The sequence below is a fragment of the Oncorhynchus tshawytscha genome, linkage group LG05 (assembly GCF_018296145.1).
Source record: "Oncorhynchus tshawytscha isolate Ot180627B linkage group LG05, Otsh_v2.0, whole genome shotgun sequence".
Taxonomy (NCBI): domain Eukaryota; kingdom Metazoa; phylum Chordata; class Actinopteri; order Salmoniformes; family Salmonidae; genus Oncorhynchus; species Oncorhynchus tshawytscha.
In genome coordinates this window covers 15,923,466-15,994,902 of record NC_056433.1, presented here as the reverse complement: position 1 = coordinate 15,994,902, position 71,437 = coordinate 15,923,466, and the positions used below count along the sequence as shown (strand labels likewise).

Genomic DNA, 71,437 nt, shown 5'->3' with positions numbered 1-71,437 from the left:
TATATATTTTATTTATTAATACAGTGGGGCAAAAAAGTAGTTAGTCAGCCACCAATTGTGCAAGTTCTCACACTTAAAAAGATGAGAGAGGCCTGTAATTTTCATCATAGGTACACTTCAACTATGACAGACAAAATGAGGGAAAAAAATCCAGAAAATCACATTGTAGGATTTTTAATTTATTTATTTGCAAATTATGGTGGAAAATAAGTATTTGGTCAATAACAAAAGTTTATCTCAATACTTTGTCCACTGTATATGTAATATGTATAATTTAATTAACTATTAGGCTGAATATGAATATGAATATAAGCAGCACACCTTTCATCATGTAAGATGTTGCTTTACTCAAGATATTATAGTTGACTTGTCCAGACACAGTCAGATACTGAATAACAGATGTTGGGGAACAAGTGGATCATGTTCTGCTCCTCACCGCCATAAGGCATATCGATAAGGGACCCCAGGCCAGTGATGGATGGTCCAAGGGATGTCACCTTTATACAGAGAAAACAAAAGACAGAATAGAAATAGAACGACAGAGAGCGAGAGAGAGAGACTATGATACATCCTCACTTCATTAAAACCTCACCACCACCACCCCCACCCCCTTTAAAAACAAACATCCCCTCTGCTGCATACTCACCTTGCCCTCTACTCCACAATACAAAACAACATCACACATCACAATAACCACTGATGTGCCTTCGCTCCTGTTAGGCTCCTAATGTTCCACACCTTAATGCAGAGGTTGTAGTGGGCTTTAGCTCCCACCCCCTCAATCTCCCCCAGGCTCGGAGAATTGAAGTCAAACAACACCTCCAATACCCCCTTGCCAGTCCCCAGTCTCTGCTGTCACCTTCAGTGGCGGAAACATTGGTGGCCCCTCCCCTTTGGTCACTCAAACACCCCCCTTACCGGCTCAGAAAGAGTCTCCTGGACCTCCCACAGGAATCTCTCCAGCAGCCTAAGGGATGTTAGTCCTGTTTGTTGTGCCACATTTCCACCCTCCTCCCCCAGTAGCCACAGGTCACCCAGCCTTAGTAAACCTGCTGCCATCAGTTGGTTCTGCAGGGTGGCCAACTAAACTGATCTCAAAAGGATGGCTGGATTGTGGAAGACCCAGCCGAGGCTCCACACCCCCTTCTAGTGTGAGCAGCTGCCAGACCCTCAGCACCGCAGAGTAAAATTCAGAGAGACCTGCTGTCCTCAGCATCTCCAGCTTCATGAGGAACAGCTGACATCCCCTCCCAGTTCTTCCTGACCCACCTTTCCAAGCCCAGATACACCAAAAATTATATTAAGCCCTTCACAACCCCACTGAAAACCCCCTGGAAGCAGAGGGGGGACCTATCTCTCCATGCCCCACATAAAAGCTTTGCTCTTGCCCCAGAATACCTTAGCTGACGAAGCTCCCTCATACACCTTCAGACGCGTCTCAAGTTCCTGCATATCCTGCCCATCACAGAAATGTCATCTGCATACGCCGACACTGTCAACACGCCCATACATGTCCAGCACACTCCCTGCAGTTTCCTGCATCGGAGGACCAGAAAAGGCTCAATGGCTAGTGTATATAACTGCCCCGACAGAGGGAATCCTTGTCTAATGCCCCACCTCACCCAGACTGGCCTACTGAGACCCCCTCCCACCTTTACCATACATAACACCCGAGCATACATCTTCACACAAGCCAAAAACCTTTCCCCAAACCCAAACATCACATTAAAACTGATGCTTATGGTCCACTCCATCAAAAGCCTTCTCTTGGTTTAAGAGACCAGACCAAAGTTCACATTAGAAAACCTTTACAAGCCCAACATGTCCCTGATTAAGAACAAGTTGTCTGTAATTGAGCGTCCCGGTACACAATATGTCTGGTCCTTGTGCACTACAGAGTCCAGATGGGACTTCAGTCTGTTAGCGAGGAACTTGGCAAATATCTTATAGCCCTCACAGAGCAATGTCACAGGCCTCCAGTTCTTAAGTTCACACAAGTCGCCTTTTTGGCAGGAGAGTCAGAGCTGCCTGACCGCAGCTCATCGGCAACTCTCCTACCCGACGCAACACACAAACGAAGTCCAGTTCAATTATTCCCCAATTTTTTAAAATGAAAGTCCATCGACCCCCAGTGCATGGCCGGGGACATCTGGGTTATGGCTTCTGCCACTTCATGGGACAACAGGGGAATGTCCATTTCATCCCTCTGTGCCAGAGAGAGTTTAGGGAGTTCTGCAAACAAAACCTAAATAACACATAGGATCACATAGTTTTGCCCTACACAACTCAATATAAAACTCCACAGTCCGCTCCCGCATCTCCCCACCACAGAGGTCACCCGCCTATCCGACAGCCGCAGACTTGGCTTCACTGCTCTGTCTTTCCCAACCAAAGGAGGAGGAGCTGGGAGAATCCATCTCATCCATCGCCTTAGCAATCTCACTGGGATATAAAGACCTCCTCCATTCCTGTCATTATTGAAAGAGATCATGATACCTCACATCTCAAAACAGGCTACTTAATGTTAGATCCCTTACTTCAAAGGCAGTTATAGTCAATGAACTAATCACTGATCATAATCTTGATGTGATTGGCCTGACTGAAACATGGCTTAAGCCTGATGAATTTACTGTGTTAAATGAGGCCTCACCTCCTGGTTACACTAGTGACCACATCCCCCGTGCATCCCGCAAAGGCGTAGGTGTTGCTAACATTTACGATAGCAAATTTCAATTTACAAAAAACACCCCGACATTTTCGTCTTTTGAGCTTCTAGTCATGAAATCTATACAGCATACTCAATCACTTTTTATAGCTACTGTTTACAGGCCTCCTGGGCCATATACAGCGTTCCTCACTGAGTTCCTTGAATTCCTATCGGACCTTGTAGTCATAGCAGATAATATTCAAATTTTTGGTGACTTTAATATTCACATGGAAAAGGCCACAGACCCACTCCAAAAGGCTTTCGGAGCCATCATCGACTCAGTGGGTTTTGTTAAACATGTCCCTGGACCTACTCACTGTCACAGTCATACTCTGGACCTAGTTTTGTCCCATGGAATAAATGTTGTGGATCTTAATGTTATTCCTCATAATCCTGGACTATTGGACCACCTTTTTTAATGTTTGCAATTGCAACAAATAATCTGCTCAGACCCCAACCAAGGAGCATCAAAAGTCGTGCTATAAATTCACAGACAACACAAAGATTCCTTGATGCCCTTCCAGGCTCCCTCTCCAAGGACGTCAGAGGGCAAAAATCAGTTAACCACCTAACTGAGGAACTCAATTTAACCTTGTGCAATACCCTAGATGCAGTTGCACCCCTAAAAACTAAAAACATTTCTCATAAGAAACTAGCTCCCTGGTATACAGGAAATACCCGAGGTCTGAAGCAAGCTTCCAGAAAATTGGAACGGAAATGGCGCCACACCAAACTGGAAGTCTTCCGACTAGCTTGGAAAGACAGTACCGTGCAGTATCGAAGAGCCCTTACTACTGCTCAATCATCCTATTTTTCCAACTTAATTGAGGAAAATAAGAACAATACGAAATTTATTTTTGATACTGTTGCAAAGCTAACTAAAAAGCAGCATTCCCCAAGCGAGGATGGATTTCACTTCAGCAGTAATAAATTAATGAACTTCTTTGAGGAAAATATCATGATTATGAGAAATAAAATTACGGACTCCTCTTTAAATCTGCGTATTCCTTCAAAGCTTAGTTGTCCTGAGTCTGCACAACTCTGCCAGGACCTAGGATCAAGAGAGACACTCAAGTGTTTTAGTACTAGATCTCTTGACACAATGATGAAAATAATCATGCCCTCTAAACCTTCAAGCTGCATACTGGACCCTATTCCAACTAAACTACTGAAAGAGCTGCTTCCTGTGCTTGGCCCTCCTATGTTGAACATAATAAACGGCTCTCTATCCACCGGATGTGTACCAAACTCACTAAAAGTGGCAGTAATAAATCCTCTCTTGAAAAAGCCAAACCTTGACCCAGAAAATATATATATATTTTTTAATCGGCCTATATCGAATCTTCCATTCCTCTCAACATTTCTAGAAAAGGCTGTTGCAACTCACTGCCTTCCTGAAGACAAACAATGTATACAAAATGCTTCAGTCTGGTTTTAGACCCCATCATAGCACTGAGACTGCCCTTGTGAAGGTGGTAAATTACCTTTTAATGGCGTCAGACCGAGGCTCTGCATCTGTCCTCGTGCTCCTAGACCTTAGTGCAGCTTTTGATACCATCGATCACCACATTCTTTTGTAGAGATTGGAAACCCAAATTGGTCTACACGGACAAGTTCTGGCCTGGTTTAGATCTAATCTGTCGGAAAGATATCAGTTTGTCTCTGTGAATGGTTTGTCCTCTGACAAATCAACTGTAAATTTCGGTGTACCTCAATGTTCCGTTTAAGGACCCCTATTGTTTTCACTATATTTTTTACCTCTTGGGGATGTCATTCGAACTTTCACTGCTATGCGGATGACACACAGCTGTACATTTCAATGAAACATGGTGAAGCCCCAAAATTGCCCTCGCTAGAAGCCTGTGTTTCAGACATAAGGAAGTGGATGGCTGCAAACTTTCTACTTTTAAACTCAGACAAAACAGAGATGCTTGTGCTAGGTCCCAAGAAACAAAGAGATCTTCTGTTGAATCTGACAATTAATATTGATGGTTGTACAGTCGTCTCAAATAAAACTGTGACGGACCTCGGCATTACTCTGGACCCTGATCTCTCTCTTTTGACGAACATATCAAGACTGTTTCAAGGACAGCGTTTTTTCCATCTACGTAATATTGCAAAAATCAGAAACTTTCTGTCCAAAAATGATGCAGAAAAATTAATCCATGCTTTTGTTACTTCTCGGTTAGACTACTAAAATGCTCTACTTTCCGGCTATCCAGATAAAGCACAAAATAAACTTCAGTTAGTGCTAAATACGGCTGCTAGATTCCTGATCAACAAATGTGATCATATTACTCCAGTGCTAGCCTCCCTAAACTGACTTCCTGTCAAGGCAAGGGCTGATTTCACTGCTAACCTACAAAGCATTACATGGGCTTGCTCCTACCTATCTCTCTGATTTGGTCCTGCCGTACATACCTACACGTACGCTACGGTCACAAGACGCAGGCCTCCTAATTGTACCTAGAGTTTCTAAGCAAACAGCTGGAGGCAGGGCTTTCTCCTATAGAGCTCCATTTTTATGGAATGGCCTGCCTACCCATGTGAGAGACGCAAACTCGGTCTCAACCTTTAAGTCTTTACTGAAGACTCATCTCTTCAGTGGGTCATATGATTGAGTGTAGTCTGGCCCAGGAGTGTGAAGGTGAACAGAAAGGCTCTGGAGCAACGAACCGTCCTTGCTGTCTCTGCCTGGCCGGTTCCCCTCTCTCCACTGGGATTCTCTGCCTCTAATCCTATTACAGGGGCTGAGTCACTGGCTTACTGGGGCTCTCTCATGCCGTCCCTAGGAGGGGTGCGTCACTTGAGTGGGTTGAGTCACTGATGTGATCTTCCTGCCTGGGTTGGCGACCCCCTTGGGTTGTGCCGTGGTGGAGATCTTTGTGGGCTATACTCGGCCTTGTCTCAGGATGGTAAGTTGGTGGTTGAAGATATCCCTCTAGTGGTGTGGGGGCTGTGCTTTGGCAAAGTGGGTGGGGTTATATCCTTCCTGTTTGGCCCTGTCCGGGGGTGTCCTCAGATGGGGCCACAGTGTCTCCAGACCCCTTCTGTCTCAGCCTCCAGTATTTATGCTGCAGTAGTTTGTGTCGGGGGGCTAGGGTCAGTTTGTTATATCTGGAGTACTTATCCTGTCCTATTCGGTGTCCTGAGTGAATTTAAGTGTGCTCTCTCTAATTCTCTCTTTCTTTCTCTCTCTCGGAGGACCTGAGCCCTAGGACCATGCCTCAGGACTACCTGACATGATGACTCCTTGCAGTCCCCAGTCCACCTGGCTGTGCTGCTGCTCCAGCTTCAACTGTTCTGCCTTATTATTATTATTGGACCATGCTGGTCATTTATGAACATTTGAACATCTTGGCCATGTTCTGTTATAATCTCCACCCGGCACAGCCAGAAGAGGACTGGCCACCCCACATAGCCTGGTTCCTCTCTAGGTTTCTTCCTAGGTTTTGGCCTTTCTAGGGAGTTTTTCCTAGCCACCGTGCTTCTACACCTGCATTGCTTGCTGTTTGGGGTTTTAGGCTGGGTTTCTGTACAGCACTTTGAGATATCAGCTGATGTACGAAGGGCTATATAAATAAATTTGATCTCCTTGAGCACGGAGCACCTAGCTCTTCCAAGTGTTCCCTTTGCTTTAACCTGGAAAAAAACTGTCCAGGTCCCTACAGAATTCAGTTAAATAAGCCTGGAGACCTACATTGCCTTTCCCCACCAGCTCTACCTCCACCACTTCACTAATATTACGCTCGAGTTCCCCCAATACCCTCCTAGCCTCTGAGGATGAGAGAGCTGTGTACTGTTGACAGAAAAGCCAAATTTGGACTTTTCCCACATCCCACCATTGACTCAGAAAATAATACATCTCTTCACTGCCCCCACCTTTCCCAAAAAGTCTGGAAACCTCAGCAAAAAGTGGCATCTTGTAAGAGCTTTACATTAATCTTCCAATAAGATGCCTGCCAAGGCCCTGGTGAAATACACAGCCGAGCCATGGTTATGTGATGATCTGAAAAACCCACCTGGACATGTAAAACTGATCGAGTCGGGCTGCACTCACCCCAGCCCCAAAGACCTTCACCTATGAATACTGTCTTGTGTTAGGATGTCTAGTTCTCCAAACAACCACTAGATCAAACAGCTTCATGATGTTGTCACGTCTTTGATCTGTTTCACGTCTTTGTGCTGGTCTCCACCCCCTCCAGGTGTTGCCCATCTTCCCCATTATCCCCAGTGTATTTATACCTGTATTCTCTGTCTTTTGCCAGTTTGTCTTGTCAAGGCTTCCAGTGTTTTTTCCCGTACTCTAGTCCCCGTTTTCTATGTTTCCCGGTGTTGACCATTCTGCCTGCCCTGACCCTGACTGCCGTTCTGTACCTTTCGGACTCTGCTCTGGATTACTGACCTCTGCCTGTGCTTGACCTGTCCTTTGCCTACACCCTGTTTCTTGTAATAAACTTTTGTTACTTCAAACTGTTTGCATCTGGGTCTTCTCCTGAGCCGTGATAGATGTCCCTCAACACCCCCACTGAGCCTGAATGAGGCTCCTCTGCATTTCCATATTTCTTACAGTTCCAGTTCCCCCCCAGCCACCAGCATCTCCTCATGAACTACCTGTGAGAGTTCCTGACTAAGACACCCAATCAGACACGCCCTGTCTCTCCCTGTATTAAACACATACATGTCTAAGGACAAAACCCCTGTTGTTAATTTCTGCATTTACTAATGCTTTACTGCTTTTTTGTTGTCTACCCCTATACAACTCCTTTGAAGAACACATTTTTATGTTCAGACCCGGTGCAAAAAGGACTGCACTGACATTTGTTCCAGCACACTTGCCACTTTCCACCAGAGCCCCAAATCAACTTCATTCAAAACATCTCCTGCAGAAACAACACCTGTACTTTTTTTTGTTTTACATATTCACCCAACAGACTACTCTTTCCCACATCTCTGGTGAGCCTACCCGAAGAGTCTCCATAAGAAGTGAGCAAAGAGCCAGCAAAGAAAGAGACCAATAGCAAAGCTCAAAAAGCCCCAATGTCAGAAAAAAACGATTCATCTAAACAGCATCTGAAGGTAGACCGTTTCTCACTGTTGTGACCCACTTCCTCAACCTAAATATTTCCTGGGTGAGAGGACACCATGCCCGCAATTCTCCATAGTGTGTGGTACTGATCTTCCAAACTTTCCAGGATCGCAAAAAAACTTCAAGATGAATCTTTTTCCCTTTAGTCTCATTCAGAAACCTTGACAGTTCCCTCACCGTGTACTTTGACCTCTGCCTGACTGGCTGTGAGTCCTCAGACTCACCTTCCTCTTCTCCATCTCCAATCCTGACAACCTACCCTTTCTCTCTAGTTGGGGCCACGCCCCCAGCATCAGGCAAAGGTTTCTTAGTGCCTTTGACCACACCAGCCTATCCCCTCCCACCTCCTTTCTTCTCCCCCTTTTTCCTCTTATGCTGGACACCCTCCTCCACCGCCCCATGTGACAAAGAAATCAAACTTTCAAATACAACAAGTGTAGACCTTACCATTAAATGCTTACTTACAAGCCCTTAAACAACAGTGCAGTTCAAGAAGAGTTAAGAAAATATTTACAGAATAAACTAAAGTAAAAAATAAATAAAAAATAAAAACAATAACGAGGCTATATACAGGGGGTACCGGTACAGAGTCAGTGTTCGGGGGTACAGGTTAGTTGAGATAATTTGTACATGTAGGTGGGGTGAAGTCACTATGCATAGATAATGAACAGCGAGTAGCAGCAGTGTACAAAACAAATGGAGAGGTGGGGTCAATGTAAATAGTTGATGAATTGTTCAGGAGTCTTATGACTTGTGGGTAGAAGCTGTTAAGGAGCCTTTTGGTCCTAGACTTGGCGCTCCGGTACCGCTTGCCATGCGGTAGCAGAGAAAACAGTCTTTGACTAGGGTGACTAGAGTCTCTGACAATTCTATGGGCTTTCCTCTGACACCACCTATTATACATGTCCTGGATGGCAGTGAGTGTAATGTTTAAATGATGTATGACACTTGTATTTTCATGAATGTTTAATATTACGATTTCTGTAATTTGAATATGGCGCTCTGCAACTTCACCAGATGTTGGCCAGGTGGGACGGTAGCGTCACAATGATCCGTAAGAAGTTAAACAGGTCAACATTCACAAAGCCGTGGGGCCAGACAGATCACCAGGACGTATACTCAAAGCATGCGCGGACCAACTGGGAAGTATCTTCACTGACATTTTCAACCTCTCCCTGACTGAGTCTGTAATACCTACATGTTTCAAGCAGACCACCATAGTCCATGTGCCAAAGGAAGTAAAGGTAACCTGCTTAAATGATTACCAACCCGTAGCACTCCCGTGCTCACATGGCTCACATCACATCAACAGAATCCTCCCGGGGCGGCAGTGTAGCCTAGTGGTTAGAGCATTGGACTAGTAACCGAAAGGTTGCAAGTTCAAATCCCAGAGCTGACGAGGTACAAAATCTGTCGTTCTGCCCCTCAACAGGCAGTTAACCCACTGTTCCTAGGCTGTCATTGAAAATAAGAATTTGTTCTTAACTGACTTGCCTAGTAAAATAAAAGTAAAAAAATAAAATTAAAATTAAAAGATTTCAAAAAGGCTTTATGGCGAAAGTACACCATGCAATTATCTGAGGACAGCGCAGAAAAACAGAGCCATTTTTCCAGCCAAAGAGTGGAGTCACAAAAATCAGAAATAGAGATGAATTAATCACTAATCTTTGATTATCTTCATCAGATGACGCTCATAGGACTTCATGTTACACAATACATGTATGTTTTATTCGATAAAGTTCATATTTATATTTAAAAAATCTCAGTATACATTGGCGCGTTATGTTCAGTCGTTCCAAAAACATCCGGTGATTTTGCAGACAGCCACATCAATTTACAGAAATACTCATTATAAATGTTGATGAAAATACAAGTGTTATACATGGAAATATAAATAAACTTCTCCTTTGGTCCTAAACAGAGAGTACACAGTTGCAGAATACCTGACCATTGTGACTGACCAAACTTAAGGAAGGCTTTGATTGTGTATAGACTCAGTGAGCATAGCCTTGCTATTGAGAAAGGCCGCCATAGCCCGTCTTATCTTGAGAGCCAGGTCTGCCTATGTGCACAGTGCCCACAAAATGACGTGGAAACTGAGATGCACTTCCTAACCTCCTTCCAAATGGATGACCATATTAGAGACACATATTTCTCTCAGATTACACACACCACAAAGAATTTGAAAACAAACCCAATTTTGATAAACTCCCATATCTATTGGGTGAAATACCACAGTGTGCCATCACAGCAGCAAGATTTGTGACCTGTTGCCACAAGAAAAGGGCAACCAGTGAAGAACAAACACCATTGTAAATACAACCCATATTTATATTTATTTTCCCTTTTGTATTTTAACTATTTGCACATAATATGACATTTGAAATGTCTTTATTCTTTTGAAACTTTTGTGAGTGTAATGTTTAATGTACATTTTTTTATTGTTTATTTCACTTGCTTTGGCAATGTAAACAAATGTTTCCCATGCCAAAAAAGCTGTCACGCTTGCTCCCGCTCCCCCTCTCTGGCGCTTGAGGGCACCAGGCTGCCCATCATTACGCACACCTGCCACCATAAAAAATGTGCATCAGCGCTCATTGGACTCACCTGGACTCCTTCACTTTGTTGCCCCTCTATATCTGTCTATTTCACCGTTGGTTCCCCGTGTCAGCATTGTTGTCGTCATGTCGTTGTGTTCTCCTTGTCTAGATGCTGTTCTTGTTTTGTTTGATGTCTGTTGTTTCATTAAATGTTCACTCCCTGTACTTGCTTCTCGTCTCCAGCGTCAGTCCTTACAGAATGCTGACACCACTATTTGAAACATCAGGGAGTTTGTGTTCTCGGTGGTGACTGTGGTGTCCGGGTGTCGCCACGGATGGAACCGGGGGTTCCTCAGCTGGCTCATCGGGCTTCCACACCTTAGCTGGCTCGAGAGGTTTCCTTGCCTCGGTTGGCTCGGCAGGCTCCCATCCCACGTCATGCCTCAGATGGCTCGTCGGGCTCCGACACCTCAGCCGGCTCTTTGATAGGTTGACTAGAGTGAAAGAGTGTTCCATTTCTAGAAGGGTAAAAAAATAACCACACGGCTGCTGACCATAAAAAGACAAAGAAGTGTTTCCAAATTTCGTTATTTTCACAAGAAATCTATGATTCAACTTGTTTGACGCTTTGCTTGTCATTCTGTGTCAGTTTTTCCAATGAATGTTCACTTTTAGCCATGTTATGGAGGGAAGGCACAAATAAAATGCTCATAAAAAGTCAAATATGTTATAAATATGCTCGTTATAAGACCATAGGAATGTAGTTTGGGTTCACCAGCTTGTGAATGGAAGAGGCCAAGCTTGATGTGTTTACATATCGACTGCAGTCACTTGAGCTCTCTGACTGCCCTCAACAACAGCTGCAGGGAAGGTGAATGCCATGTCTCTGGAAAGGCTTTCCTCTGACCTAACTGGCTCCAGAAACATGGTATTTGAAAAGTATTGCTCAAGTCCTTCAGCCTACCAAAACAACAAGGATGAAAAATGATTACACACAAACAAACATTGACGTGTAATTACAACCCAGGCGAGACGGAGAGAGGTCCTTTGAAGAAGTTTAACAAGAACAAGATGTGTGTGTTAGAGTCACAGATGTATCAGTTGAAATAACTAACAACTTCAATTGATACTCCAATTAGGAGAAAAGAGAAATTGCTTTCGCTGACCTCTAAGTTTATTGAAGTAAAGTGAAACTTTTCATCTGTTCTGTACATTGACCAGAACCTTCTTGCAGACGGTGTCTGAGGCCACAGAGGAGATGGGGATCTCCCCCAGGACCAGTGGCCTGATGGGAAATAGGGCAGATGTTCCATTCTGACTCCCCACAGACACTGTGTGTGTACTGGCTTTAGAGAGATCCTTATTGTCCGGTAAGACAAACTCAAATGAGTGACTCTGAGCAAATATCACCATGACCGAGCAGAACATAAGAAAAAGCAAGGAGAAAAATAAAGAGACGAGAGGGAAGTCACCCAGATTAAAATACATGGAATGTATGGACAGACAAATGTAATTGTTCTTTACCCCATATGATAAAAACAACATGACGTGTCGCAACAATATTACAGATTAGAACTATGATAAAATGACTGTCTCGTGTCCTGCTCCACATAGTGGTGATAGTGCTGGGATAAATCCATGTTGGATTAATGGGCTCAATGCTTTGATACCTCTAGCACGACCCTAGAGGTGTTTAGTGCCGGTGATCATTATAAAGATAATGCAAACGGACCAAAACAGGTTCATTCTAGTTCTGAATGCTTCTCCACTACAGGAGGATAACATTTGTGAATATGTTACAGTAAATAATATCAAAGTGGCTATGCCAGACAGACATCTGAGAGCGACACTGACTACAGTGAGAGCAGCAACCTCAAGCTCCTCTTCCAGGTAGTTGAAGAGAGTGACCTCCACAAGCAGCAGCTTGCCTCGGATTATGAAAGCCGGTAGATTCAAGGACAGGAAGATGTCCTGGAACATGTTGAGCTGAAAACACAAAAGAGTACATAGAGTAGAGTAGAGTAGAAACAGTGACTTACAGGGTGCCAATGATGCAGATGCGTGTGATGACCTCAGCAGGGATCGCAGTGATGCCCATGCCCAGGTCAGCAGACATGATGAAGGCAGTGGCTACACAGGAAGTGATGCAGTCTGGAACAGTTAGAGGGAACTCAGCCGTGGCAGAATCTCTGTTGAAAAGACAAAGTGAGGCATGTAGTCGGTAAACGTAGGATTAATGCATGTACAGTATATTAAAATGACTCATTCACATGTCTCTTTGTCCCCTTGCTCCAGGAGTGTGTCCACCCCAGGTGTATGTGTTATAGAACATGGCTCCTGTCCATCACCTTGTGTTGCTGTCTAGCCACAGTCATGTCTCGGGGAAGTCCCTGCGTTCCCGAGGCTCCTGGTCCATATCATCAACCTCACCACCAAGGAGTTAGTGAAATCCACTAAGCCCTGAACAGCCAAGACAAGTACTGTATTAAAACAAGAAGCAAACAGTATATTACTGATTTACACTACCGTTCAAAAGTTTGGGGTCACCTATACGTTTCCTTGTTTTTGAAAGAAAAGCAATTTTTTGTCCATTAAAATAACATCAAATTGATCAGAAATACAGTGTAGACATTGTTAATGTTGTAAATGACTATTGTAGCTGGGATCGGCAGATTTTTTATGGAATATCTACATAGGCGTACAGAGGCCCATTATCAGCAACCATCACTCCTGTGGTCCAATGGCACATTGTGTTAGCTAATCCAAGTTTATAATTTTAAAAGGCTAATTGATCATTAGAAAACCCTTTTGCTATTATGTTAGCACAGCTGAAAACTATTGTTCTGATTAAAACCTGTTAAGCCTCCCCCCTACTTTTTCGGAAATTCTGTTAAAAATCGCGCAACATTTTGGCGTCCTGCTACTCAGGCCAGGAATATAGTATATGCATATGATTAGTATGTGTGGATAGAAAACACTCAGACGTTTCCAAAACTGTTTAAATCACGGCTGTGACTATAACAGAACGTCTGTTTCATCGAAAAGCGCAGGAAAATCTGATCACTGGAGATGGGAAAAAATATCCATGCGCCACTTCAACCCATTGTTAAAGGTGAACCGTATTAAATGAGGCCGAGCTTGCAGTACCTACAGCTTCCACAGGATGTATAGAGTCTCCTCATTTGATTCTGATTTGATTCTTGGTAGATCCGACCAAAGGGAACCGATTCCCTCCGACCACCAACCTGAGGCATTGTCTCTGTGTTTTTCCGGACATTTTTTCCACACGACCAACTATCGAATTTACATCGCCTCCTGATGATTTTTATAGCTTATTAACGTGTAGTAATACCTAAAGTTGCATTAGAAAGGTATTTGAAGTGTTTTGTGAAAGTTTATTGTCGACTTTTTAACTTTTAAAAAATGACGTTACGTTATGAAACGCTATTTTTTTCCGTTTATCACACAGTCTTCATAGATCGATATCTAGGCTATATATGGACCGATTTAATCCAAAAAAGACCCAGTATTGATTATGGGACATCAAGGTGTGCCAAGAAAGAAGATGGTCAAAGGTAATTAATGTTTAATATTTTATTGTGCGGTTTGTGTAGCGCCGACTATGCTAATTCTTTTGTTTACATCCCCTACGGGTCTTTTGGGGTGTTGCATGCTATCAGATAATAGCTTCTCATGCTTTCGCCGAAAAGCATTTTAAAAATCTGACTCGGTGGCTAGATTCACAACGACTGTAGCTTTATTTCAATACCAAGCATGTGTATTTTAATGAACGTTTGCGTTTTAACTAATACTATTAGCGTGTAGCGTAGCGCATTTGCATTTCCAGAGCTCTAGGTGGGACGTCTGCGTCTCAGGTAGGATCAAGAGGTTTTAAAGAAGCAATGAAACTGATGAACCAGACTTGTGGAGGTCTACCTTAGTATCTGGAGCATCAGCATTTGTGGGTTCGATTACAGGCTCAAAATGACCAGAAACAAATAACTTTCTTCTGAAACTCGTCAGTCTATTCATGTTCTGAGAAATGAAGGCTATTCCATGCGAGAAATTGCCAAGAAACTTGTCATACAATGCTGTGTACTACTCCCTTCACAAAACAGCGCAAACTGGCCCTAACCAGAATAGAAAGAGGAGTGGGAGGCCCCGGTGCAATACTGAGCAAGAGGACAAGTACATTAGAGTGTCTAGTTTGAGAAACAGATGCCTCACAAGTCCTCAACTGGCAGCTTCATTAAGTAGCACCCGCAAAACACCAGTCTCAACGTCAACAGTGAAGATGGAGACTCCTCTGTCCAGTGTCTGTGTTATTTTGCCCCTCTTAATCTTTTCTTTTTATTGGCCAGTCTGAGATATGGCTTTTTCTTTGCAACTCTGCCTAGAAGGCCAGCATCCCGGACTCACATCTTCACTGTTGACGTTGAGACTGGTGTTTTGCGGGTACTATTTAATGAAGCTGCCAAACTTTTGAACGGTAATGTATGTGGCAGTCACTTTCACTCCTGTTTTTAATGCTGTTTTTTTGGTGATGTCATGGTGTGAGTGTGGCTTTATTCACCACCAAGATCCCCATCAGCGACCCGAGCTCAGCCACAGACACCTTGAGGGACACCTCATCAGCAGGCCCTCTCCTCACTCCAGCTCAGAGACACCTGACAGACAGAGGTCACAGGTCATACTATCACACCTCAACATACTGGGACAGGATAGCAAAGTAAGGATAATGAATGACTATGCTGCTAGGCTGACCAACTGAACTGAATGTAACCTATTCTAATGATTAAATTTAGAGATATGATGAAGGACACTGTTTTTATCTGCTCCTTGACCTGGTGCAGGACTACAAATGTTTAAAGTAAAATAAAATAGAACTTATATATACAGTTCTATTTTAGTTCCATCAGACCAGAGGACATTTCTCCAAAAAGTACCATCTTTGTCCCCATGTGCAGTAGCAAACCGTAGTCTGGCTTTTTTATGGCAGTTTTGGAGCAGTGGCTTCTTCCTTGCTGAGCGGCCTTTCAGGTTATGTCGATATAGGACTTGTTTTACTGTGGATATCGATACTTTTGTACCCGTTTCCCCCAGCATCTTAACAAAGTCCTTTGCTGTTGTTCTGGGGTTGATTTGCACTTTTCGCACCAAAGTACATTAATCTCTAGGAGACAGAACATGTCTCCTTCCGGAGCAGTATGACGGCTGCTTGGTCCCATTTTTTTTCTTACCTTTATTTAACCAGGTAGGCTAGTTGAGAACAAGTTCTCATTTGCAACTGCGACCTGGCCAAGATAAAGCATAGCAATTCAACACATACAACACAGAGTTACACATGGAATAAACAAAACATACAGTCAATAATACAGTAGAACAAAAGAAAACAAAAAGTCTATATACAGTGAGTGCAAATGAGGTAAGTTAAGGAAATAAATAGGCTATGTTGGTGAAGTAATTACAATATAGCAATTAAACACTAGAATGGTAGATTGGCAGAAGATGAATGTGCAAGTAGAGATACAGGGTGTAAAGGAGCAAGATAAATAAATAAATACAGTATGGTGATGAGGTAGGTAGATAGGTGGGCTGTTTACAGATGGGCTATGTACAGGTGCAGTGATCTGTGAGCTGCTCTGACAGCTGGTGCTTAAAGCTAGTGAGGGAGATGTGAGTCTCCAGCTTCAGAGATTTTTGCAGTTCGTTCCAGTCATGGGCAGCAGAGAACTGGAAGGAAAGACGACCAAAGGAGGAATTGGCTTTGGGGGTGACCAGTGAGATATACCTGCTGGAGTGCGTGCTACGAGTGGGTGCTGCTATGGTGACCAGTGAGTTGAGATAAGGCGGGGCGTTACCCAGCAGAGACTTGTAGATAACCTGTAGCCAGTGGGTTTGGCGACGAGTATGAAGTGAGGGCCAACCAACGAGAGCGTACAGGTCGCAATGGTAGGTAGTGTATGGGGCTTTGGTGACAAAACAGATGGCACTGTGATAGACTGCATCCAGTTTGTTGAGTAGAGTGTTGGAGGCTATTTCATAGATAACATCACCGAAGTCAAGGATCGGTAGGATGGCCAGTTTTACGAGGGTGTTTGGCAGCACAAGTTAAGGATGCTTTGTTGCGATATAGGAAGCCGATTCTAGATATAATTTTGGATTGGAGATGCTTAATGTGAGTCTGGAAGGAGAGTTTACAGTCTAACCAGACACCCAGGTATTTGTAGTTGCCCACGTATTCTAAGCCGTCCAGAGTAGTGATGCTGGACGGGCGAGCAGGTGTGGGCAGTGATCGATTGAATAGCATGCATTTAGTTTTACTTGCATTTAAGAGCAGTTGAGGCCACGGATGGAGAGTGGTGTTTATACTTGCGTACCATTGTTTGTACAGATGAACATGGTACCTTCAGGAGTTTGGAAATTGTTCCCAAGGATGAACCAGACTTGTGGAGGTCTACAATGTTTTTTCTGAGGTCTTGGCAGACTTCTTTTGATTTTCCCATGATGTCAAGCAAAAAGGCACTGAGTTTAAAGGTAGGCCTTGAAATACATCCACAGGTACACCTCCAATTGACTCAAATGATGCCAATTAGCCTATCAGAAGCTTCTAAAGCCATGATATCATTTTCTGGAATTTTCCAAGCTGTTTAAAGGCACAGTCAACTTAGTGTATGTAAACTTCTGACCCACTGGAATTGTGATACAGTGAATTATAAGTTAAATAATCTGTCTGTAAACAATTGTTGGAAAAATGACTTGTGTCATGCACAAAGTAGATGTCTTAACCGACTTGCCAAAACTATAGTTTGTTAACAAGATATTTGTGGATTTGTTTAAAAAAATAGTTTTAATGACTCCAACCTAAGTGTATGTAAACCTCAGACTTCAACTTTGGGTAGGGGTAAGGTGACTAGATAATAAATAGCGAGTATATGGAAGTACACAATCTGTATAGGCTATACAGTTCAATCACAGCATATTTAGTTCAGTCGAAATGTACCAAATTGACTGTGTTTGGTTTGTGTAAATAAATAAATGAACAAAATGTCAGGGGAAAAAGAGTTCCCCTGTAGTCCAAATGAGGCTGAATAACAACCAGGTCCATGGTAGAGATGTCAGTGAGTGTCCTCTGGTGGGTCCTCTAACTACAGTTGAAGTCGGAAGTTTACATACACTTAGGTTGCAGTCATTAAAAATGGTTTTTCAACCACTCTATATCGACATAACCTGAAAGGCCGCTCAGCAAGGAAGAAGCCACTGCTCCAAAACTGCCATAAAAAAAAGCCAGACTACAGTTTGCAACTGCACATTGGGACAAAGATTGTACTTTTTGGAGAAATGTCCTATGGTCTGATGAAACAAAAATAGAACTGTTTGGCCAAAATGACCATCGTTATGTTTGGAGGAAAAAGTGGGAGGCTTGCAAGCCGAAGAACACATTTTCAACCGTGAAGCACAGGGGTGGCAGCATCATGTTGTGGGGGTGCTTTGCTGCAGGAGGGACTGGTGCAATTCACAAAATAGATGGCATCATGAGGTAGGAAAATGATGTGGATATATTGAAGAAACATCTCAAGACATCAGTCAGGAAGTTAAAGCTTGGTCGCAAATGGGTCTTCCAAATGGACAATGACCCTAAGCATACTTCAAAAGTTGTGGCAAAATGGCTTAAGGACAACAAGTGAAGATATTTGAGTGGCCATCACAAAGCCCTGACCTCAATCCTATAGAGAATTTGTGGGCAGAACTGAAAAAGCGTGTGCGAGCAAGGAGGCCTTCCAACCTGACTCAGTTACACCAGCTCTGTCAGGAGGAATGGGCCAAAATTCACCCAACTTATTGTGGGAAACGTGTGGAAAGCTACCCAAAATGTTTGACCCAAGTTAAACAATTTAAAGGCAATGTTACCAAATACTAATTGAGTGTATTTAAACTTCTGACCCACTGGGAATGTGATGAAAGAAATAAAAGCTGAAATAAATCATTCTCTCTTCTATTATTCGGACATTTCACATTCTTAAAATAATGTGGTGATCCTAACTGACCTTAGACAGGGATTTTTTAATAGGATTAAATTGAATTGTGAAAAACTGAGTTTAAATGTATTTGGCTAAGGTGTGAACAGAGATGCTTGTTCTAGGTCCCAAGAAACAAAGAGATCTTCTGTTGAATCTGATAATTCATCTTAATGGTTGTACAGTCGTCTCAAATAAAACTGTGAAGGACCTCGGAGTTACACTGGACCCTGATCTCTCTTTTGAAGAACATATCAAGACTGTTTCAAAGACAGCTTTTTTTCCATCTACGTAACATTGCAAAAATCAGAAACTTTCTGTCCAAAAATGACGCAGAAAGATTAATCCATGCTTTTGTTACTTATCGGTTAGACTACTGCAATGCTCTACTTTCCGGATACCAGGATAAAGCACTAAATAAACTTCAGTTAGTGCTAAATACGGCTGCTAGAATCCTGACTACAACCAAAAAAATGTATCATATTACTCCAGTGCTAGCCTCCCTACACTGGCTTCCTGTCAAGGTAAGGGCTGATTTCAAGGTTTTACTGCTAACCTACAAAGCATTACATGGGCTTGCTCCTACCTATCTCTCTGATTTGGTCCTGCCGTACATACCTACACGTACGCTACGGTCACAAGACGCAGGCCTCCTAATTTTCTAAGCAAACAGCTGGAGGCAGGGCTTTCTCCTATAGAGCTCCATTTTTATGGAATGGTCTGCCTACCCATGTGAGAGACGCAAACTCGGTCTCAACCTTTAAGTCTTTACTGAAGACTCATCTCTTCAGTGGGTCATATGATTGAGTGTAGTCTGGCAGAGGAGTGTGAAGGTGAACAGAAAGGCTCTGGAGCAACGAACCGTCCTTGCTGTCTCTGCCTGGCCGGTTCCCCTCTCTCCACTGGGATTCTCTGCCTCTAATCCTATTACAGGGGCTGAGTCACTGGCTTACTGGTGCTCTTTCATACTGTCCCTAGGAGGGGTGCGTCACTTGAGTGGGTTGAGTCACTGATGTGATCTTCCTGTCTGGGTTGGCGCCCCCCTTTGGGTTGTGCCGTGGTGGAGATCTTTGTGGGCTATACTCGGCCTTGTCTCAGGATGGTAAGTTGGTGGTTGAAGATATCCCTCTAGTGGTGTGGGGGCTGTGCTTTGGCAAAGTGGGTGGGGTTATATCCTTCCTGTTTGGCCCTGTCCGGGGGTATCATCGGATGGGGCCATAGTGTCTCCTGACCCCTCCTGTCTCAGCCTCCAGTATTTATGCTGCAGTAGTTTGTGTGTCGGGGGGCTAGGGTCAGTTTGTTATATCTGGAGTACTTCTCCTGTCCTATCCAGTGTCCTGTGTGAATTTAAGTATGCTCTCTCTAATTCTCTCTTTCTTTCTCTCTCTCGGAGGACCTGAGCCCTAGGACCATGCCTCAGGACTACCTGGCATGATGACTCCTTGCTGTCCCCAGTCCACCTGGCCGTGCTGCTGCTCCAGTTTCAACTGTTCTGCCTGTGATTATTATTATTTGACCATGCTGGTCATTTATGAACATTTGAACATCTTGGCCATGTTCTGTTATAATATCCATCCGGCACAGCCAGAAGAAGACTGGCCACCCCACATTGCCTGGTTCCTCTCTAGGTTTCTTCCTAGGTTTTGGCCTTTCTAGGGAGTTTTTCCTAGCCACCGTGATTCTACACCTGCATTGCTTGCTGTTTGGGGTTTTAGGCTGGGTTTCTGTACAGCACTTTGAGATATCAGCTGATGTACGAAGGGCAATATAAATTCATTTGATTTATGTAAACTTCAGACTTCAACTGTATCTAATGAAGAATATAGGGAGGAATCAGAACTTAGGGAAAAGGTCAAGGCGCCTTAACTTAACTATCATTTAACATTGATGAAATCCCCCTTACTATTGTGATCCACATTGAATTGCTTTTCACTCACAAGTTCCCGTAACACAGAGAGACAATGCGAGGGTTTCAGCACACTGACAAATGAACTCTGGTTATTGTTTTTTTCTGCCCCTTCGACAGTAAGACTTAAAACTGCTGGACAGTTTGAGTTTGGCTTTAGTTATCTACTCTATAATGATTAAAACAACAAAGGAGGGCTTTGTGTTATAGTTCACAGAAGTCACGTTTCACAGTAGACAATTTTAAATAACACTAATTCATAGTTATTATTAGTGTCAATTCTTCCTAATGATGAAAACATTTCCAGACAAAAAACACATTCAAACCCCAAGGCTATCTGTGAACAATGGTTTGTAGAAGTGTCCAGATGAAATGTAGCCAGCATCATCCTGAAAAACTTTAATGAAGATATAATAGCAACTCAATGTGTTTTTAAGCAGAAATATGTTGGCATGGTCCTTTCAAATTTAATAGGAGTCACATTGATGGAAGTCACAATGGTCCACTTGCCAAGGGGTGGATATTCAGACAGCTGCTGAAACTCTTTGGACAAAATCCCCAGAACTCTGCCCAATGACATCCACTGCCAGATTATGTTTGCCTTGGGATCCTGGCTCACGCAATTTTAAAAGGAAATGAGAATTATCAACTGTCCATCACAGTTCCATTTCCCAAGGTTCATTCATCTGGCTGCTATCACTTCCACACTGAATGTTCATGCAATACTCCCTTGGTATGTTACCTTGTAACATACACCTTAATGATAATATTGATCTTTTAAAAAAAAATACAAATAATAATTGTACTTTTATTCTTATTTACAATGACAGCCTACACCGGCCTAGTTAAATAAAGGTTTAAAAAAATATACATATTGTGTTCTACTAAAGTTAGTCTGCTATTTTCTCAGTCAAACAGCAGATGGCAGTAAACAGTCAATGACACCTCCCTGCCGAAGGAGGGTGTCATTGTTCTTGTTGATGCTAAAGTTGAAGGGTCGCAGACACTTTTGCCATGTTCGTGTACTAGTTGGAACTCAGACATTTCCGACTAGCTATAAGTGTTTGTAATATAGTTATACACGTGCCGGAAGTGCAACATTTCCGAGAGTCCTTGTTCCAACTAGGTTTGAACGCGGCAACTGTACAGGCAAAATGACAACATTACGAGCTTTCACATGCGATGATTTGTTCAAATTCAACAACATGTGAGTTAATTTCGATATTTGTTATAATAATGTTGAATAGGTTACCCATCTAGCTACACCGTCATTATGTTTTAATGAACAATAGCAATTGCTTGTTGGCTAGTTGCAAGTATAGCTAGCTTGCCAGAAGTTAATTATCATACAGTGCGATGCATAGTTTGCGACTATCTGCTAACGTTAGCTAGTTTACACTAGTCAACTCTTGATAAGATACATTATTTGGTATATTTCATGGACCATAATAGCTCACTAGCTAGCTACGCAAGCTTTCCATGATTAGCTGGCTAATTAGAGCCAGCTAGCTAACAGTTAGATCGATAACGTTGGGTGTAACGACATTTGATTAAACTGTGAAGTCTGCTGCACCTCATCGGGGCATTGCATTGAATGCACGAAACATCTCAGTATTTGTTTCTCTCTTCACAGCAACCTGGATCCATTGACAGAGACTGTATCCTTTCAGTACAAATTGTTCCCCAGCATTGTAATAACATACCACCGTCATGCACAGACACCCCAGATAGTTCAACGTTAGCCTTTGTCTTGTTATCAGAAGACAAGCTTTCCTTAACTTTCTTTCACAGTACGGAATCCCATTTTACCTACAGTACCTGGCCCACTGGCCAGAGTACTTCATTGTTGCAGAGGCCCCTGGTGGTGAATTGATGGGTTACAGTGAGTAGGCCTACATGTCATACACACCTAGCAATATGATGATTGCTTTAGAGAAAATGCAATAGCAAACATAATTGCAATAGCAAAGCCATACACTCTGTGTAGCTTCCATCAAAATGACACTTCTGACTATCCTCAGTCATGGGAAAGGCAGAGGGATCAGTGGCGCGAGAAGAGTGGCATGGCCACGTCACAGCTCTCTCTGTGGCCCCAGAGTTCAGACGACTGGGACTGGCAGCCAAGCTTATGGAGATGCTGGAGGAGATCTCAGAAAGGTGGGGCTGACTTCTAATGCTTCAGGTTACTAAGATCAGGGTTGTGTTCATTTGGCTTTTTTTTTTTTTTTTACTGAAACGGAGGTAGTACTTCAGCATTTCCCAAACTCTGTCTTGGGGGGCCGACTCGGTGCACTTTTTGGGTTTTGCACTAGTACTACACAGCTGATTCCACTAATCAAAGCTTGATGATGAGTTTGTCATTTGAATCAGCTGTGTCGTACCAGAGCAAAAAACAAAATGTGCACCCCTTGGGGTCCCCAGGACGGAGTTGGGGAAACACTGGACTACCTGGTCCAATAAGAAATCATTTGAGTTCTTGTACCCTACTGAACAATAACCATGTTAGAGTAGAGCTGGGCGATATGGACAAAAATCCATATTGTGCTAAATTGCCTGAATTGATGTGATGACGATAAATAGAACGATAGTTTTATAACACTAATGTGCACCGCTTTTTAAAATATTATCCTTTAAACTACTAATAATAATTTGATGGTTGTAGCCATCAATTGTCCCATTAACAATCCCCCATATTAGCAAACATATTTAATTTAAAGCTTCACATTTCTCTCGTATAGACTACTTCTCACAATGAACGATATCAACAAAATGCCTGCGATAAGTGATCGGTGTTGATCATTTTCAGTTTGTCGTACCAGCAAAGATCTACTTCTTTGCCTCACTGTTGTTTAGGAAGGGTGGGTTCTTTGTTGATCTGTTTGTGCGAGTCTCCAATCAAGTGGCGGTGAACATGTACAAACAGCTAGGCTACAGCGTTTACAGGACCGTGATAGAGTACTATTCTGCTAGCAATGGAGAACCGGATGAAGACGCCTATGGTAATATGAATCCCTTCAAATCAATGTAAACATTACTGTAACTCAGACAATCATTATGTGGATATGTACTCACTCTTTGTCCTTTTCTGCAGATATGAGGAAAGCCTTGTCGAGAGACACCGAGAGGAAGTCCATCATTCCTATACCACATCCTGTCAGACCAGAAGATATAGAATAACAGTAGACGGTGGCTCTGACACTTTTGAAAACAAATACATTTATATTTCTCGGTTATCACTAGTTGCCACAAAGTAAAAATTGGCTATGGTAAAAATTAATGACAACATACATTTGCTTTTTGGTCTTAATTGTAGGTTATGGTTAGGCAGGGTTAAGAAATGGTAAAAATCAGTAGGGTTTACGATATTTCCACACCGTCTACATTAGAGAATTAAGTGAGAAAAGTGTTATTAGGACTAGTTTTATTTTTAGGGTGTGATGTGTGAAAGCTTAGAGAATATCATTGTACATAATATTGGCAGATCTAATAAGTTATCCTTTGTGAAACTATGATTTTTGATGACAATGAGTCAGTCACTGTTTGGTGTGAAATTTGAAATGCAATATAGATTTGAAAGGACTTTAATCCAAATTCAATAAATGATTACTTACCCGGGTAATGATACTGTATCTGCTGCTTTGTTACAACAGTCAGTTCTATGGTTCAAATAAATAAAAAGTTGGATCAGTGTTTTTTTTATTTACACTGTCATTGCACCACAGTAAATGAATAAAACAAAGACATGGAAAAATAATCACTTTTTTTAAGCAATAGAAATTACCCGATGAGGTCCCCAACTTGTCCCTATCTGTAATGAGTAAAACATTTTTTTTTCTCCAGACAAGCTAATCTTTCACTGAGTCCTTATTGCTCTTCCTTGGCTGTTTCTCACCACCATCATTGTCACTACTACTGCTGCTGCTGCTGCTGCTTCCACTACTGCTTTCATCAGAATCATCTCGGTCATCATATGTGCTCTCCTTGGGGACTTTTTCAGGCACAGGCTCACTGACTATAGGCTTTTCTGATGATGGTGATGCTAAATCTTCTGTCATTTCTTTGTCTATTCCTCTCTCCCCTCTTCCGTTTTCTTCTCCTTCCATTTCTTTGCCCCTAACTTCCTCCACTTTACCCCTATCCACTTCTCCATTGTTTTCTTCCTCATCCTCTTCGTCGTCCTCTTCGTCGTCTTCTTCTTCTTGTTGCTGCCTCTTCCACATCTTGGCCATGGCGAGCAGCTTGAGGTTGGGCTGGTTCGCTGCATCCTCAGGGAAGATGTAGTCGTAGTACTCCTCCCACCCTGCATCTGACTGATGGATCAAAATGAAAAGTCAATTAGTGATCAGCTGAACCACAACACATAAACAAGGGTAATGAATTGATGTTGGATTGGTATGATAAGACTAAGAGAAACACTACTTACCCCGTCCTCTGCCGTGAGCTTTCTCCTCTTCTTCACCTTCTCCGGCAGCAGTTTCTTCACCCTTTCCCTGGTTGTGTCTGAGCCAAACTCCTGCTCAAACTCCTTCCAAGACTCCAGCAGCATCAGGCGCTCCTCCTTCTCCTCACAGCTCCTCAGGCCCTTGTTGGCCTCCTCAAAGATCCCCCTACACCTCTGCAGCCGGTCAGAGGTATCTATGGACAGCTCATACTGGGCATAGCTGATCCAGACCTGCAGGTAACACATTTGGCAAAATGATCAAATATTGTTTGATGAGTTACTGCGCCACAGTGAGTATTAGGCAGGTGAGTAATGTAGTATGGGACTGTTGGTAGCAAGACAGTCATTAAGGTTAAAGGGACAGCTCTCACCTTTACGTGCTGTGTGCGCTGCAAAAGTCTCTTGTAGAGACCTCTGGTGTTGTCATACTCTTCCTGCTCAATTTCAAAGTCGATGTAGGACTTCCACAACACCTAAGATTTTAAAATAAAACATTTGAAAGTAAAATACTGTTCAGTGGTATTTCAATTACTTTTCACTACAATACTTTTCACGTGAAGGGTGTCTTCAGACATGCTGAAAGTGGAAAGCCAACACAGTGCGTAAATAAATGCCCAGGGTGAACGTTTTTGAGCCTGACCTCTGGCATGTCCAGTCGTGGCTGTCCGATGGCCAGCTCGAAGATGGCCCGGGCTCTCTCTGTGTCTCCCAGGATGGTCTCCAGCTCAGAGAACTTGATCCAGGTGGTGCAGTTCTCGGAGGCAAACTCCAGGTACTTCTCATAAAGCTTCCTACATCGGTCAAACTCTCTGAGCTGCAGCTCCAGTTCAATGTAGCCCTTAAACAGCTTGTTCTTTGGACATTTACCAATGGCTGTGCCCTGGGGAGAGGGAGAAGGCCAAATGACAGAAAATTTCAAGTTTGAAGTATCACAATGAAAAACATAAATCATCAACAGTAGGAACCTTACCAAGCCTTGTCTAGCAGCTTGGAGGTTCTTCTGGCGGATTTCAAACTGTCCGTAGAGTAGCCACATCTTGGCAAACGTGAACTATGAGGAAAGAAACAAAGTAATAAGTTTGATGATTTGTTGATGAATGTAAATTTGTTGCATATCAAATGTTTTATTAAACCCCATTTCAGAAACAGGTGCCATTGATTGTAAACATTGAAAACTACCAATACCTTTTTGTGAGGGATGAGATCCAGACATGCCAGGTACACCTGCCTTGTTCTCTCTGGGTCCTGCCAATCAACACAATAAGCACTGAAATCCACAGGCATATGCACACTTAGCAATGTGAGAATCACAGCCAATAGGGATGTGCATCTTTCCCTTTCAAGAGGATTCGATACGTATCTAGATACAGGAATGATACGTTTTTAGTTCGAAACGATTTGGTTAGATTAGAGAACGAATTGATGTGATTCGGTTGGATGCACTATAATTTGTTGCATAAACACATTCATTTTCCATTCTAAATTCATATCTGCTGCTGATGAAGCTCATGAGCTGGGCATATCTGAGCTGACTTCTCTGTGTGTGTAAATGATGTATGTCCACAGTCTATACTAGTATGTAGGCACCTGATCTGAGCCATAAGGGAGACTAGACATCTACCACCTATCAGATTAGGGTCATAAAAGAGACTAGACATTACCACCTATCAGATTAGGGTCATAAAAGAGACTAGACATCTACCACTATCAGATTAGGGTCATAAAAGAGACTAGACATCTACCACTATCAGATTAGGGTCATAAAAGAGACTAGACATCTACCACTATCAGATTAGGGTCATAAAAGAGACTAGACATCTACCACCTATCAGATTAGGGTCATAAAAGAGACTAGACATCTACCACTATCAGATTAGGGTCATAAAAGAGACTAGACATCTACCACTATCAGATTAGGGTCATAAAAGAGACTAGACATCTACCACTATCAGATTAGATTCATAAAAGAGACTAGACATCTACCACTATCAGATTAGATTCATAAAAGAGACTAGACATCTACCACTATCAGATTAGATTCATAAAAGAGACTAGACATCTACCACTATCAGATTAGGGTCATAAAAGAGACTAGACATCTACCACTATCAGATTAGGGTCATAAAAGAGACTAGACATCTACCACTATCAGATTAGGGTCATAAAAGAGACTAGACATCTACCACTATCAGATTAGGGTCATAAAAGAGACTAGACATCTACCACTATCAGATTAGGGTCATAAAAGAGACTAGACATCTACCACTATCAGATTAGGGTCATAAAAGAGACTAGACATCTACCACTATCAGATTAGGGTCATAAAAGAGACTAGACATCTACCACTATCAGATTAGGGTCATAAAAGAGACTAGACATCTACCACTATCAGATTAGGGTCATAAAAGAGACTAGACATCTACCACTATCAGATTAGGGTCATAAAAGAGACTAGACATCTACCACTATCAGATTAGGGTCATAAAAGAGACTAGACATCTACCACTATCAGATTAGGGTCATAAAAGAGACTAGACATCTACCACCTATCAGATTAGGGTCATAAAAGAGAATAGACATCTACCACTATCAGATTAGGGGGGGGACAATGTAGCTTGTGTTTTTTGTCCCCCCACTTTGGTTCTGAAATCACCATCACCCACTAATTAATTTGTCATTTTTACAGATTAAGTGTTTGAGCTATTAATGTATCAACATTTACCGTTTACAAATTAGCTATGACATAGCCACTGAAGGAAAGGATGCACCAGCTGTCACAAAAGAGGAGGTTCACTATATATATATATAAAAGCACCCTTTCAAATGAGTGGATTTGGCTATTTCAGCTGCATCCCTTGCTGACAGGTGTATAAAATCGAGCACAAAGCTAAGCAATCTCCGTAGACAAACATTGGCAGTAGAATGGCCATACTGAAGAGCTTCTCTGGAGTGATGAATCACGCTTCACCATCTGGCAGTTTGACAGACAAATCTGCTTTTGGCGGATGATAGGAAGGGAAATCTTAACGCTGCAGCACACAATGACATTCTAGACGATTCTGTGCTTCCAACTTTGTGGCAATAGTTTGGAGAAGGCCCTTTCCTTTTTCAGCATGACAATGCCCCCGTGCACAAAGAGAGGTCCATACAAATATGGTATGTCGAGATCAGTTTGGAAGAACTTGACTCTGACCTCAACCCTATCAAATACCTTTGGGATGAATTGGAATGCCGACTGTGAGCCAGGCCTAATCGCCCAACATCAGTGCCCGACCTCACTAATACTCTTGTCGTTGAATGTAAGCAAATCCCAGCAGCAATGTTCCAACATCTAGTGGAAAGCCTTCCCAGAAAAGTGGAGGCTGTTATAGCAGCAATGGGGGACCTCTCCATATTAATGCCCATGATCTTGGAATGAGATGTTCGATGAGCAGGTGTCCACATACTTTTAGTCATGTGTATTTTTGGAAGGTAGAAAGAAAGTAATATGAGAGAAAAAAATGTTAATGAATCAGTGATTCGTAACTTTTAGATTGATTTTCTGACCGATGCATGCTACATTTGGATCGGTTTGGGGTCCGCGGACCGATGCAGTCGTATCTTAAACATTTGAGATGCAGTCGTATCTTAAACATTTGAATCGGGGACCGATGCATACTGGTGAATCGTTACATCCCTAATAGCCATTATTTAAACACAGAGGATGCAATGTAGGCCTACCTTGACCTCCAGTTCTTCATATAGAGCGTAGTTTATCCACAGGTAAATGTATCTTCTCCAGTGCCTCTTCTCCTGTATAGGAGGGATATTGGCGATGGCTCTCTCATAGACCTCCCTGGCAGTGTCAGGATCCGCGTCACTCTCCACCAGACGTAGGTAATCAAACCATGCGTCATAATTGTGTGGGCTTGCCTATACAGGAAGAAAAACCCAATCCAATAACAAGCCATTAGTGGATAGAATATTGTTTTAATAGATTATTTTGGGATGAAATCTTTGCGAATCTTCATAGGTTTAATTTACCTTGACTTCCTCTTCATACTGAAATCTCCTCTTGCTGACGATGACGTCCTCGATTCCCCTCCGGTCTCCAAACTTCTTCTCAAACACGGTGTAGAACTTGAAAAGCTCCTGAGCCTGCTGCTTGGGAATTCTGTCCAGGGCGTATTTGTAGATGACTCGAACTCTCTCAAACTAAGACACAAGGGGGAGAAAAGTTGTGTTGTTCTGTTGACCACAGTTGGAGAACACTATAAACGTGTGGGAATAAAACTGACATGGTTCAAAGTGTCAGATTTACAAACCTCTTTCTGTTTCTCTTCAAATCTGGCGAAGGCCACAAAGAGGTTCTCATCAACATGCTCCTCACCAAAGAACTCCACTGATCTTTCAAACACCTTCCTTCCATGGGCGATGTAGCCATGCTTCTCTTCAAAACGGGCGTACTTAATCCAATTCTTCACATCAGGGTGGACAATCACAAGTGCACTGGAGTTAAGGAGCTTTAAAAAAAAAAAGAGAGAGATGCACTCTACAGGCATGAAGGTAATACCACTACCAAAGGCAATGCATCATTACAAATGTAATCATCTGTTAGAATAAAACACCTGTTAATGAATAATGCATATCTACAGTCAGCAACCACAACTCATTTGCTAATACATTGTAGTAAGTCATTGCTTTACGCACTTCCCATCAAAAGGATATATCTCTCATAGATGGAGCGGGCCTTGTCGACTTCCTTGTAGCGCAGCTCAAAGTTGATGTAGGAGTGCCAGGCTTGTTCCTCTGGTTCCCACTCTGTCCAGCGCTCAAACACCTGTCTGCAGCCAGCGATGTTGCCCAGCATCTCTTCCATGTAACTGTACTTGTACCTGAAAGGGGGAAAGCAGCAAAAGAACAGATGAGCGACAAAATCGTGCTTTTTTTAAATACCTAAACTTTTTTAACCAGATATGCTCAGTTTAGGAGAGGTAAAGTTGCTAAGTACCAGAACTGGTTGACACGGGGCAAGATGGTGATGGCTCTGTCCCAGATGTTGCGGGCGTGGTTCACCTGCCGGTTCTTCATCTCCATCTCGGCATACTTCAGCCACAGAGCTATATTTCGGTGGTCTACATCCAGAGCACGCTCGTAAATAGAGCGAGCCCTGGGGGGGGTGTAAAAAAAAAAAAGCTCAGATAACAAGTATCCCAGTCAAACTCCATCTATAACATTCACATCGGATTCCATATACAACAATTATCCCTGTCAAAATCAATCTACATTCACATTAGACCCCATATACGTATGAATCACAAGAATCAGCTTCACAGAGACATTGACAAGCATTAACTTACCTCTGGACTTCTTTCAGGCTCTCCTCCCATTGAGCGTATTTTATCCAGTTGCTGATAACAGTACGGTTCTTTCTGATGTTGTCTTCAAATCCCTAAGAGAAGGAGTCAAGTCCAGTTTGTATCTGATTAGATCAATGTATTTACTACTGTGCACTACACAAGATTTGCAGACAACTGAGAATGTTGAAACTGTCTGGTTGGCACACCAACAGAATACCAACAGTAAGACTGAAGTCTGAAGTGTAATACGTGTGTCACTTGGGGTCTTACCTTCCTCTTCTTCAACTTGTAATCGTTCAACTCCTCTTCATCAGTGATCTTTTGCTTGGGTGGCGGTGGCAGAAGCTCGAGCTCCCTCTCCTTTGCCTCCCTGAGCAACTGCTCAGCTGTGATTTGTACCTCTGCAGGAGCTTTGTTTTTCACCTTCACAGCACAAATTAAGACGTTATTTTGGAATTGGATGAAACTAGTTGATTGAAGACAATACTAGTTGGCTACATAGGTAGTACATGTTCCAAATGTAAACAGTTCGTTTAGTTAGCTGGCATAACTTTAAATAATTAGCTAGCTAGCCCAGCCTCGCACACAGTTGGGTCAGATTTCTCGATAGAGTAATCTACATTAGTTAAATAAATACAAAATAGCAGTTCTTACATAGCATGCTACCTTTTCGTTCGTTTAATGTAGCTAGAAGTAATCTACATTCGTACCAAAACAAAGCACTTGTCTTGTTATGGTTAGCTAGCTAACGCTACCTGGCTAGGCCACATTATAAGTTCCCTAGCTAACGTTAGCTGTTTTTAAACTTTTCGCTACCTTCGCTACTTTCGGTATCCTCTGTTTCCCTGCCGCAGTAGATGCCATTTTACTGGATTGTATGGTAGAGTCAATTAGAATCAACTATTACAACAGAATCGATCCGTTTATAATATTTTCACAGCGCGCCTGTGGACTCCGCCATGACACTTTCAAACGTGCGCGCGTTGAACGTAACATGTGAACTGTGACTCTTCACCCCAAGACGTCACCGAGCGTTATGTTTCTATGGTAACATACCTCCCCATTAGCTGGAACTAGTACTAGTTTTACTTTATTTCTAACTTTAGGTTGAATGCAGGAGAACAAACTGTTATTGACACGGTATGTTTCGATAATGAGCTAGCTAAGCATGAAATAGAAACCCTGATTTGAATCCTTTTTGCAAATTCGGAAAAATATATATCAGAACTGGAAAAGTTCTTGCATCCACCAGGTGAGTTAGCATGATAGGCTAATTTGACAAGAAGAATGCTACCGGAGTGGATTCCAATGTGTAACGTTAAATACTTGATGTGATACCCCCTAGCTAGTATTTTCATCATTACAAGAATGCATTTGTTGTGTTTTGGTCAAATTTGTATTGGAAAGCCATTTACGTTTATTCGCTTCTCATTTGCTTTTCTCTTCCAAAATCAGAGAAAGATGAGGACCATAACTTCCTCGGGTGGCAAAGTTGAGACTGTGACTGTGAGGAGAACAGAGTCATCGGATGCACATGCGATCAATAGCCTGATCAGTCCTGCCACAGTAGCAGTATTTGGAAGAGTAAATGTAATTCATCTACTGTGAGTATGTATAGCCTTAATCATGTCTGCCAAATGCATGAAACAGATGTTCACACTCAAGGTGGAATAATATTTTTTGTTACATGTCAGAATGCATGAACATGCAAGCGTCAATCCATTTTAGATGGACCACAATAATTTATCCTGGCTTCACTGTCTGTATGTTGGTATCCTCAGAGAGAAGGCCAATCTGGCAGTGACCCTGAGCAATGCGAAGAATGAGGTCTTGGCCCATGCTGCCTTCTCTGATCACCCCATTGGAGACATTGTGGATCAAGCTTGTTGGGAACCATTCCTGCATGACAATTACAGTGCTGAAAAATACACGGTTTGTATCAACTAGAGAGACGTTCTTGTTTCCTTTCCTCTTCTCTGGGTTTAACCATATTTTCTCGTCACAACAGCCGCTGAACACACTTTTCCTGCACCTCTTCGTGGCACAGCCGATCTTCTCCATTGGGAGTGCCAAAGAGATTGTAAGGTAGGAAGCACAGGAGGCTGGTGAGGGTAGGATGGCTCACAATAATGTCTGGAATGGAGTGAATGGAATGGTATCAAACATGGAAACCATGTGTTTGATACCATTCAATTTATTCCATTCCAACCATTACTATGAGCCCATCCTCCCAAATTAAGGTGCCACCAGCCACCCTTGGTAGGGAGATTATCAATGTTTTCTTTGTATGCAATCAGCAAAAAGCGAGTGAGTGTCAAAGTGAGCAGCACTAGCAAGTTATGGCATGGCATTGCTCATAATCATATAACAACCCCTTTCATAACGTAGGCTCAAAAATATAACATGTTCAACTTTTCCATAATATAATAAGACCAGGTTTGAATCCTGTTTGTGGCAACTAGTGATACAGCAGTCTGCCATTCCTATACCACATATGCTTTTCCAATTTGATTCCACAGCCATTCCATAAAATTTCAGCATGAGAAATTAGATTCTCATGATGTGATATGGCATGCACTGTAGGTTCTTGACAGGTTGATGGATTGTGCAATAAGAAAAGTAAACATCTTCTTACAGAACTGTGTTCAATGCTATCACAGAGCTGCAATACATCTGCTTGGTCACCCCAACTAGTCGATGTCTAGGTAAGTGTGTAGTCCTTTTTTATAGAATATGTATTACAACATGTGTAATCATATTAGTTAACTTTCTTCATCATGTATTCAAAAATATATGATTGTGAAGGATTCACAGTATGCCCACTCCCACTGTGTGTTTTCAGAGCGTGCACTGGAAAAGATCTTTGAGCCCATGAAGAGTCTGAAGGATCCAGGGCCCCAGTGTTCAGCATTTGTGTGCCACAGACACAGCTATTGCCCAAGGCTGCATGTCCGCCGAGCCAGGTCCTCATAGTCATTTTAACACACCTGCGTTCTGCACCATAGCAGTTTTGCTTTATACTCTCAAATTTGATTTTGCAGTTCACTGTATGATAAATTACTTTTTGGAATTAAGGAATTCATTGTTTAATTCCAACCTGGTCTCGGAGCATATCATATTATTCTGTACGTAAATCCGAAGAAACGCAATTTAGTATATGTTAGGTTTTGTATTGTATGTATTCATTTGTGGATGTCCATCACCCATTTCGTAAGATATGTTAGAAATTACAATTCGTATTATATGTTACGAATTTTCTAAATGTGTGATATGTTACGAATTCTAGCTAGGCGTCTAGGTGGCTAACGTTAGCTAGCGGGTTAAGGTTAGGGTTAAGTTTAGAGGATAGGTTAAAGGGTTAAGGTTAGGGTTAGCAGAAGGGTTAGCTAACAGGGTTAAGGTTAGGGGTCGCCAGGCTGCTCATCATTACACACAACTGTCGCCATCATTATGCACACCAGCGCTTCATCGGACTCAATCACGTCATTGATTGCCTCCCCTATATCTGTCACTTCCTGAGTTTCATTGTCTGCATTGATGTAGTTTTGTTTCGCTTGTCCAGATGCTGTTCTTGTTTAGTTTAATGTTTATTTATTATTAAATCTTCACCTGTACTTGCTTCCCGTCTCCCACCGTCTGTAGTTACGGAAGCGATACAAGGGCCAGTGTTAGCTAAAAGGGTTAAGGGAAGGGTTAGCCAACATTCTAAGTAATTAAAAGGTTGTAAGTAGTTCAAAAGTTGCTAATTAGCTCTAATGCAAAAGTTGTCAATGATGAGATTCAAACAACCTTTGGGGGCGTAATACGCCCACCCATCCACCCATCCAACCACCCTACTTTCGTTTTTGCTTTAAGTAACCATCTTTCTTATGTAACCATACCAAATGTAACATATCATACTCATTTCAGAATCCCAGATTTACATTTACCATGTTACGTCTAGTCTATGAGACCAGGCTGTTATTTCAATACGTTCACATGTATTTCTATTCTAATTTTAGTGAGGGATGATCCTTGGGTTGCTCATGGCTTTCATCAAGTGATTGGCGCTTCTGTTACAGGGTGGAGGATCATGATGACCTCACACACATCTTTGCGGAGCAGACAAAGGCCCTCACAGGATCCTATGGGACTTACTTTCTGGCTGAACTCATTGAGGCTCAGGACAACGAAAATCATGCAGCTGTTTGTGAGGTCAGCTATGTTTACAGTTCTATTTCTTTGTTGTCATGAGAATATATTTATTTCTCCTTAATGCATTCCAACTTCAGCCAAAACCACGGGAAAGGAAAAAACGTTAGCCCTTCTGATTATTAAGCTTTGGATCAAGTCAGCCATTTTGTTCTTTCTGATATTATCTGTCTCTTTGTTTTATCATTGGCATCAGTAATCTCTGATCCACTGTCAGAGAGTTCAGTCCATTTAAAATGTAATAGCAGCGGTGCAGATGCTTTTTCCTGGTTCACAGAAATCCTGCTAGGGTGAATTCCCCCAGGACTTAGAATATGACAGATCTTTCCTCCCCTCCCTGCAACTCAAGCTGACACGTGTTCATGGCAGCATATGGTAGATGAGAGTTGACACTGCCAAGACAGGCTCTCACTGAACATATTGTGTCCAGACATCTGTAGCATTTTGGGTTTTTTGCCTGTATGTGTTCTCCATTCAGAGAACAAACAGCACAACACTTCCCAAGAGGGTTGTACTATTCTGCACTCTATTTTAACAGCATTGCCAATTATTTACTTATTGTGTACTTTTTTTAAGTTATAGCCTAGAACGAAATACTGTAATTGGTCAAGTTTGATAGTATGCACATGTATATTACTAGTGTTGATACACTTGATTTAATTACAAATGGCTTTACAGTAAAATTACTGTGTCTGTCTGTGTTCTGTCTTCACAGAATGAGGGAACTGCTGTGGGTTTCATCAGTGTGAGTGGTGACATCAACTTGAAGCTGCTCAATGAATGCTTTGAGCTTGGGCCCTTCAACGGTCTGTATAAGCCCAGTCCAGAGGACCTGACTGAGACTGCCCCTGAGCCAGAGGGAAAGGGGACTCCAGGGGACACCAACACCATTAGCCCACAGGGTAGCACTGGAGAGGTGCAGTATGAGATGAATCTGACCCAGAAGGACCCATGTCCAAAATCCAAAATCAACGATACTGTAAGGCTATAACAGATATGCAATTGTTAGGCAAAATGTGACATATTGGTTTGATTAAATGAATTGCAAGGTATCATCACAGGACGTGGACCAGACAAAGGATTTTGATCAAGGTGGCATTACAGAAATACCCAGTGAAGTATCAGAGGTAAACCAATTATGAATTCCTTATGGTATTTTCTTCATGTCCACCTAGCTATGGGCTCTCATTCATCTTCGATTGATATATTAACACTACTGATGTCATTGCAGCCAGGGGACAGCCAGGCTTGTGCGGCAAAGCTTCAGGGTTCAGAAGTGACTCTGAAACCAAGAGTCTCAGTAACACCCAATGCATTCTGTATTCAATTATTTGTCATCTACAAGAATTTTGAAATGAGGTAAGTTCAGGAGAAAGTCACAAGCATAACGTTGCTGTCTGATGAAAACCTTGTAACTCAATATTTGCCAATATTTTATGTATTTATTGAAAGCAATAAGTCCCCTCAATGTACTCTGAACATTTCATTACTCTAGGACTAATAAAAGGTATTCAAAATACCTTCTGAAGTTTCATAATTGTTGGTTCATTAATGGGAAAATATGTTAAAAAAAAGAAAAAAATCTTCAATGTTTCTGTTTTAAGAAAAACAGCGACAATAATTTGATTACTAAGTCATTAATTGATTAAGTAATTACCTAGTAATTATACTGGCATTGTTTGGATGAGAGTTTAACTAACCCATTTGAAAAAACAATTCTGTTTTGGATAAATAAAGAGGAAATACATTCCCGTTAATTGAAGGTGATCAAATGTAGTTTTGCTTTCTCCAATTTCACCACTTCATGAATCTGTGGAAACAACCTTTCACTAGTCATGGCAGCCCTCCAGTATGTATCTGTCTTTAGCTGTGTGATTGTTAGCTGGCTCCCGCTGCGTCTCTCTCTCTATCGCCTTACTGCCCAGCTGTCCTGGAATATGGAAGCCAGTTACTCCCCACCGAGAATGAGCATGTAATTAATGAGTATGGTGCATAAAGTGACAGCAACTTGAAGGAGAGAAGTACTGAGATGTGCGGATTGCTTGGCCAGATTGCTTGGCCAGTTGTTCCACTGCTGTGATTTCCATGTTGGCTCTGATTAGAGCCTTGGCAGAGACACAGTTTCACTTAACTTCCCTCATTCATCTCCTCCTACAGATCAGTGGACTTCCTGCCCAATATATTTAAACTTTTCCCTGTAAGTAGCCGCTAACAAATCTTATTACTTAACCATTTTTGACTGACATACTCATTGATTTCCACATTGTGAAGGCTCTTTGAAACTGAGGTTACTGCATGTGATAAGCATGAAGCCAATCTCCTTGTTTCTTCCACAGGACCGTGATTTCTGCATCATCTCTGTGCCCAAGCTGGCCCCTGAGTTCCCCCTCCTCCAGAGCTTCCTCAGGGTAGTACCACACCACACCAGCAGCCTGCCCCAGGAGCTCTACATCTTCCACCGCTCTGGCCTGCTCAAGTGGGTATTAGTATAGTCCCCAACAGAACATTTCAGTAGTTTTAGCCATTGACATACATCTAAGGGTTTAGCATGAATGCATCTCCTTATTTAACTTACAACGATTAAATTGAGATGGATGTTATGGGAGATTTGAAGAGAGACATGTTTTTGGGGCGAGAAATCCCTGGATGTGTATATACAATGGAAGTTGCTTGTGTAATGTAAATCATGGTCTTGTTGTCTCATCAGGACATTTGTGGTGAGTCTGGCAGTGTCTGCAGACAGGCCTGCAGTCTGTGACATGGTGAAGAGACTCAGCCTGCATGAGAGCCTGCTGGAGGACCTGGACATGTTCTACCAGGCCCATAGAGACAAGGTCAGTCACAGACACACACAGGACATACTACTGCCAATAGGACAAGGAATAGTACACCCACTAGTTCCATTTATCTTGTTCTTATATAGCTAGTCTCAAGTTTATCGATCAATTACACAAAAACCGAACCAGATTGATTCAAATTATTATGTTGGAAGATTTGGAGTATCTCTGATTGATTGATGGTTTTTGCAAGGAGCAGTCAAGCATAACTATGACAGAGCTCCAACACAGATAATTACATTGGATATGAAATTGGAATCCTCAAGTGTAATATCTCATCTCTTTCTCTGTGTCTGTCTTCCAGGATGGAACACCCTTGCAGGCATTTGTAGCCCAAGTTCAGAATCAACTAGTCGGGATTGTAATTATCAGAAATGAGGAGGTAGTTTTCTCGTTTACAGACTTCAATGGTATTTTGCTTTCATAGATTCAGTACTACTTAATCTCTCTCTCTCTCTCTCTCTCTCTCTCTCTCAGGATATAGATTACATCCGAGCCAACTACAACATTGAGAACTTCATCTACTTCAGCCACCACCGCTATGAGGAGCACGGCCAGCTGTGTCACTTTGCCCTCAACCCCATCTTCCAGCACTACGCCAAACACTTCCTAAAGGAGGTCCTGCGGCTGGCCCACAAATCCTGCCTCTACTACCCAATCTACCCCTCCTACCACAACCAGAAGGTGAGAGAAACAGCCTGTAAAGCTCATATTAACTTCTCACCTTGCCCATTCCACTGTGTGTGTCTGCATGTGTTCGTGCGTGCGTGCACATTGTGTTCAGTACCAGATATTCATAAGTGCAGTGTTCCTCAGTCCTTGCCCAGCCACTCTTCACCAACTCTCTCTGGGGTTGGAGAAGCAGGTGCTGATATAGGACTACCAGGTCCACCTCTCTGGACTTTTAGAAAACATTTCCTCACTGTGTAGAGGCCTTCTCCTTGTCCTCATCCTCCTCCTTCCCCTCTGCTAATTAACTTCTACAAACATGCACCAGATGGTGAGGTGTAAATAGAATAATGGAATTATGGAAAATCTAATGGGAGAGGGAATCATCATTTGGGCAGTGGATGCTGGGGCATAGGGTTGGCCAGCCATGACCGAGGCCGTGGAAGTTATATTCAGTAGAAGTGGTTTCTATTCAGGAGCATGTTGATGGTCATGTAAATCGTATAAAACAACCTCTTTATCAGAGCTAGTTATGTCTGCATCCCAAGTGGCATCCCCTACAGAGCTCTTATGGGCCTTGGTCAAAAGTAGTGCCCTATTTAGGGAATATTTTGAACCTGTTAGTCACCCCTTCCTTTGCCTCCATCAATGGTATAGCTGATAGGCATCACCTCCCCTGACCCTGCCCCTTTTCTGCTCCCCTCAGAACTCATGTGCCCATTACCTGACCTCTGTTCTTAACTGCATGGTTCCGGTGCGCCCGCGACGCCAGATTGTCTACCCTCTGGAGGAGCTGGGCATCAACGCGCCATCCAAGCAGATCACTAAGGACCAGGTGGGCACAGCAGCAGCTGATGAACAGGCTGGTTGGTGGTTTAACATGCCTGGGAATGCAGTTGGGCAAGTACCCACTGTCTCCAGGTTAACAGAATGAGAGGCAGAGGGATGATATGAGAAAGAAGAGAAATATATTTTGTGTGTAATTTACATGCCCACAAGGGGGTGCTGCTTTAAAGTGAACGCATTCCCCTCTAAGCATGGAGTGTAGATAACATAGATATTTGTTTCAAACAGTAAAATATTGTGATGGATACAATTGGAAAGTCATTTTATGTTAAAGGTAATTATTCCATCAGGGGTACGGCACTCCATGGACAAATAGCATTGCAGTCTTGAACATTGCTTTTAATTAGTTGTAGAGATTTTTCAGTGGTATTGTATATGCACAACTTTTCTTTATTAGTCTTTCCACACCCAACTCCTCAGGCTATTTTTAATGTGCTTGTATTAGTGTAGATGAGGGCAGCAGATGGTTGCTCTGACAGATGGTTAGGAATGTTTGCCTCTGCTGTTTAACAGGTAAAGGAGCACAGACCACTTACCACACAGTCAGTCATAAGCCACTGTCTGCCGCACCTGGTCTGCGTCTCAATAGTTGTAACTAGCTTCGTCTCCTTGTGTCCTCTTTCTCCATGATCACTGATGTGGGTGATGGGAGACAAGGAAAGGAGATAAGGAAAGGAAGGCATTTCAGACTTAATCAGACACTCATTTTGGATATGCAGCAAATGTAATATTATACTAAATCAGAACTTTATTAGGTAATACTTTCACCATATGAGTGTCACTAATCACAGCATATATTCTTAAAGATGCACTTTGCAGAAATCGCTCCACCATTTCCTGGTTGCTAAAATTCTAATAGCCTAATTTCAGTTTATGTGATAAAACAAGCATAGTGTAGAGAATCATTGTACCATCTAAACGTTGTGAAATATCTTTTCCATAACAAAGATAAAGCTGATGTACAAAATGAAAGTAAAATATGTTAAACAAAATTTAAGAACAGGAAGCATAGAAATAGTGCTCATAGAACAGATCTACAGCTTCTTAGACTTGCTTTCAATGAGAATGACATATCTATAATTGACATGTCTATGTGAATTTGGTCAGGTCACACAAAATGTTACATATTGCAGCTTTAATATTTTATTTATAAAATTAATACAGGATTTTCTGAACCATACGATATAAGCACAGTTATTCATGCTTTCTAATCTTAGATCATAGAATCAATCTGAGAGTACATGTTCCTATATGTGTCACGTGTACCGCGTGGCACTCCCCTCTCCCTCAGTGTATTAACAGATACACCTGCATTCGCCTGTTCCAGGCCATCCAATTTAAAACCTCCATTTGGTAACACGGCAACCATCATATCCAGGCTGCCATGTAGATAAGAGGATAGCAGAGCGATGCCTTACAGCTTTGTCTCTTAGTGTACATCCAAAATAGCACCCTATTCCCTATATAGTGCATTACTTTTGACCAGATCCCATTTGGTGCCATTTGTGACACAGCCTCAGCCTCGTGATCTAAGCCTGGTGTCCAGCACAGATGTATTAATCAGATTTAAAGCACCTGTTCCCTCTCTGTCAATAACAGATCGTATTACCCAGTGCCATGGTCACAGCACCCGGCCATTATGTTAGAGAAAAGGTTAGGCACCATTTCCACAAGGATAGGGAATAAAGACAGCTGCACTTGCCCACACTAGCCTATACCTACCTGCACAAGACAGAGCATGAATCAGACCTGCATCGTGTTGTTTGGTTAGCTGGAGTATTTAGGGGGTTCGTTACAAAGCAGAAAAAAGATGTAATTAACTGAACGGAGAATGTTCTTGCACTTTAATTACATAGGTTTGGTTACATTTGGTCATTTTCACATGAAGTCAGAGTTTGAACTTATATGTGTTCTTTTAAGAACAGAGCAGGCACTACTGAGAATAGCTTAAATATTACTTGAAGATTAATTCCAACCGCAGGTTTCCCCTTCCTTTGGGGTGTGCTGCCATTTTCCATCCAACAGGGAACCAATGTAACTAATTATGAGTGTTCTAGGACCAATTAGCGCACTAAAATCACAGTTTGATTATTGGTGAGGAGATTCTGTGGATAACACAATGTTCTCTGTGTTCATTCTGAGTCTATACCTTGCATTGAATGCTTTGACATTTGGACATTTATTTTCAATAGGGCCAGTACTCATAATAAAATAGTTAGTATTTAAGTAGGAGCATTGGCACTTATTACGTTTCACTCAGCGTTTCCAGTGGAACATCAAACTTTAAGACATTTCCATATTTTTTTGTATAAACGCTGCTAAAATAATATTACGATTTTTTTTCTGAAAACTGGTACTCTCTTTTCTGTAGTTAAGTGCTCTGATAAATGCCAGTCTCTGGGTTTTAGGCCATTGTCATTCAAATAAACCCAAATGGGAAAATGGTGTGCACATTAATACACCTTTTAGGAACGCAATAATTATGTTTGTCATCTACAGTACCAGTCAAAGGTTTGGACACACCTACTCATTCAAAGGTTTTTCTTTAGTTTTACTATTTTCTACATTGCAGAATAAAGTGAAGACATCAAAACTATGAAATAACACATGGAATCATGTGCATTTCACTGTAAGGTTGTATTCGGCGCACTTGACAAATAAACTTTGATTTGATTTGAATCATGTAGTAACCAAAAAAGTGTTAAATAAATCAAAATATACGTTATGTTTTAGATTCTTCAAAGTAGCCACCCATTGCCTTGAGGACAGCTTTTCACACTCTTGGCATTCTCTCAATCAGCTTCACCTGGAGTTCCCACATATGCTGAGCACTTGTTGGCTGCTTTTCCTTCGCTCTGCGGTCCAACTCATCCCAAACCATCTCAATTGGGTTGAGGTCGGGTGATTGTGGAGGCCAGGTTATCTGATGAGGCACTCCATGACTTACACAGCCTGGAGGTGTGTTGGGTCATTGTCCTGTTGAAAAATAAATGATAGTCCCACTGAGCCCAAACCAGATGGGATGGCGTATCGCTGCAGAATGCTGTGGTAGCCATGCTGGTTAAGTGTGCCTTGAATTCTATAATAAATCACAGACAGTATCAGCAGCAAAGCACCCCCACGCCATCACACCTCCTCCATGCTTCATGGAGGGAACCAAACATGCGGAAATCATCCATTCACCTACTCTGCGTCTCACAAAGACGTGACGGTTTGAACCAAAAATCTCAAATTTGGACTCATCAGACCAAAGGACAGATTTCCACCGGTTTAATGTCCATTGCTCGTGTTTCTTGGCCCAAGAAACACAAGTGGTTTCTTTGCAGCAATTCGACCATGAAGGACTGATTCACACAGTCTCCTCTGATCAGTTGATGTTGAGATGTGTCTGTTACTTGAACTCAGTGAAGCATATATTTGGGCTGCAATTTCTGAGGCTCGTAACTCTAATGAACTTATCCTCTGCAGCAGAGGTAACTCTGGGTCTTCCTTTCCTGTGGCGGTCCTCATGAGAACCAGTTTCATCAAAGCACTTGATGGTTTTTGCGACTGCAATTTTAGAAACTTTCAAAGTTCTTCAAATTTTCCGCAATGACTGACCTTCATGTCTTAAAGTAATGATGGACTGTTGTTTCTCGTTGCTTATTTAAACTGTTCTTACCATAATTGGTCTTTTTCCAAATAGGACTATTTTCTGCATACCCACCCCTACCTTGTCACAGCACAACTGATTGACTCAAATGCATTAAGAAGGAAAGAAATTCCACAAATTAACTTTTAACAAAGCAGACCTGTTAATTGAAATGCATTCCAGGTGACTACCTCATGAAGCTGGTTCAGAGAATGCCAAGAGTGTGCAAATCTGTCATCAAGGCAAAGGGTTGATCTTAAATATAAAATCTTAAATATAAAATATATTTGATTTCTTTAACACTTTTTTGGTTACTACATGTGTTATTTCATAGTTATGATGTATTCACTATTATTCTACAATGTAGAAAATAAAGAAAAACCTTTGAATGAGTAGGTGTGTCCAAAATGTTTGACTGGTACTGCGAGGACAGACACTGGGAGACGAGAAGCAAGTACAGGGAGTGTACATTTAATGAATAACGGACAAGAAACAAAACACGGACAGTGTCTGGATGGGAAACAAAATTACATTAATGCTGATCCGGGGAACAAACTGAGGAACAGACAGATATAGAGGGAGCAATCAACAAAGTGAAGGAGTCCAGGTGAGTCCAATGAAGCGCTGATGCGCGTAATGCTGGTGACAGGTGTGCATAATGATGGGCAGCCTGGTGCCCTCGAGAGCCAGAGAGGGGGAGCGGGAGCAGGCATGACAGGTACTGTATATTGGTTAGATTGCTGGAGAACTCTTCTGAAGTAATCAAATGGATGAATCTGTGACTTTTACACACGCTGTCTCTCTTCTCCTCAGGTCTCGTATGCTCTCAACCACATCAACCGAAAGCTAACCATGGAACCAAAAGTCACCATCAATGCCAGGATCGTGGTAGTGGGGGCATCAGACACTGGCTTAGCATTTCTGGAGGTGCTTGCTTTCTGGTATTGAGAAATTGTATACATGGCATTCATGAATTGCATTTAGAATTGTGTGTATTAGAGGAAGCTCAATGACATCCTCCTCTAGATGATTGTAATTAGTGGGAGAGACTGGTAGGTATTAGAGCCGCAGTGTGTGCAGCTTTAGCAGCAGTGATTAGTAGTAATATGAGCATACCCACCCAGAGCAACATGTGTGAATGCACAACCATCCCTTCTCCCACCAAGGCAATCTTAAAGCTTAGTATTGGCCTGAATTCATGGTTAACTTCAAACAAACACCAATACCACACCTTTTGTTATTACAGTATGTTTTGCATAGGTTAAGAAGGCTTATTTATGACTATCTACACATGCGGTGTGTAGATTCTTGCTTATTAAAGTCTTGATGTTTAGTTGATTTGATGAATGAGTCATTATAGCTGTAGGCTTGGATGAAAGCCTGCAAACATGACAACCCTCCTTGACCACGAGTAAAAACACTCGTCTAAAGTGTATGTCAACAGCATTCACTTTCAGAATGACTTTTCTCCTGAATTTGTCTTTTATTCCAGGCATCCAATATCTGGAAATGTTGCCAGACTTTTGGTTGGCTAGAAAAAGGAGGCACTGCTACATGTTTGTATTCTTTCCATCTTTGAGATGAACTGTTCCTCCAAACAATATGGCGTCTAGGTTCTGCTCATTCGCCGCCAGCCGATAACTACCAAGCAACCGCGTCATTGTGTGTGGATGTGAAAGCAGCATGGAGGGAGGGAGCGTGCATAACTCAGTGAGGGGGTTGGCAGGCAGGGGCGGCGATGCAATGGGCACACAGCTGCCTGGGGCTGGCATTCAGGAGGGCCCGGAGCTGGCCCTTTAATTAGACACTCCACTGTTCTCCTGTCAGGGATCTTCTGCAGCGATCTGTGTTTGCTGTCACTAATCACTTGACTAATGAGGCAGTTAGTGTCCACTAAACTAATGGTGAGGCGGTGCTAGCAGTGGGCCGGTTGAGTGATGGGTCAGCTTGGGCCCTGCTGGGCCCCCTTATCAGGCCAACTCAAACGGCTGGCCTCCAGCTTTCCATCCCCCTCCATCCAGCCCACCCCCACTCCTCAGTGGGACAGGGTCAGATCAGGGGGAGCAGGTCAGACAGATAAAGAGCTGGTGCGGTGGCTCGGCCTCTCTGCCTGGTGGTCAGTGGGATGGGGGGAGTGGAGCATCGGAGTCACAGCGGTTGTCTGTCAGCGCCTGATAATAGACAGACAGAAAGCCAGGAGGTCACGTCCAGAACCCAATAACAGGCCTTAATGCCTCAGTGCTGGAGGCAGTGCTGGAAAGTTGGATTAAAATGAGCTCTGATTATTCTCTGTTCACCAGAAAACACACTGGATTAGGCTACCATTTTTAACAAAGACTGTAGTTGAAGTAGTTTCTCTATACAGCAAGCCAAGTGTCAACATTAAAGGGTTGTATTAACTATTGTGTGTTGAAAAAACAAGTTTGTGTTGCCTTAAAAGGTATTTGTTCACTTCCTACACACATTTGTGACTTAGATGCAGTGCATTCATTAGCCAAAATCAATCAATCACTTTCCCTCCCAGAGAGAGGCAGCAGACTTGCAGGCGATCTAAAGCTTGACATGACATGGCTCAGCTCAGTGTACATCTCCTTTTCACACAAAACCATTGAGGCTTTCTCTGTTGTATCACCAATAGGGATAATGTCCATTTGGCACAGAACAAAGGAGGACATTTACATCACAAGAGACCTTTTACACTCCTGATAGTAAACGCATAAGAGGAACACTACAGACTGGGGACAAAACCAGACAAAACAAAAGGAAGGGCTTTTACTATGAGGTTTAGAAAATAAAGGATTTTTAATGCATACCGATGTAGATGAAATGCAATAGGGGTATTAGATGGAACCATTCAGCTGCATCTGCGCCCCCTCACTCAGCTCTCAGAGAATAACAGAACACTGCAGACAGAGAGAGCCTGTGCTCATTTCTCTGTGATGTCCTCTATTCTTCCTGGAACCCATGTACTATATGTTAGGTATTAGATTTTCCCCACTACTACAAAATGGAACAGGAACGCTGAAAGATAATTATTGGCGAAATACAACGTTTTGATCATCAGGTCAAGAGCATCTGTGTTTAGGTAGGATGAGGTCATCATTTCTGAGAAAATAAACATTCTCCTATTCTGCAATGCACAGTAGCTGCACTCATGAGTCAGGGTTATCTTCCCAGTAAACAGTATGTTCCTTTCCTTCTCCAGCCCACATCTGAGGTTCAATAACATGACTCTGATCTCCACGCATGGCTTCCCAGGCTACTACACCAATGAAAAGATGAGATTCTTGTCCATGAGGTGAGACACCTGCAGCTTCTCTTGTTGTCATTTGTCCTACGTGGTGGACTGTAGTCGTCAATGGAAAACTCATTAACGCTTGTGCATTATTTAATCTTTCGAGTTCGAGGATGTCTTTCAACGGGCTCCATAATACGCTAGCATACAAAACATTTGACCTCTGTGCCCCTGTCCGCTCCCCACAGTCATAGCTCCAGCGACAGGGACCATGCCCAGATGTCTCTGCGCTCCTGGATCAACGTGGTGACAGGCAAGATGGTGGGCATCGACAGGGCAGCCAAGCACGTACTGGTGTCTGGGGGCAGGAAAGTGCCTTATGATCATCTCATCCTCTGTACAGGCCAGCAGTACCAGGTTGGAGGGACATCCTGCATATAAGATTATAATTAGTAGTAGTATATGTATAATATGTTTTATGTCATAGTGTTGGGGGAAATTAAAGCACGATTTCTATAGTGTCATTTATTTATTTTATTTTGTCACAATAGTCATCATTTCATAATCACATGATTCTGTGTTGATGTTCTAAAACTTGAATGGTTGCTGTGAGGAATTCTGGGTTCGTCCCTGCTAGGTTTCCTGTCCCACTGGTGTGGACGGCAGCCATCTTCCCCCCAAAAGCCAGCTCCCAGCCCAGTCCCGCCGTAGATACACCGGGCCCGTCCCGTCCAACCTCTTCACCCTCAACGACCACCACGACTGTGTGACCGCTTACCAGTGGCTGCTCAACAACTTTGTGGAGCTGAAGGGTATGTATGTGGCCTGGATACCAATCTGTTTCTGCCATCATGCCACTCCTTGTCATGAGGATTGACACATACTGGCTGCTAACCAAGTGAGTATGTACACTGAGTGTACAAAACATTATGCTCTTTCCATGACAGACTGACCAGGTGAATCCAGGTGAAAGCTAGGAACCCTTATTAATGTCACCTGTTAAATCCACTTCAATCAGTGTAGTTGAAGGGAAGGAGACAGGTTAAAGAAGGATTTTTAAGCATTGAGACAATTAAGAAAAGGATTGTGGATGTGGGCCATCAGAGCGTGAATGGGCGAGACAAAAGATTGAAGTGCCTTTGAACAGGTATGGTAGGAGGTGCCAGGTGCACCGATTTGTGTCAAGAACTGCAACACTGCTGAGTTTTTCACACTCAACAGTTTCCTGTGTATCAAGAATGGGCCACCATAGACTTTTGGTGACGCAATTTAAGAAATGGCTGCCTGATTTTTCGTACTGCACATCTGTTGGGTATTTCGCCCATAAATTCAAGTATTTACTCTTGAGTATTATAGTAACTTATGCTACAATAGAAAAGGGGGAAGCAGGAATAGGTTGTGGAGCTACAACGATAGTCTGTAACAAGGTAGAAGAAACTAAAATTGTAGACGAAACAGAGATGGCTAATGCTAGCACAAATAAGCTAACAGCAGCAAAATATCCCTCAGTCCATGAGGTGATAAAGGAGGAATTCCCCTTTCGAGAGGAACTCCGAGAAGATGTACGAAAATAACTACATGAGTTCGAGAAGGACATTAACCAGAAACTTGAAGAAAACAAAGAAGAACTTCACCGCATATCTTCAAGAATGGGAGATGCAGAACAGCACATTGGGGAAACAGATACATAGAACACTGCAATAAAGGACGCGCTTGTGCAGTCTTTGAAAAGCCAGCACGCACTACAGTGAAATGTGACAGAACTCAAAGGTTTTTCACGTCGTAATAACATTCTACTTTATTCTGTGGTCGAGGGAACAGAAAAATACTCATTGCCCAAATTCGTGGAGGGTGTATTCAAATAAATACTTTAAGACGAAACTGACTTGGGAATCGAGAGAGCACACCGAGCTCTGGCCTCAAAACCCCTCAGTGGTGACCTACCAAGATCCATAGTGCATGTGCACTTCCTACAATTCTTAGTCAAAGAGAAAGTCCTCCGTGTAGCCTGGAAAAAGCCTGTTAACTTCCAAGGCCAACGAGTGTTCTTTGATCATGACTATGCGGGAGAGATGCTGAAAAGAAGGAAGGAATACTCCCCTATTAAGAAGGTACTAAAAGAGAAAGAGATTCGCTTCTAAACAACATTCCCGGCAAAGATGTGAGTATTTCTGGATAACAACCCGGTTTCATAATAGCATGCAGGCTGCTGAAGACCTGAAGTCAAGGGGTGTCCCAGTGGAGTATACCATCAGGAGACAGGCATCTTCATTGGCTGAAAGACTCGAGCAGCTCCTCCCATGGACCGCGGTCGGCGAGTCACGGAGAAAGAGGGAAGTCACCTTGGCGAGAGGACGTTCACATTCAAGAGAGACTCAGGCATTTCCAATGAAGATAGAAACTAACGAATCGGATTTTACGGACTTAATAGTCACGGCGAGATGTTAGGCTTATTGGACCGTTACGGTTGACATTGCAAGAGGTAAAACAGCTCCCATATTTTCCCCGCTGCTTTGTAAGAGTGAGAAGCCTGAAGTATGTCGCCTACATGGAGACATTACATATGGTCACGTTATTAACAGATCTATTAGCTAATTTTATCCTGGCCGTGTGGTGCCAGGACAACAACCTTTCCCTCAACGTGATCAAGAGAAAGGAGATGATTGTGGACTACAGGAAAAGGAGGTCCGAACACGCCCCCATTCTCATCGAAGGGGCTGTAGTGGAGCAGGTTGAGAGCTTCCTTGGTGTCCACATCACCAACAAACTAACATGGTCCAAGCACACCAAGACAGTCATGAAGAGGGCACGACAAAACCTATTCCCCCTCAGGAGACTGAAAAGATTTACCATGGGTCCTCAGATCCTCAAAAGGTTGTACAGCTGCACCATCGAGAACATCCTGACTGGTTGCATCACTGCCTGGTATGGCAACTGCTCAGCCTCCGACCGCAAGGCACTACAGAGAGTAGTGCATACGATCCAGTACATCACTGGGGCTAAGCTTCCTGCCATCCAGGACCTCCATACCAGGCTGTGTCAGAGGAAAGCCCTACAAATTGTCAAAGACTCCAGCCACCATAGTCATAGACTGTTCTCTCTGCTACCACACGGCAAGCGGTACCGGAATGCAAAGTGTAGGTCCAAGAGGCTTCTAAACAGCTTCTACCCCCAAGCCATAAAACTCCTGAACATCTAATCCAATGGCTTCCCAGATTATTTTCATTGCCCCCCTTTACACCGCTGCTACTCTCTGTTATTATCTATGCATAGTCACTTTAATAACTCTACCTACATGTACCTATTACCTCAACTAACCGGTGCTCCCGCACATTGACTCTGTACTGGTACCCCCTGTATATAGTCTCGCTATTGTTATTTTACTGCTGCTCTTAAATTACTTGTTACTTTTATTTCTTATTCATATTTTTTAAACTGCATTGTTGGTTAGGGGCTTGTAAGTAAGCATTTCAGGTCTACAGGTGTATTCGGCGCATGTGACTAATAAAATTTGATTTGATTTGATGACACCGACAACAAGGCGACAGAAGGACATATTGTATCATGGGGAAGATTCAATGAATGAACTGCATATGGTTGATGGCTTATATAGGCTATTCTAGGATATAAGATATAGACCCGACCTGTTACTGTTCCATTATTTATCCTCTACATTACACTCCTATTTTGCTCTTGTAATTATCCGATGTGTGTCGGCGACAAAAAGGCGGCCTTTTTATTTTTGGTTCCAACAGGTTTTTGATTCAGACTGCTTTACGCATTTTGATACTTGAGCAAGGGACTTTCCAGCGGTCAGGTTCATTCCCTCGAACTCCAGAGGCAAGGGACAATCCTCTGACATGAGAGTCCTTATAGCAAAGTCTCTTCCCACTTTGGTTTACTTTTCTGTTGTTCTTGATCTTTTATTATTTTTTTAGGTTCATGTTAAGCAGGCTGTTATGGTACACAGGTTTTTGGGTTTATATTGATGCATCATCTGGATTTAAGGTCCTAAGTCTCATTGTAAACGGACTGGGGAGTGACATCAAGAGAAGTAAGGTAATAGCAAAAGATGAAACGGGAGAGAGTTGACATACTATTCTGACAGGAAACTCATTTATCCCATCCTGAACACGAGAAACTCGAGAAAATTGGCTATAGGGATAGCTTTTTCTCTTATTAAACGGGTAGAAGGGGTGTTGCAATTTGTATTGCATTAATGTTTTGTTTATGTCATATATAAAAGACAAGGAGGGTAGATGTATCCTTGTTAAATGTAAACTGGATCACAAGGAAGTTACATTATTGAATGTACATTATACGTGTCCCTGGGGAGTGACATGGTCTTCTTTAGGAAGGAAACGTCTGGCACTCATATCTGTGGAGGGGATTTTAACAGGATTTCAAACTCAAAATTGGACAGCACACATCAAGGTAAATAAGTCTGGTTGCTAAAAATATCAATAGGATATTACAGGAATGATGTATTGCACAACTTCCATATGTCAGGAAGGGAATATACGTTTTACTTTTTCATGTACAGAGCAGATAGGCACAAGTCTAAAGATGTAGGATCGGGCAGAAGGATCATAATGGAGTTAACCTAACTCTACACCTTAATAGCAAACCAAGAAATACTCTATGGAGGCTTAATACAATAATCCAGCATTCAAGGAATCAATAAAGACAGAATTGAATGTCTATCTGGAGAATAATGATAACAGGGAAGTATCTCCTACATTGTGGGATGCAGCTAAGGCGGTTATTAGAGCAAAGATCATATCCACATCATCTCTCAAGAAAAAGATACAAGCAAAGAAACTGCTGAAATTACAGGAAACTTTAGGAAGCTTAGAACAATCTCATAGTCATCTCAAAGACCCTCTTATATTACGTGAGATTCAAAAGGTAAAACAGGAAATTGACCAGATTTATAGTGAAGAAGTTGAGAAAAAGCTCAGGTTCCGGAAACAATGATATTATGAATCAAGCTCAAAGGCAACACAATTTCTAGCATGTACTCAGAAAACAACAAGCACATAATACAATTTGTGGGTGAAATACAGAATGTTTGGATGCAATACAGAATGCATTTGAATCATACTATACAAATCGGTACAAGCAACCAGAGGAGGTAGATGCACAGACAATAGTATTGTTTTTAGCTCACTTGATCTCCCCGCATTGAGATCGAGTAAAATTATAGACTTCCTTCAGAAATAACTACTGAAGAAATGAATAATGCAATGTCTAATCTAAAAGTGAACAAGTCTCCAGGCTCTGATGGCTTCCCTTCAGAATGGTTCAAAGCCTTCAGAGAACAACTAACACCTCTACTTCAGGCCTGTTTTAACTGGACTCTGCAGGAGGGGGATCTACCACCACTGTGGAGAGAAGCCATAATATCTGTAATTCCAAAAGAGGGAAAAGATAAGCAGGAATGCAGTTCCTATATCACAGTTTTTAACATGGATTATAAACTATGCATCATTAACAGCCAAAAGAATGGAGGACATAATCCCAAAATTGATTGATGGGGATTAAACTGGGTTCATACAGAATAGACAGACAACATAAGGAGAACATTACATGTCATGGACCACGTCAGTCAGGAGAAGATAAGTGCTATATTAATCAGTCTAGATGCAGAAAAAGCATTTGATTCAGTGGGTTGGGATTATCTATTCCAAGTTATGTATCGATTTGGTTTCAACAAAGAAGTGATACACTGCGTCAGAAAACTATTCATGCCCGACTGCCAGAATAAAGATGAATGGACATTTGTCACTAATGATCATTTTAGAATGTGGGGCAAGACAAGGCTGTAATCTTTCACCCAGGCTCTTCTCCTTGAACATCGAGCCATTAGCCCAGGCAATAAGACAGGACCCATATTTAGAGGGAGTAACAGTAAGAGGCAGTGGACATAAGATTTGCATGTATGCTGATGATGTTCTCTTGTTCTTTAAAGACCCAGGCAGTAGATTGATGGATGTTTTACAAACATCTGAAAGATATTCAGGGTGTGTGCTTAACGTACACAAGACCCAAGCCCTAGTATATAATCATATCCCACAGGAAGCACTGAAGAGCAGGTATAACTTCCAGTGGACCTTTTCATCCATTAAATATCTTAAAGTAAACCTACCAAAAGATACTCCCAAACTTTATGACATGAATTACGTTCCCATCTACAAGAAAATATATGATGACCTGGACAGGTGGAATTCACTTCCTTTGGATCTTAGTAGTAGAATCGAAACAATCCAAATGAACATCCTGCCGAGGTGACTGTATTTGTTCCAATCACTGCCGATAGAAATCCCACCTAAACAGTTTAGGGAATGGGACAAACGGATATCAAGGTTTGATTTGATTTACGACTCAATTAAGCTCTACTAACTTGAGGTATGGGAAAAAAATCTGTTGGAAGGATGTTATGCGTTTCTTCACAACACCTAAACTGAAATCAAATAGACTATTGGAGAGAATGTGGGCTATCAAGGGCGGATCACAATCATATATTTTGGTCCTGCCCTGCTGTTTAATCCTACTGCGGAGGAATAAGAAAAAAACGAACTGGTTTTGACATAGAACAAGCATTCATCAAACATGAATTTCTTTGTCCTTGGATGAAATACCTGATAACTTACACAATAGAGAAAAGTACCTGTTGAAGGTCCTACTGGCAGCCAGTAAAAAGGCTGTCACTAGGAAATGGCTACAAAAGACCCCGTGACCCAATGGGTAGACATTGTTAAAGAAATACACTATATGGAGCGTATGACCTTTAAGAACACATGGAGAGACCAGGAATACTGGGAAAAATGGGTTTTGTACATTGTCTAATTCAAAGATGATGTTACTGTTGTATGCATGATGTATACTGTACCTGCCAGACTGTTTTTTGTTCAAGGGTTCTTCAATAAAAAATAAAGTATAAAAATATATATAATGGTCCACCACCCAAAGGACATCCAGCCAACTTGACACAACTGTGGAGTCAACATGGGACGGCATCCCTGTGGAATGCTTTCGACACCTTGTAGAGTCCATCCGCCGATGAATTGAGGCTGTTCTGAGGGCAAAAGAGGGTGCAACTCAATATTAGGAAGGTGTTCTTTATGTTTGGTATACTACTGTATGTAGGAAGTTCTAAAGGCATGATAGCGCCCTTACATTAATTTCCACGGATGTAACATTATTCAAAAGTCTATGAATAATTAGGGTCTAATTAGTGAGAGGGAAATCTTTCATTTCTCTCAACCAGGTCTGCCTCCTCCATCTCCCTCCATTTACAGGGTGATACTAATTTCTGAGAGGCCAGCTCCCTAATGGTACCCTATTCCCTATATAGGGCCCTGGTCAAAAGTAGTGCACTATAAAGGGAATAGGGTGCTATTTGGAATGTAAGGTTTTCTGCTGATGAAAAGACTGATGTGCTTAAGTACAATTCATATTTTTCATCTGAAGAAATATGAGATGTGCAGTGATTCAGATTAAGCCTATTAATTAGGGGATCTGTTCATTATGGAGGAAATCATTTACTAAATGCAAATTACTTCTACTATGAATCTAATGTAGACCAAAAAAAATACGTTGAAAACATATTGGTTCAAATCAAATGTAATCAAATTGTATTAGTCACATGCGCCGAAAAAATACAGATAAGAATAAGAGATAAAAGTAACAAGTAATTAAAGAGCAGCAGGCTATATACAGGGGGGTACCGATACAGAGTCAATGTGCGGGGGCACCGGTTATTTGAGGTAGACTTGGCGCTCCGGTTCTGCTTGCCGTGCAGTAGCAGAGAAAACAGTCTATGACTAGGGTGGCTGGAGTCTTTGACAATTTGTAGGGCCTTCCTCTGACACCACCTCTTGAAGAGGTCCTGGATGGCAGGAAGCTTGGCCCCAGTGATGTACTGGGCTGTTCGCACTACCCTCTGTAGTGCCTTGCAGTCGGAGGCCGAGCAGTTGCCATACCAGGCAATGATGCAACCATGCTCTCGAGAGTGCAGCTGTGGAACCTTTTGAGGATCTGAGGACTCATGACAAATCTTTTCAGTCTCCTGAGGGGGAATAGGTTTTGTCGTGCCCTCTTCACGACTGTCTTTGTGTGCTTGGACCATGTTAGTTTGTTGGTGATGTGGACACCAAGGAACTTGCAGCTCTCAACCTGCTCCACTGCAGCCCCGTCGATGAGAATGGGGGCATGCTATAGACTGTCTCGTCGTTGTCGGTGATCAGGCCTACCACTGTTGTGTCATCTGCAAATGTAATGATGGTGTTGGAGTCGTGCCTGGCCGTGCAGTCATGAGTGAACAGGCAGTACAGGAGGGGACTGAGCACGCACCCCTGAGGGGCCCCTGTGATGAGGATCACATCGGCTGCGGAGAGAGTGATCACACAGTCTTTCGGAACTGTCATGCATGTTTCAGTGTTATTTTCCTTGAAGCGAGCATAGAAGTGGTTTAGCTTGTCTGGTAGGCTCGTGTCACTGGGCAGCTCCCGGCTGTGCTGCCCTTTGTAGTCTGTAATGGTTTGCATGCCCTGCCACATCCGACGAGTGTCAGAGCCAGTGTAGTACGATTCGATCTTAGTCCTGTATTGACGCTTTGCCTGTTTGATGGTTCGTCAGAGGGCATAGCGGGATTTCTTATAAGCTTCCGTGTTAGAGTCCCGCTCCTTGAAAGCGGCAGCTCTAGCCTTTAGCTCAATGTGGATGCTGCCTGTAATCCATGGGTTTTGTTTGGGGTATGTACGTACAGTCATTGTGGGGACAATGTCATCAATTGACTTATTGATGAAGCCAATGACTAATGTGGTGTACTCCTCAATGCCATTGTTGAAATCCTGGAACATATTCCAGTCTGTGCTAGCAAAACAGTCCTGTAGCTTAGCATCTGCTTCCTCTGACCACTTTTTTATTGATCTAGTCACTGGTGCTAGAATCAGGAGGATAGAATCATGGTCAGATTTTCCAAATGGAGGGCGAGGGAGAGCTTTGTATGCGTCTCTATGTGTAGAGTAAAGGTGGTTCGGAGTTATTTTCCCTCTGGTTGCACATTTAACATGCTGATAGAAATTTGGTAAAACAAATTAAAGTTTCCCTGCATTAAAGTCCCCAGCTACTAGGAGCGCTGTCTCTGGGTAAGCATTTTCTTGTTTGCTTATGGCGGAATGCAGCTCATTCAATGCTGTCTTAGCCTCTGACTCTGGTGGTATGTAAACAGCTACAAAGAATACAGATGAAAACTTCTCGGTAGGTAGCGTGGTCTACAGCTTATCATGAGATATTCTACCTCTGGCGAGCAATAGCTCGAGACTTCCTTAGATATCCTGTACCGGCTGTTGTTTACAAAAATAAATAGACCGTCACCCCTGGTCTTACCAGATGCCACTGTTCTATCCTGCCGGTACATCGTATAACCAGCCAGCTGTATGTTGATGATGTCATCATTCAGCCACGACTCCGTGAAGCATAGGATGTTACAGTTTTTAATGTCCCATTGGTAGCTTAATCCTCCGCATAACTTGTCGATTTTATTGTCCAAAGATTGCACGTTTGCTAGCAGAAAGGAGGGTAGTAGGGATATATTCGATCGCCTACGAATTCTCAGAAGGCAGCCCGACCTTCGCCCCCTCTTTCTCCGCCTCCTCTTCACGCAGATCACGGGAATCAGGGCTTGTTTCCGAGGAAGCAGTGTATCGTTCGCGTCGGCCTTGTCAGAGTTGTGAAAGGAAAAGAGGATTCTGCTCGTCCGTGGTAAGTAATCATGTCTAGAAGTTATTTTCGGTCATAAGAGACAGTAGCGGCAACATTATGTACAAAATAAGTATAAAAATAAGTTACAAACAATGCAAATAAACAAACAAAAAAAACACAATCGGCTGGGGGTACGTAAAACGTCTGACATCCTCTCCGGCGCCATCCTCTCCGGCGCCATCTTGTTCCTTATTCCTTTTAATTTCAGCAAAATAATTATAGAAAGGAGGAATAATAATGATATACTTCATAGAAATATAAAAAGCATTTAAAGTGTACTGGCAGCATTGTCCTCTGTAGTGGCACTGCTGTAGCCGTCCACTTCAGCACCATGGACAGAGACAGAAAAGCAAAGCCCTGACTAAAAGTTGGGTGCTTCATTGAACAGCTTTCATTCTACATAAATGCATCAACTTCATGCTTGCAGTCCTTATAAATGATGATTACAAAATTTGGGATGATCTCTAGTTTTTCGACCAGAATGATGCTTACTTGAATGTATACTATTATACAATTCTTCCCCTTTTATCCCCCAAAAAAAGAGTACAATACTTTTTTATACAGGCCTTAGAAATTATTTTATTCAGGGACAATATCTACATTACTGTCTCAAATCAACTGGAATGCGGCAGCCATGGTTGTTCTTCCCATTTAGGATAATAAGCCCAAGGTTAGGGATGGCTAGATCGAGGAGAAAAGGGCCACTTCTGAAACGTGTGCATCAAAGGACACATTCACTGAGGCTAAACTAATTTAGATCCTCCTATTACCGTCATTATTAACATCAGTGAGTTTTCATCATCAGGAGAGGCCGAGCTGTAAGAATTCAGAGGTCACTCAAATAGCTGCTCTCATCTCATCCCTCCTCCACAGCTCTTCACTGACAAAGAGAAGATTAGGCAGTCTTTGTGTGGTTGCCATGCCCCATTGTTGCCAAGTGACCCGATCTTCTCCATCCACATAGCATCTGAGTAATTTGAGAAGGCTGGCTCTAATACATTTCAACCAATCCTCTTGTGATTGTAAATTGCATCAAGCTCGCTATTCATTCAATCTGTTTTTGTTGGAATGTCTTGTTTTTGTGGCACTACAGGTAATGCCATAGTGTATGGCAACACCATTGACGTGTACACCTGTGTGGAGACTCTGTTATGCCTGGATGTCCAAGGCTATCGCATCCACCTGGTCCATCTGCCCACCACAGAGGGCTCCAGCTGCAGCCCCAGATCGTGCTTCAGCAACCCCACAGTAGAGAAGGCCATGAAGAAGGCCTTGGAGAAGAGTGGGGTCCATGTTCACCACAACTGCTTGCTGGCCCAGATGAATGACGGACAGAACCCTGAGCCAATCACCTCCTTGTCCTTCACCAGTGACAGTCAGCCTCTCCGGCTGGAGTGCTCTGTAAGTCCAAATCACCATCTCTGAGAGAAAAGAGGCACTCTTACTAGGGTGCAGTAGCTTCATACTTGATTCAGTGAATTTGTAACAGGTCTCTAAAATGTAATGTATATCAGAGGTGTTGTGGGCTTCAATCATTTTTGGTCTCTTATTGTCCATTTTAATTGTGGATTTCATGATCGTATGAGCAGAGTAAAATAGTTGGTAGCAGGATCATTTAATGTAGTAAAACTGCCTAACCATCCTTGATTTCTCTGTAGGTCTTTATGAACCTCTCCTCCAAAGGTGTGGACTACGATGCCTTTAAGGCCATCAACGACGCCTGTCTGGTGTACGACGGCCGGCTGGTCATAGACACCACATTCCATACGAACGACTCCACCATCCGCGCAGCCGGGCCCCTCACCAAGTTTGCCCGGCGCTATCTCGCAGACCAGTGGTCCCACTCCAGCTTCAACTCTAGGGAGGTAGGCCAGGAGCTGGCTGCTGCTCTGCTGCCCTTCTTCGACCCCACGCTGGAGCCGGCCATCAACTCTCCAGCTGACCTGGACCGCCTCATCCCCATATACACACAAGCCAAGATCCAAGGTCTGCTGCCGTCCAACACAGAAATAGCCAGAGAAATGATCTTCATCCATGTGTTATAGTTAAGCAATAAGGCCTGAGGGGATGTGGAATATGGCCAGTATACCACGGCTAAGGGCTGTTCTTAATGAAGATGCAGCGCGGAGTGCATGGATACAGCCTTTAGCCTTGGCATTCGGGGCCCGAATCACCCAGTTTATAATACTGATTGAGTCATAATTCTAATTATAACTAATTGCCATTTTTTTCTATCATTGTTGATTTATTCAAAACCCAAAGGTTCGCACCTTGTATGTCCTGTTATCCTGTCTGTTCAGGACAATGTGCTCCATCTCACATTTTTATGTAATGCTACATTGTTCCCTAGTAATGGAATCTCTGAGCTACTCACTTCTTTCTCATTTTACTGTTTGATCATCAAACAACAATGAACCATAACAATGGCCGATTCTGTATTTGTTTAGTCACAGGGTAAACAAGGTCAGGTGAAGAGCTGTGCTCACAAAACAACCACTTATTTTTGTCCGTTTCAAACAAATTGAAAAGCCTTGAACGTTTTTCCTAGTGGTAGAAATACCTTATCATCCGGCATTATTCTACAGCATTGTCTGTTAAACTGTGGTAGTTATCCACACATATACAATTCTGTTCATTTGAACATAAATATAGTACTGTAACTATTTATTGCTCATCAAGTTACCATGTGTTTTTATAAATATTACACTAATTAGGTATTTCAAAGCATCCCACAGTTGGAAACATTATTTTCAGACACTGTAAGCAAGACATGTCTGTGACTTGGGAGTCATGCCTGGGTTTTCATTGTTTATTGGCATCAGTAGACCCATAAAACCCAGTTCAGCTGTTCTATCTGTACACACGGTTTTTACCAAGGTGGTAGACTGCCAGGAGGATACAGTTATCTTCATGCTACCAAACCAGAGCAAAGGCCATCTGCAGTTCACCCTGTAGAGGTAGGTACCATTTTAAATCCTCACTAGAAAGTGCATGGCTTGATTATTTTGTCACATAAGTATGCATTTCTCTTTGTGACTGCTCATTTTGAAAAGCAAGTTCTGAAAAAGATAGAGATTATTTTTCCAAGTTCTCATACAAGTTGTGATGTTAACAACAATACTGAAATCCCTGTCTGATTTGTCCTATTCTCCCCAGGGAAGAGAGATCCTGACTGGCCGCATTGAGACTGGCAACTATTTCCACCTGCACCTGAACCAGTACGGCATGGTGGAGACAATCACCTGTCTGTCACTGAAGCCCTTCCCAGTCTCCAACTACCTGTGTCTCTATGGGAAACATGAGCTGCTGCTCAACCGCCTGTGTTCCCGTTATGATGAAGGGCTGGTTCACGACCTCTACAGGTAGGTAGCTGCTGGGGTGGTTTACATTACAGTACACCACAGAGAGGAGGGAGTGGGGAGATTCAGGTCTCTGGAAAGATACACTAGATGGCCAAAAGCATGTGGACACACCTTCAAATTAGTGGATTCTGCTATTTCAGCCACACCTTGTATAAAATCGAGCACACAGCCATGCAATCTCCATAGACAAACATTGGCAGTAGAATGGCCCGTACTGAAGAGCTCAGTGACTTTCAACTTGGCACTGGGATAGGATGCCACCTTTCCAACAAGTCAGTTCGTCAAATTTCTGACCTGCTAGAGCTGCCCCGGTCAACTTTAAGGGCTGTTATTGTGAAGTGGAAATGTCTAGGAGCAACAATGGGTCAACTGTGAAGTGGTAGGCCACACAAGCTCACAGAACAGGACTGACTAGTGCTGAAGCGCGTTGCGTGTAAAAAATAATCTATCCTCGATTGCAACACTCTTTGGAAACCATGTCAGCACATTAACTGTTCGTCGGGAGCTTCATGAAATGGGTTTCCATGGCCAAGCAGCCGCACACAAGCCTAAGATTGTCATGCACATTGACAAGTGTTGGCTGGAGTGGTATAAAGCTTGCCAACATTGGACTGTTTCAGCATGATAATGCCCCCGTGCACAAGCGATGTCCATACATAAATGGTTAGTCGAGATCGGTGCGTAAGAACTTGACTGGCCTGCACAGAGCCCTGAACTCAACCTCATCGAACATCTTTGGGTTGAATTGGAACGCCGACTGCGAGCCAGGCCTAATCGCCCAACATCAGTGCCCAAACTAACTAATACTCTTGTGGCTGAATGGAAGCCAGTCCCTGCAGCAATGTTCCAACATCTAGTGGAAAGCCTTCCCAGAAGAGTGGAGGCTGTTATAGCAGCAAAGGGGGGACCAACTCTATATTAATGCCCATGATTTTGAAACAATGTTTGACGAGCAGGTGTCCACACACTCTTGACCATGTAATATATAGTTACATTTCAAATGTTTACAGACAATACAAGTATGGTCAAGGAAAAAAGTAAATCAACACACTGTCTTTATGTAAATCTGCATTTTGAGTAGGCAGCTCTCTCAGAAGAAGTATGTCTTCAAGATGTTCCCTGTCAGTGTTTGCAGGTAGGCCAGCGGTTGGAGATTGGTGTTTGAGTGACCTCGTTTCTGATGTTTCAACATGCCATATATAGGAGCCATTGTCCCTGGGTCTAATCTATTAATGCAGGTCCCCAATCTGCTTCTTCTGCTCTGTGGAGAAGCGTAGCCACCCTGCCGTGTTCATAAAGCTGTCTAACACTTACTACATCTGGATTCATCACTGGCCCTTGTCATGGCTCTGAATGAGGCCACTCTCAATGTCATTATTGGAGCTGACTGAACACATCATCAACTGTTAAAATAATGAATTGTCCATGCTGTTGCTGTTCTGTTGGGGGTTCTTAGGTGAATGCACTAAATGTGTGTGCATGTGCGTGCGTGCGTGTGTGTGTGTTTGCGTGTGTGTGGGGGGGGTGTTGGTAGTTATTTCAGGGAGAAATGGTGCCTGGCGATATATCATGATCGCTTTGCAGACTTTGAGCAGGAAATGCACCAGATAATGGAATCAACTAAAGTGCAGGTTGGATTTGTCTCATCTTTCTCCATTCACATGTTTGTCTACCGATACTATTTGTCATTGCTATGGTCTTTTTTTTGGGGGGGGGGCTTTTAACGAAGGCCTTCTCTCTTTCTCCAGGACCACAATGATGTGTCCATTTCAGAGCTCGTTCAGAGAATGGTAGATGAGAAGCTGGACATTATTGAGGAACCGAACGTGTTTCTCAAGAAGGTGTTTGAAACAAGTGGGGGATTGGCTTCCCTGAAGACCAGCACTCTGAATTACCTGAGGTACAACAGGTACCACCTGACTATGTATGCCCAGCCTGGACTACTGTAACTGCTCCAACATCTTATTTTACCTCAACCCACATTTTAAATGACATATTCATCACAAAGAAATATTCCATTGTTTTGATTTAATTAAAACGTTGTAGAATCATCCAACTGTAGTAAAAACATTGACATTCAATTGAGTTCATTTGAACAGAAAATACAGTAGCCAATGTCTTTAATAAATGTACTTGTGATTTTAGATAGCCTAATATTCTTGTCTATGTACACACTTTTAGCATGAACAAGAACACTAACTTGTAGTTGTCTTAATTTTATGAGAAGTTAAAGTTGACTGATTTGAGAAAACAGAGAAAACAAAACAATCCTCATTAAGTGTTATAATAAAGTCACAACGAATTGTCAAATTCTGCTTTCTCACATAACAGTTTTTGCTCAAATTCGCATTAAAGGTCACTTGTAATTGTAACTGCAAAGATTATTGGGATGACTGATACGACCCAGGCCTAGATGAAAGTGGATTTAGTGAGTGCGAGGAGGGGTTCTATATTCTACAGCTGTATGGTAATGAGGCTCAAATCTTCACTGCCTCTCTTTGCGCAGCACACGCCAAAGAACAAATAGCCGCACACGCGCCTCAAGGTATGGGATCGTTCAAGCGATTATCAAATAGCTCGGTAAGATAAACGTTAATTGGTACAATATATGAATCTATGAAATGACATGGCTCAATGACACCCAATGAATTGTGTCATCCCCTGGCTATTGAATAATTAGCCATTTTAATGCAAACAATTTCCCAGAGGAAGGCAATTTAAAAAGTGTTTGAAAACATGGTATTCTAACATGACCTATAGGCCTATATTATAGGCTTATACTGTAGGTCATGTTAGAATACCATGTTTTCAAACACTTTTTAAAGATTTTACCTACTGAAAAATATCTTAAATTATTATTTGCATCATTGTTTGGGCCTTGGATAATTACTTTAATTACAATAATTTCACGTAGCCCTATTTCAGATTAGTTTGAGCAACTTTATAGTTATATACCTATTAATAACCGGAGAGGCATGCCATTCAAATCTCATATTTGGTGAAATTCTGTCAAAAGAAACAAAAAGACTTGGTCAGACATCTGGCATGTGGTTTATCGCACAAATTATTATGGAATGAAATATTGACGCATTAGCCAAACTAGACAAGTTTTCTCGTTCCTCGCCATGGTGGTGGATAGCCTTTAGGCTATATTTTAGAGATGGGATATGACCCTAAAGGAATTGGGTTTGACTGTTTTTAACGGAGAGATAATCATGGTAGGGCCCGTTTGGAGACGGTCGGCTTTGTTCAAACCACACTGATCACGCACAGCACGCGCCGAAAGTATCTATTGGCCAGATTGCTTTGTTGCACATTTTACCGTGCAATTTCCTTTTCAATCACAAGCGGGATACAGCTTGCAAAAGCGCTGCCATTGTAATGCAAAGCAGGGAACCCTGTTTCATTAATTATGTATGCGTAAAATGACTGATTCATATGTCCAGAGTTCAACTGTCGTATCCAACACATGTCGCTATGGATGCCTTGAAATGTTTCTTTGTTGATTTTCTTTCTCTCCAATATAAATATTTGCTTGTTTGGGGGTTTTAAATGTGGTGTTTTAAAGGAATAGGCTATAGTTTAAACTTTGTATTGGTTGAACAATTTGTCGATTTTCTTTAGCCTTGAATAAAGCTTAATAATTATGCAATTGAAGCAGATGAAAACATGCAACTCAGCAATGTGTGTGTGTGTGTGTGTGTCTGCACAGAAGATAATATTTTGGGTAGGCCAACTAATAAATAACACCAACCCCAACCATCTTTGTCATTGTCCGATAAATCAGGCACCCCTCCCTAATTTTTATTTTAGATTCTAATGGTTGTTGTGTAGTAATGGACATCTCCTTTTTGGCAGATCTTTGTGTGCCCCCCCCTCCCGCATAAAGGAGGGACACAAAGCCGAGGCACGTGTGCATTTCTATGCAAACTCATCAGACCGTAAAAAGAGGAGGGTCCCGGCGTGTGCCTTCGATGGGACGAGGTTATGAGGGGGCAATGCGTGCATAGTAATATATATTTTTTAAACTCAGGTACATCTGCTTAGCAAGCTGCAAATCCTCCTTTATTTCCACCCGAAACCAAGCCCTTCTCTCCACCCTCCCAAACCAACTCCGCAAATCCATAGGGATCTTAGTTCCATCTGATTGGTTGGGGATGAGGCAACAAGGGGCGAGAACAATATCATAATTTCCCCTTAAAACGAGTGCAGCTATGTCGTGATGAAAGCATCTCGGGAGGAGAACGAATCAATAGCAGCCAGGGGAACCGTGAACAATCAAAGTGTCCGATGTGTCTGTAATAATAACCTGAACCTGGATTTTATTTCAACATAATCTGTGCGTCAACAGTGCCTTAATCTGTTCCGTCCATCGCAAAAATGCCAAGAGGATTTTTAGTGAAAAGGAACAAGAAACCAAACCCTATGTCTTACAGGGTTCGCTCTGATGAGGTGGAGCAGGGACAACAAATACAAGCTTTCGCATCCTTCCCTGAGCGCGCAGATGCAGCATCCCTGTTCTGCGAGGCATCAGCAACAGCAGCAGCCCCCGGACAAGATGCTAAACCTGTTCAGTTTGGGAACCCGGAGGCATTGTACCAGGTTCTCTACAGCCCCACCCGGCCCGTCAGTAAAGACCATGAACAGGGATATTTAGAGAGACATTTCAATCTCGGCTCACCGGTGTCTGCTGAATCCTTTCCCACATCTGCATCGCTTACCACTTTAGATCCCCTCTTTGCCCCTGTGGACCTAAAAATCGGTACTAGTAACTGCAATCGGACCGGGACAACCACGAACCCAAATCTACCCGCGGTCACCGGGAATGGCACCAAAAGGCCTTCAAGCGACAACGAGCGTAAAAACAAGCCTCCATCAAAAAAAAACAAAGCTATCAAGAAACTACATTTCGAAGACGAGATGACCACATCACCCGTACTTGGGCTCAAAATTAAAGAGGCTCCCGTCGACCAAAAACCCAGACCACAGCCGGCAGCAGGTGACAAGCCTCTCGGTGAGTTCGTCTGTCAACTGTGCAGAGAAGCATATGGCGACCCCTTCGCGTTGGCCCAGCATAAGTGTTCCAGGATAGTGAGGATTGAGTACAGATGTCCTGAATGTGATAAGGTTTTCAGCTGCCCGGCAAACCTAGCCTCCCACAGGCGCTGGCACAAACCAAAACCTCAAAATAACGCGTCAATGTCTGGTGCACAACATATTAAATCAGAGAGTGATAAGATGTGCGCGCTCGACAAGGCTGTGTCTGATGAAATAAAGGTCCGGAGTGATAGAGACACACCCAGCCCCGGGCTGTCAGAGTCGGGATCAGTTGGATCAGAGGAGGGTCTCTATGATTGTCATCACTGTGGGAAAAAGTTTAAACGCCAGGCATACCTAAGAAAGCACATCATATCTCAACATGCCACAGCTTCCCACAATACCAGCAGTGAGGTCCACGATGCCTATCCCTTATCCCAAAACGAAGGAAAACCGAGTGACAAAGCTCCAAGCCACGCACCATTGAATCTGAGTTCCTCAGGGTGCCACCTGTGCCCTGTTTGTGGAGAGGACTTTCCCAACAGAGTCAACCAGGAGAGGCACATCCGTCTCCTCCACTCCTCGCAGGTCTACCCATGCAAATACTGCCCTGCCATGTTCTACAGTTCTCCGGGACTTACACGGCACATCAACAAATGTCATCCCTCAGAAAACAGGCAGGTTATACTCCTTCAGATGCCTGTGCGACCAGCCTGTTAAACTGAAGAGATACCTGTGCCTTTACGCGTGGACGTCATACAGTATGCGTGAAGTTCGTCTCCGTCCTCGACCACTGCATTTAATAATGGGGATTTAAAATCCCGTTTGGAGCTTGAATTATATATTTTTCAGACTCATCTTAGTTTATCTAAAGTACGTAAAGCATTAGACTGTTAACTTTATTTTTCTAGGATCTCTGCACAAGTGCTTTTGCATTAGCTTCTAGACCTAAGAAAGGCATATCCTAGCTGTACTGTTGTCATACAATCGCCTTTTAATTCACAGGCTGGAAATGTATCTATCACTTTATTAGCTTGTGAATCTGTGGACATTCAACTTTAGCTTTGTCTCTGAACATAATACAATTTGAAAGGTTTGCCCTAGTGTAGCCATCAATGCCTTGGATTAGAGCTCATGTACACACCTGCTGTAAAACTGCCTTAATTTATATGTCGAATAATGATTGTTTTTAATGTCTTATTTATCATTGGCCAGATATTGTATCATTATTGTTATTTTACACGTGTATTGCCAATATACTACACATAAAACCATCATGGTTATTTTCTATTTATTTATTTATTGAATTGATCTTATGTAAATTATGTTTTGTGTGATTTATGTGAGACTTATTCATGTATTTTTTCATGCCATAGCCAAATGATCCTTTTGACTTATTTATTTCAAGTTTACATAGATACCGAGGATGGTGTATAAGTAATCGATCGACCCTGAGCTTATAAAACATTCTCTTCAATGCTCTTAAATGCAATCCTGTTTTTTTGCTCTGATTGTTTTATAACTATTAGCTATATGTCTAAATAATAAAAGAAAAAAAATCTATTGTTTGACTAACTTGGATCCAAGAAAATTCTGTTTTCTGAGCTTGTAGCTTCAGGATCATTCAGCCACAGTGGCGGTGTTATTATAGTGCATTTCACTATTGTCAGAAAGTAAGTGGACATGGCCTGGTCTTGGCCCTGCATGGTCAGTCAGTGAGGGAGTACAGGGAAGTGCAGGTGTTCAGCAGGTTGAGTTTGTTTTGTCTGTCTTCCTAAAAGGCTCCCCCTCAACACATTGACTCTTTGACTCAGGCTATCATCCTCACACCAGAGGCAGCCTCCATTAGCAACATCCCATAGTTCAGCAGCACAGAGAAGACCAACAAGAAGCAGAGATGGCACTACTGCACCAGAGAGTGTTTATTTCTCACTGCATCCAGTGGAGGCTGCTGAGGCGAGGATGGCTCATAATAATGGCTGAAATGGAATGAATGGAATGGTATCAAACACATGTTTTGGACACCATTCCATTCACTCCATTCCAGTTATTATTATTAGCCGTCCTCCCCTCAGCAGCCTCCACTGACTGCATCCCATCTCATAGTGCAGCACAGGGCAGAGTATAGTTGGAGGGAATACTGGTTCCTGTCACTCTAGGGCTCAATTGAAGTCACATACATGTTTAAGACATTTTGTTTGTTGTAATAATCCTTCAGTCCATGCAACTATAATGAGAATCCACATAATATTAAGTGTTTAATTACGCTGGAGCTGGCTTAGTGACAATGCTGAGTATAATGCTATAAAGTAATGAAGGGATTTTTTTTTACTACTAAGGGTAAGCTCTCATCGCCACCTGGGCTCCACCTGGTTCCCCATGGCAACCAGATCTCTGGAGAAGTAGAAAGATGTGACGGCCGAGCCAGCCACACCCTTACACAGTAACTGCTGCTGGTGGTAGAGGACTATAAGCTGTCAATTGCACATATTATGCTCACTGTCACTAAGAGTGGCATGGTCAGAAACCTAAGGCATGGCCCTATAAGCTTGTAAATAATCAGAACCCCCAAAAAACTTGATTGAGCTGGATGATAAAAACAGAAAATGAATACAGTAAGAAATTAGTATGGATATACCACTGAAAATGGAAAAGGTTTCTAAACTGGAATGGGTAGATGTATGTGAGTTCGTTGGTGGGCCACTAGGAATTTTCAACTGACTTTTGCTAATTACAAAAAAAATTGTACCGATGTTACATGGTGGATTTCTGTTTTTAAAAAAGGCACCTAAGGTTTAGAGAGAGGAAAATCGCGGTAAATCATGTTGGAAATTCTTGGACTGTATTGGACTTTTATTTTACACGGAAGAGGAAGTGTCCTCAACTGCACTTCACAAACGCTCTGCGGTGACCACAAAACATGTCCTCACTAACCTCAACACATTCCTTCAGTTCCCCTGAACCCCAGACCCCTCTCCTCACATGGTGATGGCCTGGCTAACAGTCCTCATGCACCTCCAGCCCACACCACCACACACATCACGCTTCCGCACGGCAGGCGGTACCAGTGCCTCAATCTGACACTAACAGTCCTCATGCACCTCCAGCCCACACCACCACACACATCACGCTTCCGCACGGCAGGCGGTACCGGTGCCTCAATCTGACACTAACAGTCCTCATGCACCTCCAGCCCACACCACCACACACATCACGCTTCCGCACGGCAGGTGGTACCGGTGCCTCAATCTGACACTAACAGTCCTCATGCACCTCCAGCCCACACCACCACACACATCACGCTTCCGCACGACAGGCGGTACCGGTGCCTCAATCTGACACTAACAGTCCTCATGCACCTCCAGCCCACACCACCACACACATCACGCTTCCGCACGGCAGGCGGTACCGGTGCCTCAATCTGACACTAACAGTCTCCTGAACAGCATCTATCCCCAAGCCATAAGTCTGATAAATACAGTAGCTAACAGAATGGCTACACGGACTGTCTGAGTTTACCGTTGTATTTCATGTTTTATCTCCATGCACACTCACAGGAATCTACAAACTCATACACACTGACACTCCAACACACACAACATGCAGACACATTTATTCTGACTTTACACAAAAGCGCACGCGCACACACACACTCACACTCACATACACTCATCGTATACGCTGCTGCTACTCTGTTGATCAAATACCCTGATGCCTAGTCACCTTATCCACATTGCACATTGTAAATATGGTATTGGAACTGATCCTGTATATGTCTTCTTACTTTCTCCTGTTCTTCTTATTTCTTGTTTTTATTTCTCATTTGTTTCCGTTCTACCTTGTTATTTCTAGTACTACTTTGATATTGATCACTGTATTGTTGGGTTTGGAGCTTGCAAAAAAGGCCTTTTACTGTACTTGTTCATGTGACATTAAAACCTGACACACACACACCTCCTCTCGGCGGGTATCCCAGACAGGTGTGCGGCAGACAGGCAGCTGGGGAGCGGGCCAAAGATAAGAGCTTCAGATAAAGCCTTTCACACCAACAGTACCGACCGCTGCTGCACTATAATGGAGCTGCCTGTGGCAGTCTAGTTCTACACCACAATGAGAAAGAAAAATGTGGGAAAGGGAAATGCATAGCGTTGGCAAGTAGGTAGAAGCTTTAATAGTGTACCATTCAAATATGACAGCCAATCTGAACTCCATGGAAGGAGAGAGCAGGGAGTATGTGTTAATATGACAGCCAATCTGAACTCCATGGAAGGAGAGAGCAGGGAGTATGTGTTAATATGACAGCCAATCTGAACTCCATGGAAGGAGAGAGCAGGGAGTCTGTGTTAATATGACAGCCAATCTGAACTCCATCAAAGGAGAGAGCAGGGAGTCTGTGGTAATATGACAGAAAGTATACTGTATATACACTACATGACCAAAAGTATGCGGACACCTGCTTGTCGAACATCTCATTCATGGGCATAAATATGAAGTTGGTCCCCCCTTTGCTGCTATAACAGCCTCCACTCTTCTGGGAAGACTTTCCCACTTGAGCCATTCAGCCACAAGAGCATTAGTAAGGTCGTGCACTGATGTTGGGCGATTAGGCCTGGTTCGCAGTCAGTGTTCCAATTCATCCCAAAGGTGTTCGATGGGGTTGAGGTCAGGGCTCTGTGCAGGTCAGTCAAGTTCTTCCACAACGATCTCAACAAACCATTTCTGTATGGACCTCGATTTGTGCACGGGGGCATTGTCATGCTGAAACAGGAAAGGGCATTACCCAACAAAGTTGGAAGCACAGAATCATCAAGAATGTCATTGTATGCTGTAGTGTTAAGATTTATCTTCACTGGAACTAAGGGGCCTAGACCAAACTATTAAAAACAGCCCCAGACCATTTTTCTTGCTCCACCAAACTTTACAGTTGGCACTATGCATTTGGGCAGGTAGCGTTCCCCTGGCATCCGCCAAACCAAGATTAGTCCGTCGGACTGCCAGATGGTGAAGTGTGATTCATCACTCCAGAGAACGCATTTCCACTGCTCCAGAGTCCAATGGCGGTGAGCTTAACACCACTCCAGCCGACACTTGGCATTGCGCATGGGGATCTTAGGCTTTTGGCTGCTCAGCCATGGACACCCATTTCATGAAGCTCCAGACAAACAACTCTTGTGAAAAACATTGCTTCCAGAGGCAGTTTGGACCTCAGCAGTGAGTGTTGCAACCAAGGACAGACGATTTTTACGCAATACTCGCTTCAGCAATCGGCGGTCCCGTTCTGTGAGCTTGTGTGGCCTACAACTTTGCGGCTGAGCCATTGTTGCTCCTAGATGTTTCCACCTCACAATAACAGCACTTACAGTTGACCGTGGCAGCTCCAGCAGGGCAGAAATGTTACGAATTGACTTGTTGGAAAGGTGGCATCCTATGACGGTGCCACGTTGAAAGTCACTGAGCTCTTCAATAAGGCCATTCTTCTGCCAATGTTTGTCTATGGAGATTGCATGGTGGTGTGCTTGATTTTATACACCTGTCAGCAATGGGTGTGGCTGAAATAGCCAAATCCACTCATTTGAAGGGTTGTCCACGTTCTTTCATATATATATATATATAGTGCAACTTGGCACTACTGACTCTATAATTAACTAGGAATGGATCAGTGCCACAGAGCTGATAGTGCAGTCTGGTTGCCATAACATTGTGTGTGTTGTCTGTAAGTGTTCATAACAGAGGCTTCCCAGTCAGTATCCCAAGGCAGTTCTACTCTCTGGTCTGGTTCAAAGACACCTTCATTTTATCCTGTGAGCTGACTTGATATCTCACATTAAAGCAACACAGAGTTATTCAATTTGCCTGATGTAATCAGACATTCAGCAGAGTCTAATGCAGTTAACCAGACATTGGGAGTAGTGTTACGTGGTTGGACGTGTTGTCCTCTGTGTGAGGGTGTACGTGTGCACACACACAGATGGTGGAAGTTACACCTGCCCTTTGCCTGTCAGCCACACCCACAACCCTAATTTCCTCTCTTCTCTTTTCTATTCACATCCTCCCTCTACTTATCAACTCTGCCATCCATCCATCCGTCCCTCTTTAAAAAAAAGACAAGTCAACAGGCAGTCTTTCAGCTTAGTCCACAGCAGAGTTCAGTACAGCCCATGCCTTCTCTTATCTGTACCACTCAGAGACAAAGAAAAAATAAGAAAAGTAAACTCTCCCCCCTTGGGTTCTCTCCCCCTGGGGACTCTCCCCCTGTGCTCTCTCCCCCTGGGCTCACTCCCACTGGGCTCACTCACCCTGGGCTCTCTCCCCTGGGCTCTCTCCCCCTGGGCTCTCTCCCCCTGGGCTCTCTCCCCCTGGGCTCTCCCCCTGGGCTCTCTTCCCCTGGGCTCTCTCCCCCTGGGCTCTCTCCCCCTGAGCTCTCTCCCCTGGGCTCTCTCCCCCTGGGCTCTCTCCCCTGAGCTCTCTCCCCTGGGCTCTCTCTCCCCCTGGGCTCTCTCTCCCCCTGAGCTCTCTCCCCTGGGCTCTCTCCCCTGAGCTCTCTCCCCTGGGCTCTCTCTCCCCTGGGCTCTCTCCCCTGGGCTCTCTCCCCTGGGCTCTCTCCCCCTGGGCTCTCTCCCCTGGGCTCTCTCCCCCTGAGCTCTCTCCCCTGGGCTCTCTCCCCCTGAGCTCTCTCCCCTGGGCTCTCTCCCCCTGGGCTGCACATGGCAAGACAAACAAGCCCCCAGGAATTTTCCATTACAGCAGGTGTTGGTGTCAGGGCCAGACAACCACGAAGAGTCAACAAGGATGGATGCTGGAATAAAAGCAGAGGAAGAAACCACCACGCAGTGAAACATTGTTATGAGTACAACAGTGTACTCATAAGAGCCCAGTTTGTTTTGAAGCTGGTATTTAGCGTGTCACTAACAGCCTGCAGCATGTTCTGACCCTGCTGAGCACCAGCACCTCGTAGAATATTGGTTTAAGAATATTGTGGCATTCCAGCACCTACATATAAACGGTTCCAGCACACAAAATGAGTACCAACACCTATTTCAGTTCACTTCAAGGACCACATCTATGCCCATCTCCCTTCTCCCCTTCTCCAGCCTAGCTAAAGATCCCTGACACATCTCTAGGGTGTTGGAGTCTTGCAGATGGCTACTGATCCTATGCAGCATACAGGATACAGGTGCCTCTGATATCCATATCTCTCTGTGATTAGCACGCTCAACACTCTAAGCTCTAATCACTCGGTTGACCTGACACTGAAAGTCAAAGGCTAATTATTTCAACCAACAGACCAAAGAGGAGACAATTATGTGTCAAGAACCTAATGACAAGAAATGCCTCCAGGACATTTCAGTGACATCACTCCGCCATTATGCGATTTTAATGTATCTACTTCATGTAATCAACACATAGCATTTTAGGAACATTTGTACATACTCTTATTTTTTTAAACATTTGCATAAATGTAGAAACTGTGACATCCTCCTTCAACCTCCATTCACAACAGATATGAACCCTCCATTCACTACAGATATGAACCCTCCATTCACTACAGATATGAACCCTCCATTCACAACAGATATGAACCCTCCATTCACTACAGATATGAACCCTCCATTCACAACAGATATGAACCCTCCATTCACTACAGATATGAACCCTCCATTCACAACAGATATGAACCCTCCATTCACTACAGATATGAACCCTCCATTCACAACAGATATGAACCCTCCATTCACAACAGACACTGCAACACATTTATCTGTTGTGTTCTTCCAACCAGAAGGCTTTTGTGTAGGGTACAGCTGATTCCAACCACAGCCC

General features: G+C 42.9%; 4 protein-coding genes across 6 annotated transcripts; 3 read left to right on the top strand and 1 right to left on the bottom strand.

The window, feature by feature from the left end:
• Positions 1-21,309: 21,309 nt before the first annotated feature.
• On the top strand, positions 21,310-23,944 carry naa20 (N-alpha-acetyltransferase 20, NatB catalytic subunit). Its single transcript, XM_024419799.1, has 6 exons — positions 21,310-21,467; positions 21,894-21,918; positions 22,052-22,142; positions 22,282-22,417; positions 23,114-23,259; positions 23,352-23,944. The coding sequence occupies exons 1-6, from the start codon at positions 21,415-21,417 to the stop codon at positions 23,435-23,437; spliced, it is 537 nt and encodes a 178-aa protein (XP_024275567.1). The 5' UTR covers positions 21,310-21,414; the 3' UTR covers positions 23,438-23,944.
• Positions 23,940-31,038, bottom strand: crnkl1 (crooked neck pre-mRNA splicing factor 1). Its single transcript, XM_024419798.2, has 14 exons — positions 30,857-31,038; positions 30,311-30,463; positions 30,041-30,132; positions 29,692-29,850; positions 29,409-29,575; positions 29,006-29,184; positions 28,725-28,895; positions 28,422-28,613; positions 25,887-25,946; positions 25,672-25,752; positions 25,342-25,581; positions 25,073-25,174; positions 24,684-24,932; positions 23,940-24,570 (listed from the first exon to the last, which is right to left on the bottom strand). Exons 1-14 carry the CDS (start codon positions 30,902-30,904, stop codon positions 24,106-24,108), a joined length of 2,358 nt encoding a protein of 785 aa, XP_024275566.1. The 5' UTR covers positions 30,905-31,038; the 3' UTR covers positions 23,940-24,105.
• A 17-nt stretch (positions 31,039-31,055) lies between these two features.
• cfap61 (cilia and flagella associated protein 61) lies at positions 31,056-62,258 on the top strand. Of its 3 annotated transcripts, none has more exons than XM_024419795.2 (26): positions 31,056-31,292; positions 31,496-31,644; positions 31,822-31,972; positions 32,049-32,125; positions 32,678-32,745; positions 32,883-33,003; positions 34,102-34,234; positions 34,947-35,147; positions 35,281-35,358; positions 35,463-35,590; positions 36,389-36,428; positions 36,568-36,707; positions 36,939-37,065; positions 37,373-37,450; positions 37,546-37,752; positions 38,444-38,572; positions 43,028-43,155; positions 45,420-45,512; positions 45,698-45,866; positions 46,087-46,261; positions 56,311-56,618; positions 56,876-57,203; positions 58,095-58,174; positions 58,374-58,579; positions 60,114-60,210; positions 60,328-62,258. In XM_024419795.2, exons 2-26 carry the CDS (start codon positions 31,502-31,504, stop codon positions 60,526-60,528), a joined length of 3,606 nt encoding a protein of 1,201 aa, XP_024275563.1. In that variant the 5' UTR covers positions 31,056-31,292; positions 31,496-31,501; the 3' UTR covers positions 60,529-62,258. The 3 variants fall into 3 exon arrangements, with proteins under 3 accessions (XP_024275563.1, XP_042177475.1, XP_042177476.1); XM_042321541.1 differs by having other exon boundaries at positions 34,947-35,210; positions 35,293-35,358; XM_042321542.1 differs by having other exon boundaries at positions 31,070-31,180; positions 34,947-35,210; positions 35,293-35,358.
• A 340-nt stretch (positions 62,259-62,598) lies between these two features.
• LOC112250007 (insulinoma-associated protein 1a-like) lies at positions 62,599-65,177 on the top strand. Its single transcript, XM_042321540.1, has one exon. It carries the CDS (start codon positions 62,960-62,962, stop codon positions 64,334-64,336), a length of 1,377 nt encoding a protein of 458 aa, XP_042177474.1. The 5' UTR covers positions 62,599-62,959; the 3' UTR covers positions 64,337-65,177.
• The last annotated feature ends 6,260 nt before the right edge of the window (positions 65,178-71,437 follow it).

What these genes read in the sequence shown, in the direction of transcription:
- naa20 (XM_024419799.1), top strand. Translation starts at nt 21,415, where the DNA reads ATGACAACATTACGAGCTTTCACATGCGATGATTTGTTCAAATTCAAC. An exon ending in TGGATCCATTGACAGAGACT is followed by an intron (nt 21,919 to 22,051) that starts GTATCCTTTCAG and finishes TTTCTTTCACAG; the next exon opens with TACGGAATCCCATTTTACCT. An exon ending in TGGTGAATTGATGGGTTACA is followed by an intron (nt 22,143 to 22,281) that starts GTGAGTAGGCCT and finishes GACTATCCTCAG; the next exon opens with TCATGGGAAAGGCAGAGGGA.
- crnkl1 (XM_024419798.2), bottom strand. Translation starts at nt 30,904, where the DNA reads ATGGCATCTACTGCGGCAGGGAAACAGAGGATACCGAAAGTAGCGAAG. An exon ending in AAGCTGCTAGACAAGGCTTG is followed by an intron (nt 25,582 to 25,671) that starts GTAAGGTTCCTA and finishes CCCTCTCCCCAG; the next exon opens with GGCACAGCCATTGGTAAATG. An exon ending in AGCTCACGGCAGAGGACGGG is followed by an intron (nt 24,571 to 24,683) that starts GTAAGTAGTGTT and finishes TTGATCCATCAG; the next exon opens with TCAGATGCAGGGTGGGAGGA.
- cfap61 (XM_042321541.1), top strand. Translation starts at nt 31,502, where the DNA reads ATGAGGACCATAACTTCCTCGGGTGGCAAAGTTGAGACTGTGACTGTG. An exon ending in TAATTATCAGAAATGAGGAG is followed by an intron (nt 37,451 to 37,545) that starts GTAGTTTTCTCG and finishes TCTCTCTCTCAG; the next exon opens with GATATAGATTACATCCGAGC. An exon ending in CTGGTTCACGACCTCTACAG is followed by an intron (nt 58,580 to 60,113) that starts GTAGGTAGCTGC and finishes GGGTGTTGGTAG; the next exon opens with TTATTTCAGGGAGAAATGGT.
- LOC112250007 (XM_042321540.1), top strand. Translation starts at nt 62,960, where the DNA reads ATGCCAAGAGGATTTTTAGTGAAAAGGAACAAGAAACCAAACCCTATG.